Source organism: Bufo bufo, chromosome 1 (genome assembly GCF_905171765.1).
Source record: "Bufo bufo chromosome 1, aBufBuf1.1, whole genome shotgun sequence".
Classification (NCBI taxonomy): Eukaryota; Metazoa; Chordata; class Amphibia; order Anura; family Bufonidae; genus Bufo; species Bufo bufo.
The window spans coordinates 300,901,235-300,973,323 of NC_053389.1; the positions used below are offsets into that span (position 1 = coordinate 300,901,235).

The 72,089-nt window shown below is 44.6% G+C and overlaps 1 long non-coding RNA gene across 2 annotated transcripts; it reads left to right on the forward strand.

The window, feature by feature from the left end:
• Positions 1-14,871: 14,871 nt before the first annotated feature.
• On the forward strand, positions 14,872-25,302 carry LOC120986980. Of its 2 annotated transcripts, none has more exons than XR_005775859.1 (3): positions 14,872-14,943; positions 17,853-17,922; positions 24,890-25,302. It is a non-coding gene; the product is annotated as an uncharacterized LOC120986980 (long non-coding RNA). The 2 variants fall into 2 exon arrangements; XR_005775858.1 differs by having other exon boundaries at positions 14,882-14,943; positions 17,850-17,922.
• The last annotated feature ends 46,787 nt before the right edge of the window (positions 25,303-72,089 follow it).

Below are 72,089 nucleotides of genomic sequence, written 5' to 3' on the forward strand. Positions count from 1 at the left end.
AGTAGACAGGTTAATACATTTCTGTAATTTTTCTGTTACATTCTTGGGTTGACATTATACAATTTTAGAAATGCTTCTTTAATTGATGCGCGGCACCTCCTTTGATTCAATGCTTAAACAAGTTGTACCACATTTGCACTTCAATAATTTGTCCCACATTTCCGCTATACTCTTTTGGCCAACATTTGCGCCTCAATAGCTTTTCCCACATTTCCGCTTGACTCTTTTGGCCCACATTTGGGCTTCTGTAATTTGTCCCACATTTGCGCCTCAATAGCTTTCCCCACATTTCTGCTCGATCCCGCAAATTTTTAAAATAAATTTATCTCCCTTACATTTGGTCTTTTTTTCCTCACGCTACCTCTCAGGTCTGGAACCCTGATTCCCCGCCACCCGTGATCACCATGGTAGGCGCATAAAAGAACATCGGAAGTTGATAGAGCCGATATCAAATTGGATCGTGAACATCACGGGGACGTGCGACATGGTGGGGCAGTAAGTATGCACACGACTACACAAACTAAGTGACAGGGGACAGCCCCTACAACTTCTGGGTCTCCAAATTGGGCACATGGCCTGAGCTTGCCCTTTTACGCCTTGGAGGTGCTGACCTGCCCTGCAGCCAGTGTATTGTCTGAACGTGTGTTTAGCACGACTGGAGGGTTATATTTCCCAATGTTTTGGTGTGTACCCTAATTTAAAAAAACAAAAATAAATTTTAAACCAAAAAGCTGTGTAGGCTACCTCCTCCTCCTCCACAACCACTTCCACCTACACCGCCACATCCACCGCCTCCTCAACCTCCTACTCCATATGGACCTGGTCCTCCTAGATCAAGATTATTATTTTTTATTTTTACATATTTTATGTTATTTTAAAGTATAACTGTCATATATATATTTTTTGGAGTATTGGATTAATATCACCTTGGTGGCCCTATTTCAACTTTTCACTGTGTATTCAATTACCCCTTAATTCCACATTTTTGTTCCCTGTACTGCCTACTTTTACCTGTGCTTAAAATAGTGTTGCTAGGCATGGTCCGTCTATCTGTTGAAGGACGGAGGACGCAGAAGCAGGCTGTGTGCAAGGTCAGATTACTGACAGCCAGGTACTGTAAGTAAATGATTAAAGCCAGGTCCTCCCCAGCAGCTGATAACAGTGCCTGGTCTGTGTGCACTTCTCCCTGTCCCTGCGCTTGGCAGACGCTCCCTCACTCAGCAGAGCTGGAGAATGCAGAGTCGAAGCAGCGCACAACAGGGAAGGGAGATCTGCCATCTGCTCAGTGTATAAATGAAAGCAACATGTGGTAAGAGGACCCCTTTGTGCTGCAGGAGATTAACCCTTTAGGGGGGGCTCTGGTTACTGACACTTTTGGGGGGCTATTTTTACTGGCTAGTGAGGGCAGGCATTATTAGCCTCAGTGTGAGGGCAGTGGCGGCCATTTTAACTGAATAGTGAAATTGCAGTTTTATGCAGACTGGTTGCTAAGGGCTGAATATTATTAAATATGGGGTAAGTCAGTCTAATAGTAACTGATTCTGGAATGTCATGTTATTACTAACTACATATACAGTACAGACCAAAAGTTCGGACACACCTTCTCATTCAAAGAGTCTTCTTTATTTTCATGACTATGAAGGCATCAAAACTATGAATTAACACATGTGGAATTATATACATAACAAACAAGTGTGAAACAACTGAAAATATGTAATATTCTACGTTCTTCAAAGTAGCCACCTTTTGCTTTGATTACTGCTTTGCACACTCTTGGCATTCTCTTGATGAGCTTCAAGAGGTAGTCCGCTGAAATGGTCTTCCAACAGTCTTGAAGGAGTTCCCAGAGATGCTTAGCGCTTGTTGGCCCTTTTGCCTTCACTCTGCGGTCCAGCTCACCCCAAACCATCTCGATTGGGTTCAGGTCCGGTGACTGTGGAGGCCAGGTCATCTGGCGCAGCACCCCATCACTCTCCTTCATGGTCAAATAGCCCTTGCTTTCAAAGTTTTCCCAATTTTTCAGCTGACTGACTGACCTTCATTTCTGTTTTTTTTTTTTTGTGTACTTATAATCCCTATACTGCGATTTATCCATACATAATGTGATTCATCATTTTGGTTCAGTAGATTCTGCTAAAAACGTACTTTTATAATATGTAAATTACCTGTCTACCAGCAAGTAGGGCGGCTACTTGCTGGTATCAGCCGCATCCTCCTTTCATAATGACGCCCCCTCCTCATGTTGATTGACAGGGCTAGCGGACGGGATCTTTCTCTGGCTGGCCCTGTCTGCTATCAAGATCTCGCGCCTGCACTGTAGGCGCCTGCCCACGCCATGACACTACCACCACCATGCTTCACTGATGAGGTGGTATGCTTAGGATCATAAGCAGTTCCTTTCCTTCTCCATACTCTTCTCTTCCCATTACTCTGATACAAGTTGATCTTGGTCTCATCTGTCCATAGGATGTTGTTCCAGAACTGTGAAGGCTTTTTTAGATGTTGTTTGGCAAACTCTAATCTGGCCTTCCTGTTTTTGAGGCTCACCAATGGTTTACATCTTGTGGTGAACCCTCTGTATTCACTCTGGTGAAGTCTTCTCTTGATTGTTGACTTCGACACACATACACCTACCTCCTGGAGAGTGTTCTTGATCTGGCCAACTGTTGTGAAGGGTGTTTTCTTCACCAGAGAAAGAATTCTTCGGTCATCCACCACAGTTGTTTTTCGTGGTCTTCTAGGTCTTTTGGTGTTGCTGAGCTCACCGATGCGTTCTTTCTTTTTAAGAATGTTTCAAACAGTTGTTTTGGCCACGCCTAATGTTTTTGCTATCTCTCTGATGGGTTTATTTTGTTTTTTTTCAGCCTAATGATGGCTTGCTTCACTGATAGTGACAGCTCTTTGGATCTCATCTTGAGAGTTGACAGCAACAGATTCCAAATGCAAATAGCACACTTGAAATGAACTGTGGACCTTTTATCTGCTCATTGTAATTGGGATAATGAGGGAATAACACACATTTGGCCATGGAACAGCTGAGAAGCCAATTGTCCTATTACTTTTGGTTCCTTAACAAGTGGGAGGCACATATGCAAACTGTTGTAATTCCTACACCGTTCACCTGATTTGGATGTAAATACCGACAAATTAAAGCTGACAGTCTGCAGGTAAAGCACATCTTGTTTGTTTCATTTCAAATCCATTGTGGTGGTGTATAAAGCCATAAATGCTACAATTGTGTCGATGTCCCAATATTTATGGACCTGACTGTATGTATATTTTTTCATTTGCACAATGTATCATTTTGTGTAAGATGTCCATGTGATGCATGTGGTCTGCCCGGCATCCTCCATTGTACGCATTTTTTGCTGGGCATTGCCGTTATCTGCGGACCGCATGCGGAGGAATTGCTCCCCCGGTTAGAGACACGCTACAGTGTCTGGGTTTGGAGCCTTTTCACCCGTTTAGGACACTTTTTTCAGTCAATTTTTCATTACTAATGTGAAGGGGACACAATTGGCATTACTATTGTCAAGGGGACACAGATTGCATTACTACTGTGAAGGGGGCACAGAGAGGTCATAACTTCTGTGAGGGGGCACAAAGAGGCTATTACCACTGTCCCTGTGTGTGTCTGTCCCTCTGTGTGTTTGTCACTGTGTGTGTCTGTCACTGTGTGTCTGTCCCTGAGTGTGTCTGTCACTGTGTGATCCCACACCATCAGTTCAGATCCGCACCGGCTATTCTCTCATGTCTTCCTGAGTATTTCTACAGGGGACCCAGCACCATCAGCGGGGTCCTCTTCTATCTGCCCTTAACTTACTTTTCATACCCGATGCTCCTGATGAGACAGGTGGTCCTGTTGAAACGTGTTAAAGGGAACCTGTCACCGGGATTTTGGGTATAGAGCTGAGGACATGGGTTGGTAGATGGCCACTAGCACATCCGCATTACCCAGTCCCCATAGCTCTCTGTGTGCTTTTATTGTGTAAAAAAAACAATTTGATAAATATGCAAATTAACATAAAAGAGTCATATCTTACTTGTGTGACCAGAGAAGAGTCATATTTTCAAGCTCTGACTCATCTCAGGTTAATTTACATATGTATCAAATCAGTTTTTTTCCACAATAAAAGCACACAGAGCTATGGGGACTGGATATTGTGGATGTGCTAGCGGCCATCTAGCAACCCATGTCCTCAACTTTATACCCAAAATCCAGGTGACAGGTTCCCTTTAAGCGATGAGGGCCTAATATTGTAGGGATCTGTTTATAAGCTAGATATCAATAATGAACTAGGGCTAACTATAGGGCCAAGTTAACAAGTGATTACACCATTGGCATTACAGAGTGATGACTGAGCGGAAGACCAGTATCACTGATTGCACACTGGTGTACTGAAAGAGCATTTGCTCTTTATCAGTAATTACAACAAGATACATTTGTAACAATCTCACCAGGAATGTTTACAAACCCGACCTAATACTTTCCTGGGCTCTAGGGGTTAATTTGTTTGTTTAATTATTCTTTCTCTTTTCTTTGCCTCCCGAACCACAGTGACGTATGTTTGTATGGGTAATATATTTCCTATTAACTCATTGTCTACTGTGGGATCAGCTATACTCTGGGTAGACAAAGGGGAAGGACTAGGCATATATCACCGGTTTGACTCTATACTCCCCTCCCAGGTGTATGAAACATTGAGGCTTTTGTTTTTAGAGTTATTTACCAATAATATCATTACTATTTTATTTCAGTATCCTTTCAGGCAGTGATAATATTTATATGTGGATACCTACCTACTCATCTTTCTTCAGTGATTTGTTTTTGATCTGATATTGGCAAAATCTGTAGAGTTAATGCGTTGTATAAAAATCTTATTCGTCATATTGAACTGGATACTAATGTATGGCACCAACATAAATTGCAGTACATAGGATACCAGTATCACTATTACTAGTATGAAGTATTAAAAAAACCCTACACCAGTATGCTTTGTGCTCAAATAAGTCACTAACTACTAAACCAAGGGTCCTGATTATAGGCCCACCTACGCCCATGACCTTCTGGTTAGGAGATCATTCACTCTTCAGCCAGATCATTCCCTTCTTACTCTCCTTGTGGTGGCGTTGCAGGATAATTGAACACTTGCTGTCTGCCTTGCATAGTTTGCATAGATCCAGGCGATTACAATGGGTCCGACCAGATGCAATACCATAGAAAATGTCAAATGTCTCCCTTCAGTAAGCATCATCTACCATCTGACATTAATTAAACTGATTTAGGTATTCTATAGGTCAACATTTTTACTTCAGATGATATTTTGTTTGTTTTGGTATTTTTTTTTTACATAGATACTTATATACTGTAGCTGTAAACCTAATTTGAGTAGGTTATGATGGGTTAAATATTATTTTGCATGTTCCTCTATAATATTAAAAGCTCCTAGTGGAATCGGGTTCTTATAAATTCAGAAAGCTGCTTATCTCAGCACATGTGAAAATGCTGAATAAAGCTACACATGGCCAGGTTTTTACTTTATAGGAAATCAAGAAGCATATAATAAATTTTGTATACTTCAAATAATCCATCTCCTTAATTGAGCAGAACAGTGTATTTAAAATATATATGGTTCTTAAAAGGGCAGTCTGCTTTGAAGTATGTCATTTTTCATATCTCCTGTGGTGGCTCTGCAACGTAATTGAAAACTTCTTGCCCAGTTCCCCCTCAGTTTACCTCTGATTCCTGGGTGTCATTCTAAAATCTGTTTATTATTGGGGCACCTATGTAATAAATAAGTATCTCAACTGTGGACAACGCCAACTGGTGCAATTTTCAGTATTAAACCTCATCGGAAAACAGTTTCTTCAGGTACACTATGTGTCCTATGCAGGAACCTGAAGAAACTTCTGTTTTAACTATAGAAAGTGATTTACAATTTGCAGCTATTTCTGACATTTATATGTAAGGGCTTATATGTAAGCATTATCTGTGTAAGTATCTGCTTGTTTTAATTTTCTTTTAATTTTTGGATAACTTTAGTTTGACATTTTTGGAACCCATGATATATTGTCAACTGGAACATGGTCTTAGGTTGTTGTTTTCACCTTACAATGGTTAACCTGGAACCAATTTATATAGCAACCTAAGGGACCACTGTTAAACACAAATATAAAATATGCTACAGAAACTTGAATCAAGAATCTAAAATATATATTATGTAGGGTTTAAAAAATACATTACAAATTAGCCTTTCAGGCTACAGTAAGTCTGAAACATTAGTTACTAGGAAGACACTAGAGTCTACCCTGCAAAGTCATAGAGGGACATTTATAAAGACTGGCAATTTAGATGCCAATCTTCATCCCTCCTGCGCTGGCAGTTCATCCGCCTAATTTATTTAAAGGCGCCAGACTCTATATAACTTAGGCAGACTTTACACTTGTCTAAATCTACACCAGCTCTCTTGCTGACATAGATTGAGAGCATTTTCTACGGCTAAAACAGGCGTAGAAAATGATAAATCAAATGGGCCTGTTGGCCCACCCTTTTCCCCACCACGTCACCTCACTTTTTTAAGACCTGGCGTGAGCAGCGTAAAAGGGGAAAAAGTTGCAGATTGCGGCGCAAATAATCTTTGCACCACAATAAGCAACAGATATACGCCAAAAAGTGGCGTATATCTGTTCGTGAATGACCCTTATAGCTTGTATATCTTGTAAGGGGTAAACAGCAAGAAAACCTCATGGGCCAGATTTTTACATATGTCCAAAGTCACTTTTGGCTAAGTCAGATTTATTAATGGTCCTTTAATACTGTGATAAATGTGGTTTGACGGTAGCAGTTTATCCTTCAGTAAGCGGCTTTACAAAAGCAGCAAGATAAGCATGGCCCTCACCAATTTTTAGCACAATTGTTAGTGACTTTTTTAATAGTCGCAATAGTAAATCTGTCTAGAGATTCATTTGCATATGAAAACACATCCACTTTCAGAAAGCTGGCGAGCATAGCGCAGAGCCAATAAAAGTCGCAAATTTTTGCGACTTTTTCACTCCATTATTTTGACTTGAGCTAATGATAAATCTGGCCCCATGTCTATTCCTAACGAATGTTCTTAAATAGCAGTTCTACTTTGAAACTCTATGGTCTTCTTAATTCCTTAATAATTCAGACTGGTGTAATTGAACCTTCACCTACTGATAGAATGGTGGTCCTGTGACCCCACCATTTGTGGATTCAAATTAGCCATCAGCAGCACTTTCCTCATTGAATGGTGCCTGGTTCACTGCATAAAAATCTATGGGAATTAAGAAAGCCACTAATAGCTGCTTGAATCAGAGAATGGGGGTAATGGGACCATATTCTCCCAATAGAAGAGATGTCAAAGACAGTAATACTACTTTAAGAACTGGAATCTGCCTTAAAGGGGTTGTCCTACAAAAATATTCTATAATTTTCAATTTTCAATTTTTTTGACCTGCTCACTGAGATGGCCTCCTGAGCTGTTATAGGGAGAGAGCTCTAGCAGAATGGACATGCCCCCTTAGCTGAAGCAGAAATTACACTCCCCGTTAGCTGTCAGCTTGATATAAATCTAGCAGGACAATAAATGTGGAGATCTCTGGATCCATGTGACGGTACAGGGCTGGTTCTAGCTTTGTTACAAACAGATTGTCATGTACTATATGATGTCTGATATAAATTTTTTACATTAGTCATGGGAGAACCCCTTTAACCAACAGTGATGGGGCAATATTCGAATTCGTGATATTTTGTGAATATTTGGGTGAATATTCGTCATATATTTGAGAATTTGTGATCTCCAGTTATTATTTTCTTGATTGCGAAAATCGACAATCGGAAAATTTGCGATACAAAAATTTGCGATACAAAAATTTGCAATCGACACTACTCCTAAAGTCAAAGATATTGCAGCCTTCTCATTGGCCCACAAGCAAGAAGCAGTGAGGGATCATGGGTTCTGATGAAAAAAATCTAGAATATTCGAGATTACGAAGATATAGCACTATATTCTAGATATTCGCGAATTCTCGAAGGGCCAATATACGCAATAAAAATTTGCGATTAGAATATACGCGATCAACACTATTAACCAATATCACTCAGTTTTATCTCCATCTTTTAATTTAATCTCTTTCTAATTTGTCTGTCTTTCCCCAGATAGTCCCTTTAAAGTAATAACTGGAATGGGTGGACTACAGTACCCTGAAAGATTATCAAAATAAGGGTTATTCACTTTAGAAAAAAGACGACTAAGGGGCAATCTAATAACTATGTATAAATATATCAGGGGTCAGTACAGAGAGCTTTCCCATCATCTATTTATTCCCAGGACTTTGACTGTGACTAGGGGACATCCTCTGCGTCTGGAGTAAAGGTTTGTACACAAACATAGAATTGGATTCTTTACGGTAAGAGCAATATGATACATCACGTAATACCCATATATATGTAGTGATATTTCTCATGTACAGACACATGACATCAAATGCAGTTTTAGTGCATTATTGCAATTGCTGTAAATTATAACAATGCTCAGTTGTCGCTCTGTAGTGCATAGGATTTTAATAAATCCTATTACCAGAAGAACACCCAATACATGCCATTTTGTGGCACTTTGGATTTACTTTTGCCCATTGGGGAAACCATAATCTTAATGATTAAAAATAAAAATGAAAATTAAACCTTCCTTACAATTTTTATTGAAGTACTTAACCACCTCAGCCCCCAGTGCTTAAACACCCTGAAAGACCAGGCCACTTTTTACACTTCTGACCTACACTACTTTCACCGTTTATTGATCGGTCATGCAACTTACCACCCAAATGAATTTTACCTCCTTTTCTTCTCACTAATAGAGCTTTCATTTGGTGGTATTTCATTGCTGCTGACATTTTTACTTTTTTTGTTATTAATCGAAATTTAACAATTTTTTTGCAAAAAAAATGACATTTTTCACTTTCAGTTGTAAAATTTTGCAAAAAAACCGAGATCCATATATAAATTTTGCTCTAAATTTATTGTTCTACATGTCCTTGATAAAAAAAACATGTTTGGGTAAAAAAAAAAATGGTTTGGGTAAAAGTTATAGCGTTTACAAACTATGGTACAAAAATGTGAATTTCCGCTTTTTGAAGCAGCTCTGACTTTCTGAGCACCTGTCATGTTTCCTGAGGTTCTACAATGGCCAGACAGTACAAACACCCCACAAATGACCCCATTTCGGAAAGTAGACACCCTAAGGTATTCGCTGATGGGCATAGTGAGTTCATAGAACATTTTATTTTTTGTCACAAGTTAGCGGAAAATGATGATTTTTTTTTAATTTATTTATTTCTTACAAAGTCTCATATTCCACTAACTTGTGACAAAAAATAAAAAGTTCTATGAACTCACTATGCCCATCACGAAATACCTTGGGGTCTATTTTTTCCAAAATGGGGTCACTTGTGGGGTAGTTATACTGCCCTGGCATTCTAGGGGCCCAAATGTGTGGTAAGGAGTTTGAAATCAAATTCTGTAAAAAATGACCAGTGAAATCCGAAAGGTGCTCTTTGGAATATGGGCCCCTTTGCCCACCTAAGCTGCAAAAAAGTGTCACACATCTGGTATCTCTGTATTCAGGAGAAGTTGAGGAATGTGTTTTGGGGTGTCTTTTTACATATACCCATGCTGGGTGAGAGAAATATCTTGGTCAAATGCCAACTTTGTATAAAAAAAATGGGAAAAGTTGTCTTTTGCCAAGATATTTCTCTCACCCAGCATGGGTATATGTAAAATGACACCCCAAAACACATTCCCCAACTTCTCCTGAGTACGGAGATACCAGATGTGTGACACTTTTTTGCAGCCTAGGTGGGCAAAGGGGCCCATATTCCAAAGAGCACCTTTCGGATTTCACTGGTCATTTTTTTACAGAATTTGATTTCAAACTCCTTACCACACATTTGGGCCCCTAGAATGCCAGGGCAGTATAACTACCCCACAAGTGACCCCATTTTGGAAAGAAGACACCCCAAGGTATTCGCTGATGGGCATAGTGAGTTCATGGAAGTTTTTATTTTTTGTCACAAGTTAGTGGAATATGAGACTTTGTAAGAAAAAAAAAATAAAAAAAAAATCATCATTTTCCACTAACTTGTGACAAAAAATAAAAAATTCTAGGAACTCGCCATGCCCCTCACAGAATACCTTGGGGTGTCTTCTTTCCAAAATGGGGTCACTTGTGGGGTAGTTATACTGCCCTGGCATTTTCCAGGGGCCCTAATGTGTGGTAAGTAGGTAAATGACCTGTGAAATCCGAAAGGTGCTCTTTGGAATGTGGGCCCCTTTGCCCACCTAGGCTGCAAAAAAGTGCCACACATGTGGTATCTCCGTACTCGAGAGAAGTTGGGGAATGTGTTTTGGGGTGTCATTTTACATATACCCATGCTGGGTGAGAGAAATATCTTGGCAAAAGACAACTTTTCCCATTTTTTTATACAAAGTTGGCATTTGACCAAGATATTTATCTCACCCAGCATGGGTATATGTAAAAAGACACCCCAAAACACATTCCTAAACTTCTCCTGAATACAGAGATACCAGATGTGTGACACTTTTTTGCAGCCTAGGTGGGCAAAGGGGCCCATATTCCAAAGAGCACCTTTCGGATTTCACTCGTCATTTTTTACAGAATTTGATTTCAAACTCCTTACCACACATTTGGGCCCCTAGAATGCCAGGGCAGTATAACTACCCCACAAGTGACCCCATTTTGGAAAGAAGACACCCCAAGGTATTCGCTGATGGGCATAGTGAGTTCATGGAAGTTTTTATTTTTTGTCACAAGTTAGTGGAATATGAGACTTTGTAAGAAAAAAATAAATAAAAAAAAAATCATCATTTTCCACTAACTTGTGACAAAAAAGAAAAAATTCTAGGAACTCGCCATGCCCCTCACGGAATACCTTGGGGTGTCTTCTTTCCAAAATGGGGTCACTTGTGGGGTAGTTATACTGCCCTGGCATTTTCCAGGGGCCCTAATGTGTGGTAAGTAGGTAAATGACCTGTGAAATCCGAAAGGTGCTCTTTGGAATGTGGGCCCCTTTTCCCACCTAGGCTGCAAAAAAGTGCCACACATGTGGTATCTCCGTACTCGGGAGAAGTTGGGGAATGTGTTTTGGGGTGTCATTTTACATATACCCATGCTGGGTGAGATAAATATCTTGGTCAAATGCCAACTTTGTATAAAAAAATGGGAAAAGTTGTCTTTTGCCAAGATATTTCTCTCACCCAGCATGGGTATATGTAAAATGACACCCCAAAACACATTCCCCAACTTCTCCTGAGTACGGCGATACCAGATGTGTGACACTTTTTTTGCAGCCTAAATGCGCAAAGGGGCCCACATTCCTTTTATGAGGGCATTTTTAGACATTTGGATCCCAGACTTCTTCTCACGCTTTAGGGCCCCTAGAATGCCAGGGCAGTATAAATACCCCACATGTGACCCCATTTTGGAAAGAAGACACCCCAAGGTATTCAATGAGGGGCATGGCGAGTTCATAGAAAATTTTTTTTTTTGGCACAAGTTAGCGGAAATTGATTTTATTTATTTTTTTCTCACAAAGTCTCCCTTTCCGCTAACTTGGGACAAAAATTTCAATCTTTCATGGACTCAATATGCCCCTCACAGAATACCTGGGGGTGTCTTCTTTCCGAAATGGGGTCACATGTGGGGTATTTATACTGCCCTGGCATTCTAGGGGTCCTAAAGCGTGAGAAGAAGTCTGGAATATAAATGTCTAAAAATTTTTACACATTTGGATTCCGTGAGGGGTATGGTGAGTTCATGTGAGATTTAATTTTTTGACACAAGTTAGTGGAATATGAGACTTTGTAAGAAAAAAAAAAAAATTTCCGCTAACTTGGGCCAAAAAAATGTCTGAATGGAGCCTTACAGAGGAGTGATCAATGACAGGGGGGTGATCAATGACAGGGGGGTGATCAATGACAGGGGGGTGATCAGGGAATCTATATGGGGTGATCACCACAGTCATTGATCATGCCCCTGTAAGGCTCCATTCAGACGTCCGTGTGCGTTTTGCGGATACGATCCATCTATCAGTGGATCCGTAAAAATCATGCGGACATCTGAATGGAGCTTTACAGGGGGGTAATCAATGACAGGGGGGTAATCAATGACAGGGGGGTGATCAGGGAGTCTATATGGGGTGATCACCACAGTCATTGATTATGCCCCTGTAAGGCTCCATTCAGACGTCCGTGTGCGTTTTGCGGATCCGATCCATCTATCAGTGGATCCGTAAAAATCATGCGGACGTCTGAATTAAGCTTTACAGGGGGTTGATCAATGACAGGGGGGTAATCAATGACAGGGGGGTGATCAGGGAGTCTATATGGGGTGATCACCACAGTCATTGATCATGCCCCTGTAAGGTTCCATTCAGACGTCCGTGTGCGTTTTGCGGATCCGATCCATCTATCAGTGGATCCGTAAAAATCATGCGGACGTCTGAATGGAGCTTTACAGGGGTGTGATCAATGACAGGGGGGTAATCAATGACAGGGGGGTGATCAGAGAGTCTATATGGGGTGATCACCACAGTCATTGATCATGCCCCTGTAAGGTTCCATTCAGACGTCCGTGTGCGTTTTGCGGATCCGATCCATCTATCAGTGGATCCGTAAAAATCATGCGGACGTCTGAATTAAGCTTTACAGGGGGTTGATCAATGACAGGGGGGTAATCAATGACAGGGGGGTGATCAGGGAGTCTATATGGGGTGATCACCACAGTCATTGATCATGCCCCTGTAAGGCTCCATTCAGACGTCCGTGTGCGTTTTGCGGATCCGATCCATCTATCAGTGGATCCGTAAAAATCATGCGGACGTCTGAATGGAGCTTGACAGGGGTGTGATCAATGACAGGGGGGTAATCAATGACAGGGGGGTGATCAGGGAGTCTATATGGGGTGATCAGGGGTGATCAAGGGTGAATAAGGGGTTAATAAGTGACGGGGGGGGTGTAGTGTAGTGTGGTGCTTGGTGCAACATATTACTGAGCTACCTGTGTCCTCTGGTGGTCGATCCAAACAAAGGGGACCACCAGAGGACCAGGTAGCAGGTATATTAGACGCTGTTATCAAAACAGCGTCTAATATACCTGTTAGGGGTTAAAAAAATCACATCTCCAGCCTGCCAGCGAACGATCGCCGCTGGCAGGCTGGAGATCAACTCCCTTACCTTCCGTTCCTGTAAGCGCGCGCGCCTGTGTGCGCGCGTTCACAGGAAATCTCGGCCATCGCGAGAGGACGCGCCGGCGCGTCCACTCGGAATCAATCAACCACCTCCAGGACGCGTCTGTGCGTACAGCGGTCCGGAGGTGGTTAATATAAGGGGATCTCTTATGAAGACAACCACTATATAAAAGACAAAGCAGGCGTTCGATGCAGGTCTGACTTCTTCTAACATGTTGGGGATCAGAGGAAGGGCAAAATAATCAGTGACGTCAACACAAACTTACTGCTGACACCCTCTCCACTCTGTCGGGGGGCTCTACTTGTATAAATGTTTACCACAGTAATCTTAATGCATGTTAGGTAGGTATATAATCTGTAAATCACTGAAAATTTAAACCTACTTAAAACTTAACTTTTATATAGGATATTCATTAAAATAAGTCCCACAAAAATAAATATATGTTTTAGATGACTGCAGATAGTTATCTAGCAGAGTTTTTTAGGGTATATAGCACCTTAAAACATATAATAATGTTTGTTGTTACACTGAATTGTTTACAACCACTCACGGTTTGATGTACAATATCTTCAGGTGTCTATGATGAATCCAGGGTCTCAGATTCCAAAACTTAAAGTTGATGATTCCTTTGTCAGGCTGTAGACGTGGCCTTTCCACTGCAGAGAATGGTCCAAAAGATCAAAAATGAAAAAAGGGAGATAATATCCCTACAGTACTATTAAAGCCCTGCCTAAAAGCGGAGAGGTCTCCCGCCTAAATGCGGGAGAATCACCCCCTAATAGAGCAACCCCACTTATCGGTGGCTGACCCTAGAATCAGCTAGCCCTAAAAAAATTATTCCCAAACAAACAAATTCCCGACGCGTTTCCTCTGTCACGGATATTTTGACAGAATCATCAGGGGATAAAAACGATTAAAAAGTGGCCTAATAGCTCCTAGCTGGATAACTTTGCTGGTCCTCCCAAATATTGATATGCAGTCCCTTGTATAAGTGTTTAATAGTACAGGTTCTGTAGACATCTATGTGGAATCGGCTGACGACGGTGTAAAAGGAGTGCGCTTCTTCTTGGCGCTAACATAGACCTGTATGGCTGAGTTCATACTTGAGTTATTTAGTTAGTTTTGGCCCCATGACTGCCCTAATAAGTGAAGTGTGCAGTAATTCTAAGAGTGATGCCTGTCGTCTGCATGTCATACTGACTGACAGTATTATTTCACTACCACAGCAGACTCCTTATGCATGTTACAACAAGGCACAATGTTCTACAGCACTATAAAGGCTCTCTGCAGCCAGGAATTAGCCTTTTTTTAATGCAATTCGCCGCAAAAAAATTCGTATCGAACCAAATTTTTTCGGAGGATTCGGTGAACCGGCCGAATCCAATTTTTGAAAAATTTGCTCATCTCTCATTAGGGCGCGTTTTGACCCGTTTTGGGGTTAAACAGCTCTCACATCACAATTACAATTAAAAGCAATTAGCAATTTTTGAAAGAAGAGTCTTACTGACCACTACAGAAACCTCATATTCATCTGTGGAAATAAAACCACAACTTTTTCCATTCAACTGAACGACGTTCATGACAGGATATGGTTCACATATTTAAGAACTCCCATCACTTCAGAAGATTGAGAGCTGAGACTGAAGTCTGTGTCAGGTAAGTTACCAAATTAGACGAAGACGATCATATCAATTGATTGACAGCAATGACAGTTAAGCCATTCTATATATTGCTGTTGGGAATCTGCATGATGTCAGGGCATGCTGGGAATTGTAGTTTTACAATAACTGGCGAGCCAGAGGTTAGGGATCAGTAATATAATGTACAGTAATAATCATTTCCCCTGTATGTATTTATGGCTTAGCAACCAAGTCATTTTTTCATTTTTTTTTCGTCCAAGAGCTAAAACTTTTTTCAATTTTTCCATTGATGCAGCCATATAAGGGCTTGCTTTTTGAGAGAAGAGTTATCAGGTTTTTTTTGCCACCATTTTGGGGTACATGTAACGTACTTTTATTAACTTTCTCTGTGGGGAAGGATGGGAAAAACAGTAATACTACCATACGCTCTTATGTTATAAATTTTGCTGCATTCACTTTTCGGTATAAATAATGCAATAACTTTATTGTCTGAGTCAGTATGATTACAGCAATACTAAATACATATAGGGCCAGATTTATTGTAACGTGCCGTTGTACGCCAGGCTATATAACCAGGAGCGCTGCTGGATGTTGTGTCTGATTTATGACAAGGCCTTCTCATAACTTAGGCGCAGCATCCGGCAGTTCATGCGCCTGGACTGAAATCTCCCCTGTCTGGTGTAGATTTCAGTGTTCTTCTACAGAAAAAAAAAAACATGCAGCATAAAACTGGCATAATCTAGTGATAAATGTGTGCCATAGTTTTTAGAAGTTTTACAAATTTTTCGCTACTTAATACATATTAATCAATTTTTATTCAGTTTTTTTTGGTGGTGAATATGTAAAAAACAATTCTGGCATTGTTGTCTTTTTTTTTTCTACAGTGTTTAACATGCAGGATAAATTGCATGATAATTATGTAGTACGGGTCATTATGGACGCGGCTATATAAAATATGTGGAGGTGTTTTTTTTTGCAAGCTGTCACGTACGCACCCGCATCTCACAACCAGGGATGGGTCTGCCAGGGGCCAGACTACCTCCAAGCCCTCACTCCGTGCACACCACACACTGAGGCCGCTAAGTTAGTATAGCTAACCCCCATACACACACAGACCCAACACCCCAAACACCAGCTTCCACCACCGACTTTGACGTAAGTCGGAAACGTTGCACCATCCACGTATACACGTTCACAAGCAATCACACAGTCACACATTCAGACTATGGATTCTTTAGAGCAACAAGGTGGACTTATAAAAAGAATATTTTATGCACAAAAAATAGTGCAGTGCTTATGAAAACAGCTGTAAAATTAGACAAAGTTAAAATAACATACACAAACAGTAAAAGCAAGATAAATGGGTAAAAACAGTAATAAGAACTTACTGCCCCCGGGAGAAGGGGAAGAAATGGCAACCCGCCAGCTCGGCTGTGACTCCCACACTGTGTAACAAATAAAATATGTACATGCACAATTTTTATAGAACTAGGATTGGTTTCCAGTTTTCGGTCGGCCCAGTCATTGACTAACCAAATCCCAGTTCTTCCATTGGGGGGCAATTAATGAGGGGAGTGGAGGGCATTAAATATTGAAATCTCTTTGTGTTAAAGTTTTCAAATCTCCCTCCAAAATGAGTCCCCTTCCTCCCCTTCCTCCAGTATCCGGGGGGAGCAGATGCTTCTTTGAGGTTAGTACCTAGCAGCCAGAGGTGTTAGATACGACGGGATGAGGAGAACTCTCCATCTCCATCTCTTGTAACTGGCAGAGGCCCAGCCTGCCCGACTCCACCCTGCTGGAATAGAATGGAGGCTTCAAAGCAGTCAGCCACTTGGTGAAGGACCCTTCTATCCACCAGAAATCACACCTTATACAACGGAAACACAACTCATATAATTCTATAATAGCTACTACAAGTATGCACCCCCACATCATATTTATGACACAAGCTTTTTTCTCAATGGGAAAAAGGTGTATTTTTTAACTTGGAGATTTTTTATTTATTTAATAAAACTTCATTAAACTTTTTTTTAACCATTAAATAGTCCCACAAAGGGGGCTTTAACGGGTGATCTATTGATTGCTTCTATAATACACTGGTGCTGATTATGCACTACAGTGTATTATATACTGTCAGTGCTATAGTGAATGGCACCATCAAGGTGTGCCAGAGAGGAAAAGCTGATAGGCATACAGAGCAGGCCTAGGGTCTTTAGTAGACCCCATGCTGTCATATGAAGACATTGGCAGACTGAGATTTTTATTTGCGGGATGCCAATAGGAGACAGGGGGAGCTCCTTCCCAGTAAAAAAAACCACCGCTCTGGTGCATTCAGTGGTTCATTATTATATACTGGAGCTCTGCAAACAGAAACAAGGACAATTATTTATTTTCTGGCTTAAGATATCTGGCAAGATATTGTAGAATTAATATGTTTAACTTAGGCTACTTTCACATTAATGTTTTGAAATTCGTTCACACTTCGTATGGTGGCAAAAGCAGAGTTGCGTTATGGATTCCATTACCACGGACCATAACGCAATTCTATGATGGAATGCATAACGGAATGCCTTTAGAGGTATTCCGTTAATCATTCCATCCTAATAGAAGTCTATGGCCTGCATAATGGATCCGTCCAGTTTCCGTTATGCAGGAGAGGACTCCTCTGCAAAACGGAAACGGGACGGATCCGTCTTGCAGCCTATAGACTTCTACTATGAAGGAATGAATAACGGAATGTCTCTAAAGGCATTCCCTTATGCATGCCATCATAGAATTGCGTTATGGTCCGTTGTAACGGAATCTAAAACGCAATTCTGCTTTTACTACCAAACAAAGCGTGAACAAATTAAAAAATATTAAATTCGCTCATCTCTAGTGAAGACCAATAACAAGATTTGTATCTCTTTCTTATATGCCAAGAAGTTTATCCTACAATATTATTAGGAAAAGTCAAAGTCATCAATCAACTGTACTAATAAGAGATCTATTGTAGGTAAGTCCCTATTATTATTCCTCATATTATTTCTTCATTAAAACGATTAATAGGTTTACAAAAAGGGTCCCTTCACTCAGGAGACACCAGGAGAGTATATACTATGACAGGCATTACCATTTTCCTTGTCTAAGAAACGTTTGCTACACACAGTCCATCGGTGTTGAATGTAAGACTTTGTGAGGACACACCCTATTGACAAGCAGAATGGTAACACCCACTTGTCAATTTCTTCATACATTTTCCAAAGGAATAATAGAAGAATGTCACACTTTAAAGAAATGTATGCTCCAGAATTATTATTTTATGGGAAAGCTAATATTTACTTGTTTAAGTCCTTGTTTCCATTTCCATTTTTCACTGACGTGTGCTGTCCGCATTTTCCATGGATAGCTCACGTAACCATTAATTTGAATGTGCCTGTTCACACATCACTATTTTGTCCCTGATTGTAGCCCACTGAAAAAATTACGGAGACACGCACTACTTTGGTCTGTCATGTGGACCATGTGGACCCATAGGGCTCATGTACATGACCGTAGCCTGTTCTGTGGTAATTGCGGATCCGCAAAACACAGATTCCGGCTGTGTGCCATTGGCATTTTGTGGAACAGAACATCCTGGCCCCTATAGAACAGTCATATCCTTGTCCGTAAAACGGACAAGAGTAACACATGTTCTATTTCTTTGTGGGTGACATGGATCGGACATACTGATGTGGACAGCACGCCGCGTGCTTTGCGTATCTTTTGTGGCCCCATTGAAGTGAATGGGTCCGGCCCACAGAAAATGCAACTCTTATGCAGGTAAAAAATACAGTTGTGTGAATGGGGCCTTATAGTCTATGGGTCTGTGAAAAAACACGGACACAACACAGATGGCATCCGCGTTGTGTCTGTGTTTTTGGTCTGTTTTTCACTGACAACTAATTGGATGCTCTGAAAATTTAAGAGGTTGTCTCATTTCAGTAAGTGGCATTTATCATGTAGAGGAAGTTAATACAAGCCACTTACTAATTTTTTGTGATTGTCCATATTGCTTCCTTTCCTGGCTAGATTCATTTTTCTATTGTATTATTCACTGCTCTTTTACATGGTTACGACCACCCTGCAATCCAGCAGTTGTGGCTGTGCTTTTACACTGTACAGGGTGGGCCATTTATATGGATACACCTTAATAAAATGGGAATGGTTGGTGATATTAACTTCCTGTTTGTGGCACATTAGTATATGTGAGGGGGGAAACTTTTCAAGATGCGTGGTGACCATGGCGGCCATTTTGAAGTCTGTCATTTTGAATCCAACTTTTGCTTTTTCAATAGGAAGAGGGTCAAACTTATTGGGAATTTCACACAAAAAACAATGGTGTGCTTGGTATTAACGTAACTTTATTCTTTCATGAGTTATTTACAAGTTTCTGACCACTTATAAAATGTGTTCAATGTGCTCAGGGCCAGCTCCAGGTTCATGTGGGCCCTTGGGCGATAAATCCCAGTCGGCCCCCATGAGGCATTTTTTTTACATTGACATGTCCCCCTGTGGCTCCTACATGGTATAATGACCCCCAGTGGCCCCTATACAGTATAATGACTACTAGTGGCCCTTCACACATTATAATGAACCCCCAATTCCCCCCCACTGTATAATGACCACCTGTGGCCCTGCATTCAGAATAATAACCCCCAGTCGCCCCCATTTAGAATAATGACCCCCAGTAGCCCCCACACTGGGGGAATACTGTATGGAGGGGGCTCTGGGGGTATTTATACTGAATGGAGGGTCATTGGTGATCATTACTAAATGGGGGACACTGGGGGTCATTATACTATGTAAAGGGCCCTCACAGTATAATGACCCCACAGTGGCCCTCCATTCAGAATAATGACCCCCAGTCGCCCCCACACTGGGGGTTATACTGTATGGAGGGGGCACGAGGGGTTATTATATTTAATGGGGGCTCTGGTGGTCATTATGCTAAATGGGGGGCACTGGGAGTCATTATACTGTGTAAGGGACCCTCACAGTGTGATGAATGACCCCCCAGTGGCCCCCTCACATACCTATCATTGCAGGGGAGCTGGTGGTCCTGTCATTCACTAACCGCAGCTCCCTTCGCTCCTTCTCTCCTCCGGCCCGCTGCAGCAGTGAGCCAGGCCTGGAGGAGAGAAGGAGATGTGCAGTGATGGAGCTAGAACTGACTGGGCCCCACAGCGAAATTTAGTACGCCCCCCTCCCCCCCAATGTGTGTTCACATTACGTTTTTCCTATCGGTTTGATGTATACACATGTGCAGCACTCCACGTTTTTGTATCCTGCAGAGTCAAGTAAAAAATGCATACGTTAACGTATATGTTTTTCTACCATGGAACTGTATGGTGAACGGACGCCACTGTACGGCATCAGTCTGAGGCATCTGGTAACGCTTACATTTTCAGTATGCATTAAATGGATGGCAAAAATGTGATGTGAACCCAGCCCTAGTGTCAGAATAAGCCCCAGTACACAGCGGAGCAGCATGGCGGAGAGGGGAGGCCGCCATGTACTGACAGAGCACTACCTGGTCCTGGTGGTCAGGGATGAGGACTGTGTGTCCCAAGGATCATTTTCTACTGGGAAATACAGGGCACAGTATAATACACTAGAATCTATATAATATAAAGATATTAGCCCCACCCCCTGAATAATCATACGATTAGGGGGTCATTTATTATATAGAAATACGTCTATATTAGGCGTATTTCTGACACAGATGTCGCGCAAAGGTCCTTAACACCGCAATCTGTATCTTTTCCCGCTCATGCCAGGTCTAAAAAAAGTGGTGTGGGCAGAAAGGGATACAGTTATGGCCATCCAGTTATTGGATACCACCGCCATATAGTGATAACACCGCCATATAGTGATAACACCGCCATATAGTGATAACACCGCCATACAAGGATAAAACCACCATACAGTGACCGGATAAAAGGGTATAAGAGGGCACAGTACAGGGAATGACTATGGGCACTGCACAGGGTGTGGTAAGAGGGCACAATGCAGGGTATAAAGGGGCACAGTACGGGGTGGGGGGCACAGTCACATGACCCTGTGATGTTAGAAGGTCCTTATGGTGAATGCGGTTCAGATGCCACCATAATGAGAGGCAGAGGAGTGAGACAGGGGCCCGGGGCCCTGGATGGACAGGAGGGGTGGACACAGCAAGTAGGTTGAAGGGGCTCTGAGGGGGATTCATACAAGTAGTGGCAGGAGGTCTGTGCAGGGCAGCAATAGGAGATAGGAGGGTGGGACAGGAGCCCTGGATACATGAGGGAGGAAAGGAGACAGCAGGGGCTCCATAAGGGTGATATAGGACAGGATGGGGGGGGGGGGGGGGCAGGTGTCATGGAGACAATCAGCTTAATAAAACAGTAACACAACTAAATAGAATGAAGCAGCAGTGTCCCCCCCTTTCCTTCTGTCCCACAGAGAAGAGACAGTCACAGTGCAGACTCACAGACTGTCTCCACACTTCTCTGCTCCAGCTCCAGCCGTGCGGTCTCTCTCCAGTCTCCTCAGGCAGCGTGTGTCCTGTGTAGAGGGGGCGTGTCCCGAGTCTCTGCAGCTCAGAGGGCCCACCAGAGGGGTACTGCGTATGTGAAATGACAGCAGTGAGAGCTCCCATCTGTATTGATGGAAGTGCTCATAGCAGCTCAGTGGGCCCCCCCAGGAGCATTGGGCCCCGGCACTTGCCCGGGGATGCCGGGTTATGACGCCGGCCCTGAATGTGCTGCCCATTGTGTTGGATTGTCAATGCAACCCTCTTCTCCCACTCTTCACACACTGATAGCAACACCGCAGGAGAAATGCTAGCACAGGCTTCCAGTATCCGTAGTTTCAGGTGCTGCACATCTCGTATCTTCACAGCATAGACAATTGCCTTCAGATGACCCCAAAGATAAAAGTCTAAGGGGGTCAGATCGGGAGACCTTGGGGGCCATTCAACTGGCCCATGACGACCAATCCACTTTCCAGGAAACTGTTCATCTAGGAATGCTCGGACCTGACACCCATAATGTGGTGGTGGGTGCACCATCTTGCTGGAAAAACTCAGGGAACGTGCCAGCTTCAGTGCATAAGGAGGGAAACACATCATCGTGTAGCAATTTTGCATATCCAGTGACCCCCTTAGACTTTTATCTTTGGGATCATCTGAAGATACGAGATGTGCAGCACCTGAAACTATGGATACTGGAAGCCTGTGCTAGCATTTCTCCTGCGGTGTTGCTATCAGTGTGTGAAGAGTGGGAGAAGAGGGTTGCATTGACAATCCAACACAATGGGCAGCACATTGAACACATTTTATAAGTGGTCAGAAACTTGTAAATAACTCATGAAAGAATAAAGTTACGTTAAAACCAAGCACACCATTGTTTTTCTTGTGAAATTCCCAATAAGTTTGATGTGTCACATGACCCTCTTCCTATTGAAAAAACAAAAGTTGGATTCAAAATGGCCGACTTCAAAATGGCCGCCATGGTTACCACCCATCTTGAAAAGTTTCCCCCCTCACATATACTAATGTGCCACAAACAGGAAGTTAATATCACCAACCATTCCCATTTTATTAAGGTGTATCCATATAAATGGCTCACCCTGTAGAATAAAGAGCCAACCTCTATGGTAGCTGGAACTGCGGGAGTATGCATAGCCTGGTGCTTTTTTCTATAGTGTGTAAGCACAGCTACTGCTGATGGATTGCAGTGTGGTCATCACCATGGAAACGAGCTGTGTAATTAATCCAGTCAGCAAAGGAAGCAATATGGATAATCACAATACATTAGTAAGTGCCTTTTATTAACTTTCTCTACATGATAAATGCTATTTGCTGAAGTGACACAACCTCTTTAAGTTTCAGCTGAGAAGTATCCATGGAATATGGATGACACATGGGGGGGAAAAAACGGACTCACGGATATATTCATAGGTAAAACATGTACTGATTTTCTCACAGACATCAGGAAAGCTGACATGTCCTCTTTAAAGAGAACCTGACTGTCAAGTCTACTATGCTGCCTTTGCTGAGGTTTCACTTCTGGCCTAGAATTCAGTAGTTTTATAGTACTGACTGGTGCCCTGGAAAGCGATGAGTTTGATCAGACTCGTGGCCCTGGCTCCTGACCTTGGCTGGCAGGTTTCTTTCCCACTAGTAACATGAAAGAAACCTGACCGGTCATGGTCAGGAGCCAGGGCCACGAGTCTGTTCAGACTCACCTCACTCATAACGTGCGCCAGTGCTGCAAGGTTGACTCCGTCAGTACTGTAAAAGTACTGATTTCTAACCCAGAATTGACAGCACTTTCAGCAGGTCTGTCACTATACTATGATGCCCTCAGCAAGGACAGCATAATAGGTATGACAGGTTCCCTTTAAATGTAACCCGTCACCTAGATCATCGCTATTCATGTAAAAAATTGCCTAATAGCACACAGTACCTCGTGTCCAGATGTGCCTTTCTTTCTGCGATTCTTGTTTTCTATTTTCAGAAAATCAACTTTGTTCGGTATGGTGCCCATCTCGTTCCCCGGCGCATTCCCAGTTCCATAGTTGAAGCAGATGCCCTCAGTTGGAGATGAGGAGTGTAGGCGCAGGCACTGCAAATGCGCAAGATTTGGAAGAGATGATGCAAGGAGATGGTGGCGGTGATGGGGGGGTTATGATGTGATTGTGACATAGGAGCAGGTGGGCATACACGGTGCAGCAGGGGCATCATATCTGAGTGAGGAGGAGGTATGAGGGCAGGCTCAGGCACTAGCAGGAGGTGTGCCTGGGCTCCTTCAAGAAAAAATATCGCCCCTCTAGGCTCCTTACTGGTTGATTTGCATACCGAACAAAGTGGATTTTCTGAAGATAGAAAACAAGAATCGCAGAAAGAAAGGTGCATCTGGACACGAGGTACTGTGTGCTATTAGGCAGTATTTTTACATGAACCGCGATTATCCAAGTGACAGATTTCCTTTAAAAATAAACCATCTACCTATAGCAATACAGAATATTGACCAGGAAAAACGTTTTCCACTCTAAGGCTGCATGCACACGACCGTATGTGTTTTGCTTTCTGCAAATTGCGGATATGCAAAAAAAAACGGATGAAGTTCCGTATGGCATCCTTTTTTTTTTTGCGGATCAGTTTTTTTTTGCGGATCCATTGTAATAATGCCTATCCTTGTCCGCAAACTAGAAAAAAATAGGACATGCACTGGAACGGACATACTGATGCGGACAGCACACGGTGTGCTGTCCGCGTTTTTTGCGAACCCATTGAAATGAATGGGTCCGCATCCTATCCGCAAAAAAAACAGAGACGGACACGAAAACAAACAACGTTCGTGTGCATGTAGCCTAAGGCAAGTTTGTTTGTCATTACTTGTTCAGATTTATTTTATAGAATATGCTGGGTAAAATTGATCCACTGTGGTGTGCCAATTACAGGATATGAGGGAAAACCTTTTTATTCACCATCCCCTAAGGGTCTGCGTTAGGCATAACATAGTAATTCACTTCTGCTTCATGTATGTCCACAATTCCACCTTCATTTTGCTAATTGCCTTAGAAAAGAAGGCTCTTATATGACTGGTGTCTATAGATAAGGCTCTGATCACATCTGCATTATGGCTTTCATTTATAACAAAAGCAACAACATTTTGGCACAATGCCTGACGAATCCCAACAGCAACCAACAGATGCCATTGACTTATGCTAGCTTCTGTTATATTTGTAGTTTTGACATCAAGAATAAACCAAATTGGAATTGCCAATAGAGGCTCCACACATGGCCGCCTACACAAATGTGAACAGATCCCCAATGAGCTTGATGTTGTGTATTGTTTTAAATCTCTCTGTATTTTATGATCAGAAATGATGATCAAAACCTACAAAAGTAATGTGAAAAATATAATGTAAGGTTTATTTCCCTACGACTTTCTCAACAGATCCAAATACCATGTCTCCTGTGCAGTTTTTCCTCCTTACTTTGGGAGTTCTGGATTCGATTTCATGCCTTGATCCAAGCCAAGCCATAAGAACATTTGACGAGTTTAAAAACCGGCATATTGTAGTTGGGACATTTTCAAACTGTACACATTACATGGCCAAACATCATATATATGATCAATCTAATGGGCGTTGCAAAAAAGTCAATAGTTTCATCATCGATGCTTCAGTGGCTGAAATAAAAAAAACATGTAGGGGTAAAACCAATGGTTCACACAACAGCTCTAAGTGTTTTGATGTGTTTGACTGCATCAATTTCACAAATTTAAAGCCACCCCGTTGTAAATACAAACAGAGACCAATAATATCCGCAAAAATTAATGTAGTATGTGAAAAATATTTACCAGTGCATCTAAACGGAAAGAGAAAGTGTTCTGGAACTGATGTCCCTCATACAGATGGAGTCTTCTTGCTGGTTTAAGGACTACCATCCATCAACTAAAGTTGTAATGCAATTTTTTGTTTAAAAGGGGTTTTCCAGCCTGGAGATATTGATGACCTATCCTCAAAATAAGTAGTCAGTATCAGATCGGTGGGGGTCTGACACCCAGCACCCTGAATGATCAGCTGTTTTCAGCAGATGCAGGTGCCAAGAAAAAAAGCAGAAGACACCATCTACTATGTAGAGATCATGCACCAGTACTGCAGCAGCTCCCATTACAGGTTTTTATTTCTGGCTCTATCGGCTGCCGTAAAACAGCGGATCTTGAGAATAGGTCATCAATATCTACATTTTGGAAAATCCCATTAAATGAGCTGTCTAAGAAAAAAACTTCTGCTGTCTTCAAAACACAGCACCACATCTGTCCACAGGTTGTATGGACAAGCCCTCTGTGCCTAAGGCTACATGCACACAAGCGTTGTTTGTTTCCGTGTCCACAAATTGCGGATCCGCAAAAAAAAAAAACGGATGACATCCGTATGCCATCCTTTTTTTTTTGTGGATCCATTGTAACAATGCATAAAACGGACAAGTATAGGATATCTTCTATTTTTTTTGCGGAGCTACAGAACGGACATACTGATGCAGACAGCACACGGTGTACTGTCCGCATTTTTTGCGGACCCATTGAAATGAATGGGTCAGCATCCTATTGGCAAAAAAAAACGGAACGGACACGGAAACAAACAATGTTCATGTGCATGCAGCCTAAAGCAGAGGTTCCAGAACCTGCTCCCTGAGGCCCTGACAGTTTATCATTAGTGTTGGGAGCGAATATTCTAATTGCTAATTTTAATCGCGGATATCGCCATATTGAGAATTTGCGAACATTAAGAATATAGTGCTATATATTCGTATTCGCGAATATTCTAGATTTTTTTTTTCATCAGTAACCTCCCTTCTTGCTTGTGGGCCAATAAGAAGGCTGCAATATCTTTGTCTGAGCTTAGCAACATCCCTAGCAACCAATAGGAAAGCTGTCTACCCCTTTACTATATAAGAACCTCCCCAGCAGCCATTTTCTGAAGTTTTATGCAGTTCTGACAGCGACAGCAGTGACATTGCTGTACTCTGTGCTTTCCTGTGTCATTACATTAGATAGTTAGTTTGCTCATATATTTAATACAGATAGTTAGTGGGAGATAGTCAGTGTAGGTTAGATAGTGATATAGTGCAGGGTGTTAGGTAGTGTGATAGTTTCTGCTGTCCATACATACATGCTACAGACATAGTGCTGTGATGTCACAAGTTCACAACAATACTTAGTGCACCAATCAGTAATAAGTAGTAAGACTTGCTAAAATGTGAAGTTTCACATATTGCGCAAAAATATGCGCATCATTAATTGCCAATTTGACAATCGCAAATATATTGTAGCTGCATATAAAGCTATTGTGATGTTCTTCCGTGCCAACCATTTTCTCCAGTCTCAGGAAACTTCTAGCGGCTTAAAAAATGTAGCAACAGTGACCCACACCTGTATTGCACGTGCATTACGCGCATATTACGTTGCCAATTTTCGCAATCAAGAAAATAATCGTGAATTCTCGAATATTCGCCAAAATATTTGCGAAATATCGCAAATTCGAATATTGCCCCTGCCGCTCATCACTATTTATCATCTCACCAATGTTCTAAAGGAAAAAGCTGTCTGGATGCTGCCACTTAAAGGCCCCTTTCACACGGGCGAGTATTCTGCGCGGATGCGATGCGTGAGTTGAACGCATTGCACCCGCACTGAATACCGACCCATTCATTTCTATGGGGCTGTTCACATGAGCGGTGATTTTCACGCATCACTTGTGCGTTGCGTGAAATTCGCAGCATGCTCTATATTCTGCGTTTTTCATGCAACGCATGCCCCATAGAAGTGAATGGGGTTGCGTGAAAATCGCAAGCATCCGCGAGCAAGTGCGGATGCGGTGCGATTTTCACGCACGGTTGCTAGGAGACGATCGGGATGGAGACCCGATCATTATTATTTTCCCTTATAACATGGTTATAAGGGAAAATAATGGCATTCTGAATACAGAATGCATAGTACAATAGCGCTGGAGGGGTTAAAAAAAATGTAAAAAAAATTTAACTCACCTTAATCCACTTGCTGGCACTGCCGGCATCTCGTCTGTCTCCTTCTTTGCTGAACAGGACCTGTGGTGAGCATTCATTCCAGGACCTGTGGTGACGTCACTCCGGTCATCACATGATCCATCACATGATCTTTTACCATGGTGTTGGGTCATGTGATGGATCATGTGATGACCGGAGTGACGTCACCACAGGTCCTGGAATGAATGCTCACCACAGGTCCTGTTCAGCAAAGAAGGAGACAGATGAGATGCCGGCAGCGCCAGCAAGTGGATTAAGGTGAGTTAAATTATTATTATTCTTTTTTTAACCCCTCCAGCGCTATTGTACTATGCATTCTGTATTCAGAATGCTATTATTTTCCCTTATAACCATGTTATAAGGTAAAATAATACAATCTACAGAACACCGATCCCAAGCCCGAACTTCTGTGAAGAAGTTCGGGTTTGGGTAACAAACATGCACGATTTTTCTCACGCGAGTGCAAAACGCATTACAATGTTTTGGACTCGTGCGGAAAAATTGCGGGTGTCCCCGTAACGCACCCGCACATTTTCCCGCAACGCCCGTGTGAAAGAGGCCAAAGGGTTATTTCAATCTCAGACACTGGGGGCATATCGCAATTACGCTTAGAACGGAGACTGCAAAGTCCCAGAGGGCACACTGCGCATGTGCTGCTACTCCCCATTCATTCCTAAAAGAAGCGCTGAAAATAGTCGAGTGGCGCGCTTGGCTATTTTCGTAAGTCCCATTGAAATGAATGGAAGGTGCACTGCACAAGTGGGTATGATGGCAATCTTTTTTTTGCGTTCTCATAGGACTGAGGTGCGCCCCTTCCCCCTGGGACTTTCCGTGCTCCGGTCTAAGCATAGGTGCGGATCCCAGAGGTGGGACCCACACCTATCGGACATTGGGGGCATATCCTAGAGATATGCCTCCAATGTCTGTGATGGGAATAACCCTTTAAGCCATTATCAGCAAGTTGAATACATCGTCCAACTGGTTGTTCTGAGAAATTTAAAGGCAGTGTGTGGATCTTTAATCCACAAACTACATCTTCCAAAGTGGCACCTAGACAGCTGCCTATTTCACCTACCCCTGATTGTAGCTCAGTCCTATTAACTTCAACTGGGCTTAACTGAAATGCCAGATACTGTACCACCCATGGACAGGTGTGGTGCTGTTTTTAGAAGAAAACAGCCATGCTTTTACTCTCTAATGTGTTTATGTATATGTATACTGTATGCTGTCTGAGGACTGAAGAGGTTGTTGATGTACCTAGACCCTGGAGTCTGAGGGGAGTGAAACATCTTTTGGACCATATGTGAATATCAATACTAACTTTTAAGCTTGACTGCTGGGGGCCTCTAATTCAGATTATGCATTGTGCCCATTGAGCTTCATGTTACACTCTTAATAAGTGTATTACTGCATATAGAAATAAAAAAATAAAAAAATAATGAAAAGCCATGTTTTTTTTTTTTGTTTTTTTTTACATTTTCAAACACATATACAGTGGCGGAAATAATTATTTGACCCCTCACTGATTTTGTAAGTTTGTCCAATGACAAAGAAATGAAAAGTCTCAGAACAGTATCATTTCAATGGTACAGTAGGTTTATTGTAACAGTGGCAGATAGCACATCAAAAGGAAAATCGAAAAAATAACTTTAAATAAAAGATAGCAACTGATTTGCATTTCATTGAGTGAAATTAGTATTTGATCCCCTACCAACCATTAAGAGTTCTGGCTCCCACAGAGTGGTTAGACACTTCTACTCAATTAGTCACCCTCATTAAGGACACCTGTCTTAACTAGTCACCTGTATAAAAGACACCTGTCCACAGAATCAATCAATCAAGCAGACTCCAAACTCTCCAACATGGGAAAGACCAAAGAGCTGTCCAAGGATGTCAGAGACAAAATTGTAGACCTGCACAAGGCTGGAATGGGCTACAAAACCATTAGCAAGAAGCTGGGAGAGAAGGTGACAACTGTTGGTGCAATTGTTCGAAAATGGAAGGAGCACAAAATGACCATCAATCGACCTCGCTCTGGGGCTCCACGCAAGATCTCACCTCGTGGGGTGTCAATGGTTCTGAGAAAGGTGAAAAAGCATCCTAGAACTACACGGGAGGAGTTAGTTAATGACCTCAAATTAGCAGGGACCACAGTCACCAAGAAAACCATTGGAAACACATTACACCGCAATGGATTAAAATCCTGCAGGGCTCGCAAGGTCCCCCTGCTCAGGAAGGCACATGTGCAGGCCCGTCTGAAGTTTGCCAATGAACACCTGAATGATTCAGAGAGTGACTGGGAGAAGGTGCTGTGGTCTGATGAGACCAAAATAGAGCTCTTTGGCATTAACTCAACTCGCTGTGTTTGGAGGAAGAAAAATGCTGCCTATGACCCCCAAAACACCGTCCCCACCGTCAAGCATGGGGGTGGAAACATTTTGCTTTGGGGGTGTTTTTCTGCTAAGGGCACAGGACAACTTATTCGCATAAACGGGAAAATGGACGGAGCCATGTATCGTGAAATCCTGAGCGACAACCTCCTTCCCTCTGCCAGGAAACTGAAAATGGGTCGTGGATGGGTGTTCCAGCACGACAATGACCCAAAACATACAGCAAAGGCAACAAAGGAGTGGCTCAAGAAGAAGCACATTAAGGTCATGGAGTGGCCTAGTCAGTCTCCGGACCTTAATCCAATCGAAAACCTATGGAGGGAGCTCAAGCTCAGAGTTGCACAGAGACAGCCTCGAAACCTTAGGGATTTTTGAGATGATCTGCAAAGAGGAGTGGACCAACATTCCTCCTAAAATGTGCGCAAACTTGGTCATCAATTACAAGAAACGTTTGACCTCTGTGCTTGCAAACAAGGGTTTTTCCACCAAGTATTAAGTCTTTTTTTGTTAGAGGGTTCAAATACTTATTTCACTCAATGAAATGCAAATCAGTTGCTATCTTTTATTTAAAGTTATTTTTTCGATTTTCCTTTTGATGTGCTATCTGCCACTGTTACAATAAACCTACCATTGAAATGATACTGTTCTGAGACTTTTCATTTCTTTGTCATTGGACAAACTTACAAAATCAGTGAGGGGTCAAATAATTATTTCCGCCACTGTAAATATTTTTATGGAAACAATAAGAATCACAGTCAATAAGTGGAATTATGAATGATTATTGACTTAAGGTTGCATGATGGTGGAATTTATCAATGAGATTCCAGCATCTGAATTCAGTATCAAACTCAGGATTATTAAATAAGGGTTTTCCAGGTCTTACAATATCTGCGGTGTGTAATGTATTTAAATGGAATCTGTCACCAGAGACCTCTCTATGCAACTGTTTGCGTAGACACATCACCTGATTTAAATTCTGTTTTCCTTTTTGTTGACCTGAGTTATGATACTTTTGGCTAATATGAAGATTAGGCCTTAGGTGCAATGGGGATGTTACCACTGCTCAAGTTGCACCCAAGGTCTACACCTTTCTGTGGCCAGCCCCTTCCTCACTGCTTTTCTACTGCCTGGCCTTGTCAATCAAAGCAGCCAGGGACGGGCTGGTCACAGAAATGAGTAGAGCTTGGGTAACTTCAATGGTTGTCTAGGTGGCCAAGGCTTCCATACAGGGGAAGAGTAAGAGGAAGTAACTGGCTGCAGGATCTTTCGCCATGAAATATACAAGAAGCACATGAAAGGTTTCTCCATAGATATCTGTACAGGCAATTTTACACTCTGAAAAAAGTCGCACGCATTTCTACACATTGTATCAGTGCAGCATGTGCAGCTTTTTCAGTCCCTGATGCCCGCACCATTAATCCTGGCACGCTGCGCAGCATGAACTGATAAATTGCTCTGGATTACCACGTATGCCCGGGACTGATTAAAGCCGGGCTCCTGTTGTAATAGCTGGCATCATAGTTATCTTCAGTGCTGGCCTCTTAACTCTCTAGGTGTCGCAGTCAATAGTGCCTGCGGCATTGAGGCAGGTAAAGGGATAGGGTTCTTTCTGCCACCATCAGCCTTAGCAGCCCCCAGGCCTGACATGGCAGTATGTCTATGAGAGCACAGACAGCCTAATAGACTGCCTATCAGTCTTGCAGTGATAGGCTATAATGCATTGGTATACAAGTGCATTACAAGTGCATTATGTTCCCTAGTGATACTAAAGAAATTATAGGGTTAATAAAGTATATTTTAAAAAAATCATAAAAAGTAGTGTTATTTTGTAACAGTGGAAAAACACACAAAAACATATATTTCACAGTGTTTGCCAGTGTAGTATTATTATTAAAACCATTAAAAAACACAAATTATATGGAATAGTTTTTTTTCCTATTAACCCCCCCAAAAAATTCATGTTAATCAAAGTCCTATGTACCCCTAAGAGGGGTATTACTACTCGTCTAGAAAAAATGTAGTGCAACCTCTAGGTAAAGCAATGGTTTTCCATCAGTAAATACACTCACCAATGATGAAATTGCACCAAGAAGTAGAAATCATGGGATTATGAAAATCACAAGATTGATAGACATGTTAACAACCTCAGCCCCCCTAGCTTAAACACCCTTAATGACCAGGCCACTTTTTACACTTCTGCACTACACTACTTTCACCGTTTATTGCTTGGTCATGCAACTTACCACCCAAATGAATTTTCCGTCCTTTTCTTCTCACTAATAGAGCTTTCATTTGGTGGTATTTCATTGCTGCTGACATTTTTACTTTTTTTTTGTTATTAATCAAAATTTAAAGATTTTTTTGCAAAAAAATTACATTTTTCACTTTCAGTTGTAAAATTTAGCAAAAAAAATTACATCCATATATAAATTTTTCTCTAAATTTATTGTTCTACATGTCTTTGATAAAAAAAAAAAATGTTTGGGTAAAAAAAAAAATGGTTTGGGTAAAAGTTATAGCGTTTACAAACTATGGTACAAAAATGTGAATTTCCGCTTTTTGAAGCAGCTCTGACTTTCTGAGCACCTGTCATGTTTCCTGAGGTTCTACAATGGCCAGACAGTACAAACACCCCACAAATGACCCCATTTCGGAAAGTAGACACCCTAAGGTATTTGCTGATGGGCATAGTGAGTTCATAGAACTTTTTATTTTTTGTCACAAGTTAGCGGAAAATGATGATTTTTTATATATTTTTTTTCTTACAAAGTCTCATATTCCACTAACTTGTGACAAAAAATAAAAACTTCCATGAACTCACTATTCCCATCACAAAATTCCTTGGGGTGTCTTCTTTCCAAAATGGGGTCACTTGTGGGGTAGTTATACTGCCCTGGCATTTTAGGGGCCCAAATGCGTGCAAAGTAGTTTGAAATCAAAACGTTTAAAAAATGGCCGGTGAAATCCGAAAGGTGCTCTTTGGAATGTGGGCCCCTTTGCCCACCTAGGCTGCAAAAAAGTGTCACACATGTGGCATTACCGTACTCAGGAGAAGTTGGGCAATGTTTTTTGGGGTGTCATTTTACATATACTCATGCTGGGTGAGAGAAATATCTTGGCAAAATACAACTTTTCCCATTTTTTTATACAAAGTTGGCATTTGACCAAGATATTTATCTCACCCAGCATGGGTATATGTAAAATGACACCCCAAAACACATTGCCCAACTTCTCCTGAGTACGGTGATACCAGATGTGTGACACTTTTTTGCAGCCTAGGTGGGCAAAGGGGCCCACATTCCAAAGAGCACCTTTCGGATTTCACCGGCCATTTTTTACAGATTTTGATTTCAAACCACTTCTCACGCATTCGGGCCCCTAAAATGCCAGGGCAGTATAACTACCCAACAAGTGACCCCATTTTGGAAAGAAGACACCCCAAGGTATTTTGTGATGGGCATAGTGAGTTCATGAAAGTTTTTTTTTTTTTTCACAAGTTAGTGGAATATGAGACTTTGTAAGAAAAAAAAAAAAAAACGTAATTTTCCGCTAAATTGTGACAAAAAATAAAAAATTCTAGGAACTCGCCATGCCCCTCACGGAATACCTTGGGGTGTCTTCTTTCCAAAATGGGGTCACTTGTGGGGTAGTTATACTGCCCTGGCATTCTAGGGGCCCTAATGTGTGGTAAGTAGTTTGAAATCAAAATGTGTAAAAAAATGACCTGTGAAATCCTAAAGTTGCTCTTTGGAATGTGGGCCCCTTTGCCCACCTAGGCTGCAAAAAAGTGTCACACATGTGGTATCGCCGTACTCAGGATAAGTTGGGCAATGTGTTTTGGGGTGTCTTTTTACATATACTCATGCTGGGTGAGAGAAATATCTCGGCAAAAGACAACTTTTCCCATTTTTTTATACAAAGTTGGCATTTGACCAAGATATTTATCTCACCCAGCATGGGTATATGTAAAATGACACCCCAAAACACATTGCCCAACTTCTCCTGATTACGGAGATACCACATGTGTGACACTTTTTTGCAGCCTAGATGCGCAAAGGGGCCCACATTCCTTTTATGAGGGCATTTTTAGACATTTGGATCCCAGACTTCTTCTCACGCTTTAGGGCCCCTAAAATGCCAGGGCAGTATAAATACCCCACATGTGACCCCATTTTGGAAAGAAGACACCCCAAGGTATTAAATGAGGGGCATGGCGAGTTCATAGAATTTTTTTTTTTTTTTGGCACAAGTTAGCGGAAATTGTTTTTTTTGTTTTTTTCTCACAAAGTCTCCCTTTCCGCTAACTTGGGACAAAAATGTCAATCTTTCATGGACTCAATATACGGAATACCTTGGGGTGTCTTATTTCCGAAATGGGGTCACATGTGGGGTATTTATACTGCCCTGGCATTTTAGGGGCCCTAAAGCGTGAGAAGAAGTCTGGAATATAAATGTCTAAAAAAATTTACGCATTTGGATTCCGTGAGGGGTATGGTGAGTTCATGTGAGATTTTATTTTTTGACACAAGTTAGTGGAATATGAGACTTTGTAAGAAAAAAAAATAATATTTCCGCTAACTTGGGCCAAAAAAAATGTCTGTATGGAGCCTTACAGGGGGGTGATCAATGACAGGGGGGTGATCAATGACAGGGGGGTGATCAGGGAGTCTATATGGGGTGATCACCCCCCTGTCATTGATCACAACCCTATAAGGCTCCATTCAGATGTCCGTATGTGTTTTGCGGATCCGATCCATGTATCCGTGGATCCGTAAAAAACATACGGACGTTTGAATGGAGCCTTACACAGGGGGGGGATCAATGACAGGGGGGTGATCAATGACAGGGGGGTGATCAGGGAGTCTATATGGGGTGATCATCCCCCTGTCATTGATCACCCCCCTATAAGGCTCCATTCAGATGTCCGTATGTGTTTTGAGGATCCGCTCCATGTATCTGTGATCCGTAAAAAAATATACGGACATTTGTATGGAGCCTTACAGGGAGGTGATCAATGACAGGGGGGTGATCAGGCAGTCTATATGGGGTGATCACCCCCCTGTAAGGCTCCATTCAGACGTCTGTATGTGTTTTGCGGATCCGATCCATGTATCCGTGGATCCGTAAAAAACATACGGACGTTTGAATGGAGCCTTACAGGGGGGTGATCAGGGAGTCTATATGGGGTGATCACCCCCGTCATTGATCACCCCCCTGTAAGGCTCCATTCAGACGTCCGTATGTGTTTTGCGGATCCGATCCATGTATCAGTGGATCCGTAAAAATCATACGGACGTCTGAATGGAGCCTTACAAGGGGGTGATCAATGACAGGGGGGTGATCAATGACAGGGGGGTGATCAGGGAGTCTATATTGGGTGATCATCCCCGTCATTGATCACCCCCCTGTAATGCTCCATTCAGACGTCCGTATGTGTTTTGCGGATCCGATCCATGTATCAGTGGATCCGTAAAAATCATACGGACGTCTGAATGGAGCCTTACAAGGGGGTGATCAATGACAGGGGGGTGATCAGGGAGTCTATATTGGGTGATCACCCCGTCATTGATCACCCCCCTGTAAAGCTCCATTCAGACGTCCGTATGTGTTTTGCGGATCCGATCCATGTATCAGTGGATCCGATGTCTGAATGGAGCCTTACAAGGGGGTGATCAATGACAGGGGGGTGATCAATGACAGGGGGGTGATCAGGGAGTCTATATGGGGTAATCAGGGGTGATCAGGGGTTAATAAGGGGTTAATAAGTGACAGGGGGGGTGTAGTGTAGTGGTGTTTGGTGCTACTTATTACTGAGCTGCCTGTGTCCTCTGGTGGTCGATCCAAGCAAAAGGGACCACCAGAGGACCAGGTAGCAGGTATATTAGACGCTGTTATCAAAACAGCGTCTAATATACCTGTTAGGGGTTAAAAAAATCGCATCTCCAGCCTGCCAGCGAACGATCGCCGCTGGCAGGCTGGAGATCCACTCGCTTACCTTCCAATCCTGTGAACGCGCGCGCGTTCACAGGAAATCTCGCGTCTCGCAAGATGACGCATATATGCGTGACTGTGCGCAGGGCTGCCGCCTCCGGAACGCGATCCTGCGTTAGGCGGTCCGGAGGCGGTTAATGATATGGAAATGATAAAAAAAAATACAGTCTTGTTTGGCTGTTAACCCTTGCTTTGTTAGTGGAAAAAATGGGTTAAAATGGAAAATTAGGCAAATAACTCTTGTGCAACACCTAAAGGGTTAACGAAGTTTGTAAAATCAGTTTTGAATACCTTGAGGGGTGTAGTTTATAGAATGGGGTCATTTTTGGGCGGTTTCTATTATGTAAGCCTAGCAAAGTGACTTCAGACCTGTAGTGGTCCCTAAAAATTGGGTTTTTGTAAATTTCTGAAAAATTTCAAGATTTGCTTCTAAACTTCTAAGTCTTGTAACATCCCCAAAAAATAAAATATCATTCCCAAAATAATTCAAACATGAAGTAGACATATGGGGAATGTGAAGTTATCACAATTTTTGGGGGTATTACTATGTATTACAGAAGTAGAGAAACTGAAACTTTGAAATTTGCTAATTTTTCCAAATTTTAGGTAAATTAGGTATTTTTTTATGCAAAAAAATGATTTTTTTTTTACTTCATTTTACCAGTGTCATGAAGTACAATATGTGACGAAAAAACTATCTCAGAATGGCCTGGAGAAGTAAAAGCGTTTTAAAGTTATCAGCACTTAAAGTGACACTGGTCAGATTTGCAAAAAATGGCCAAGTCCTTAAGGTGAAATAAGGCTGTGTCCCTAAGGGTTTTTTTAAGTATCAGCATCACAGACAGAAATACACACACTTGCAAAGATTGGCATGCTATCATTGAGGGATGTTCTGCCATGCTGAATGCACTTGGCAACTGAAATCATCCAGATCCAGGGCTGACATCTCCTTTGCAGTTACTGAATAATGATGGTCCAGATGTGCTCGCTGGTAGACTAGTCCAAAAAGCTGCAGGCAATGGTAGCACGTTTAGGCCACACAGGCTGCTCACAGTAGCATGAGCAACATGCAGTTTGATGTTGTCCTGTTGAGTAAAATAGCTCCTGGTACACTTTGGAGAAATGGTCATACCACTGGTTCCACAACCAACTCCATGTAACATTGAGCTGTTAGTGTACCTGAAATGAAGATTAGAGGGGTCCAGCTGCAACACATTATGCCACATGACACCATAAGCCCAGAAGTAGGACTGGTGTGATGTTACATTGTCAAGGCCTCTACATGGCATTGCCCACCTAGTCTCCAGATCAATCTCTGGCTATCACTGTGTCAGAGACAAAAACAGGACTCATCACTGAGGAGGATAGACCTCCATCCCAGCCTCCATTGCCATCTTGCTGTGCTCCATGATAGACTTTGGGAGAAGTTGTATGAGGTCAATGAAATACCTGTTGCTGGACGTCTGGCTTCAGGGGTGGACTGGCCATAGACCCTACCAGGAAACTTACCAGTGGGCTGATGCCCATGAAGCCGTCTAAGCCCTTCTTATGGCCCCTTGTCATGTAAGTTATGATCTGACACCCCAGAGTTAAGTACTTAAAGGGGTTTTCTCATCTTGCTATTTCAGCCCCCACTAGCACTGTGTTGGAACAGCTTCATATACAGCTCTGCTTCATCGCTCTATTTCTCTCTCCCACCAGCACTGAGGCAGAACAGCTTTATATAGAGCTCTGCTACATCTGTCTATTTCTCTCTGCCACCAGCGATGAGGCTGAACAGCATTATATACAGCTCTGCTACATCTGTCTATGTCCATCTCCCACCAGCACAGAGGCTGAACAGCTTTATATACAGCTCTGCTGCATCTGTCCATGTTTCTCTCCTACCAGCACTGATGCAGAACAGCTTTATATACAGCTCTGCTACATCTGTCTATTTCTATCTCCCACCAGCACTGAGACTGAACTGCTACATATACAGCTCTGCTACATCTGTCTATTTCTCTCTCCCACCAGCACTGAGGCTGAACAGCTTTATATACAGCTCTGCTACATCTGTCTATTTCTATCTCCCACCAGCACTGATGCAAAAAATTCCCACACCGGTGAAAATGCCATTTTACCCCTACCACTCTGTGCTGACTGCCTGCTGTTGCCTCTATGAACCCATGCACCGCTAGTTGTTTCTGGACAGTCTACCCCAGGCACGTTTGGCTTTAGATCTCACACTGTTGTCTCCCTGCTGACTTACGGTTACGTTTGCACCCTGCTGGCTCCGCGGAATGCTGCCACCCTGTCTCTGTCTCATGAGCAAGCTGCATCCCTCAACCCCTGATCATGATGATGAAGCCCCCTTTCACCCGGCTACCACTTGCGATTCATTACATCATCATCCACTACTGTCTGCTAGTCACTTATGTCACCTTCAACCAGTCTCATGGTCGCTTCTCTTGCTTGCAACATCTGCGTCAGCATACAATACTTCCTAAGCAGAAGGAACGGAAAAAGAAAGAGGCAGGTTCAGGACAGATGAGGGCTCAGAGCTTGTTCCTGGGCCATGCCAACTTAGTGTGGTGTCAGAGGAACCCACCGACTCCTGACTGTGGATGTCTGATGTCAGTCGAGCTGACGTTGAAGACCAAGTCAACCATTCAAGGACAGCTGGACTGCTGGCCAAAACACGACCACTGGATGACAATGGCAGCTGTGGCCTGTTGCTGCGGCTGCTGATACCACCCTTCTTTTTTTGCTGCTACTTCTGCCATTTTTGCCACTGCCCGTTCTCTTAGAGGGCCCTGTCACCTGTCTGTTGGACATACTTGTCACGAGTTGGAGGTCCCAGGAGAGACCACCGCGTCGTCAAGCAATAAACAGAAATCAGGTACAGACACATAAGAGTTTATTGCACAAACAGAAACATGGAAAGCAGCACAGATAAAACATGAGCTCTATGTACCGTCAGCACAGTGGGAGAAAACCCCCACTGCGCCACTGTCTAGTAATACTCCAGAGGGGCGTAACTAAGCAACTCCTGGTTTTCACTAGAGCCCTAGATGGTAGGGTTAGACTTAGCCGCAGGAAGTTGCCAGGGTCCACTCTGGAGCGTGACCTAGACAGTGACAGCAGGAACGAATGGACAACAGGTACCAGAAGGTACCGACGGCACATAGGCAAACATAACAGACAGGTAAATACAAAACAGGGCAAATAATAACACAAGCAGGAGTTCATGCAAGGAAGCAGGAGTGGCAATGAGCAGAGAAGGACTTGCTCCACCAGTAGTAAACTGCATGGCCTTGTCATGCCACTCTGCTGCAAAGGCTTGCTGAACACAGACATCAGAATAAACACAAAGTAACTAAAACATAACAGGCAGATCAGATATCAGAAAGACAGGAAAGAGGACATCAGAGAACGTAAATGAACAAGTAGGGAAACCCACAGAGCACAGACAGACAGACACAGATCCCATGGGTCAGCAGCATGGGAGAGAGTACAAACCAGGACAAGACAACACACACCAGGAGAGCTGACCCAGAACTGAGGAAACCTCAGCCTTATATACAGGTTCCATGGGTGCAGCAAAGAGACCACACCCATGGAGCAGACAGAGGATTAACTCCTAATAGGCACACAGGGGAGTTAACCCATAAAGAACCACAAATGACACACAGGAACAGAACTTCAGCGAGGAGCGCCGAATGAGCAAGAATGGAAGGTCACAGTCAAAGGTAACGACTGTGAAACTCCCACCCCTCAAAGCCCCCCCCCCTCTCTTCCCAAACAGAAAGGGGAAGAAGAAGTGGGGGCAACAAACCAAACAGAACCAGGCAAGGGGACAGAAATCAAAGGGGTGACGAGGTACAAGGGCAGGAACACATACGACGACCGCAACCAGCCCAACCCCTGAAAACCAGCCTACACGGAGGGTCCGCAGCCAGTACGCCAGGGGAAGATAGCCAGTCAACACGGCATACACGTCAAGTGAACTGCACCAAGAAGTTCCCTCCCCCTCCACTCTCCACTCTCCCTCTGGAGAATGACATATCTGCCAAGAACTAATTGGCCAGACATGCAGACACCCCCTTCCGGAGGATTGGGACCAGGAACAGGAACCAGACAGGAAATGAAAATCAGAATCAAAGGGGTACAGAGGTACACAAGCAGAACACATAAGACGACCGCAGCCAGCACGCAGCCCCTAGCAACCAGCCTACACGGTAAACGCAGCCAGTACGCCAAGAGGAATACAGCCAGCCTACACGGCCACAAAAGTCATGGTGAACTGCAGTGTGCTAACACCTCCCCCTCCACTCTCCCTCCGGAGAATGGCATGTCTGCCAAGAACTGATTGGTCAGACATGCTGACACCCCCTTCCGGAGGCCAGGACCAGAAGCAGATGCCTGCGCCGATAAAGGAAAACACGGCCGTAGGCAGAACTGCAAGAAAAAAAAAGTTAAACCGGACGTCACCCCTGGCAACCAGCATACACGGAGAACACCGCAGCCAGTACACCAAGGCAACCAAATCCGATACCTAAGGCAGCATAAAGAGGGAAATACAGAAAGCACACACATTACAGATAAACAGAAAACAGAACAAAAAAAAACTCTGTGAAAGTTCACTTGTTCATTCTGTCACGAGTTGGAGGTCCCAGGAGAGACCACCACGTCGTCAAGCAATAAACAGAAATCAGGTACAGACACATAAGAGTTTATTGCACAAACAGAAACATGGAATGCAGCACAGATAAAACATGAGCTCTATGTACCATCAGCACAGTGGGAGAAAACCCCCACTGCGCCACTGTCTAGTAATACTCCAGAGGGGCGTAACTAAGCAACTCCTGGTTTTCACTAGAGCCCTAGATGGTAGGGTTAGACTTAGCCGCAGGAAGTTGCCAGGGTCCACTCTGGAGCGTGACCTAGACAGTGACAGCAGGAACGAATGGACAACAGGTACCAGAAGGTACCGACGGCACATAGGCAAACATAACAGACAGGTAAATACAAAACAGGGCAAATAATAACACAAGCAGGAGTTCATGCAAGGAAGCAGGAGTGGCAATGAGCAGAGAAGGACTTGCTCCACCAGTAGTAAACTGCATGGCCTTGTCATGCCACTCTGCTGCAAAGGCTTGCTGAACACAGACATCAGAATAAACACAAAGTAACTAAAACATAACAGGCAGATCAGAAATCAGAAAGACAGGAAAGAGGACATCAGAGAACGTAAATGAACAAGTAGGGAAACCCACAGAGCACAGACAGACAGACAGACAGACACAGATCCCATGGGTCAGCAGCATGGGAGAGAGTACAAAGCAGGACAAGACAACACACACCAGGAGAGCTGACCCAGAACTGAGAAAACCTCAGCCTTATATACAGGTTCCATGGGTGCAGCAAAGAGACCACACCCATGGAGCAGACAGAGGATTAACTCCTAATAGGCACACAGGGGAGTTAACCCATAAAGAACCACAAATGACACACAGGAACAGAACTTCAGCGAGGAGCGCCGAATGAGCAAGAACGGAAGGTCACAGTCAAAGGTAACGACTGTGACAATACTGTATAGTAACTGTATATTAAAAAATAAGTTATTCATTGTCAATGTGGACACCTCAATAACAGTAGTATTAGATAGCTTATTCACCCCAATTTGAGAATAAATGCCTAATGGAATTATCTGTAAAAAGTGGGGGACACCCCAATGACAGTTAAATTACACAACTTATTCACCCCAATTTGAGAATCAAGGCCTAATTAAATTACTTATCTATAAAACAAGGGGGCATCCCAATGACAGTTAAACTACACTACTTATCCACCCCAATTTGAGAATCAAGGTGTAATAGATCTGCTTATCTATTAAGGTGGGCACCGCAACAACAGTTAAATTACACAGCTTATTCACCCCAATTTGAGAATTAAGGCCTAATAGAATTACTTATCTATAAAACAAGGGGGGAACCCCAATAACAGTTAAGTTACATTACTTATTCACCCCAATTTGGGAATCAAAGTGTAATAGATCTGCTTATCTATTAAGGTGGGCACCACAACAACAGTTAAATTGCACAGCTTAGGGTACTTTCACACTTTCGGCAAAGGATTCTGGCAGGCAATTCAGTCGCCGGAACTGCCTGCTGGATCCGGCAATCCGGACGCAAACTGATGACATTTATCATTATCCGGATGCGGATCCTTCTGACAAATGCATTGAAATACCAGATCCGTCTCTCCGGTGTCATCCAGTATTATTATTTTTTGCATCTTTAAAGGTCTGTGCATGTGCACTAATACACTTCAATGTAAATTAATGCTGGATCCGTCATTCCGGCAAGTGTTCAGTGTTTGTTTTTTTTTTGAGTTTTAAAAATTTTATTGAATAAATCAATACAATACAAAAATAGAGCAGAGGAGAGAGTGTTCAGTGTTTTTGGCCGGAGAGAAAACTGCAGCATGCTGCAGTATTTTCTCCGTCCAAAAAAAAAAAACGTAAGAGGGACTGAACTGATGCATCCTAATGCATCCTGAACGGAATGCTCTCCATTCAGAATGCGATAGGATAAAACTGATCAGTTTTTTTCCGGTATTGAGCTCCTGTGATGGAACTCAATACCGGAAAACAAAAACGCTAGTGTGAAAGTACCCTTATTCCCCCCAATTCGAGAATCAAGGCCTAATGGAATTACTTATCTATAAAACAAGGGGGGCACCCCAATAACAGTTAAGTTACATTACTTATTCACCTCAATTTGAGTATAAGGCCTATTGGAGTCAATTATCTATAAAACAAAGGAGACACCCCAATAGCAGTTAAATTACAAAGTGAGCATGCATTGGACCATTTGTGCAAGTGACTCGGAGGGACTCCCTGCCTCGATCTCCACTGTATACTGCCACAGTGTGTCTGGGTCCTCTGCCTCGTCTTCCTCATCGCCCTGTAGCTCCGCTTGCTGCTCCTGCTCCTGTCACCTGTGTAGAAAAACCACCCATTTTGCTACACATTGCTTTTGCACCAATGTCCTCTTCTTCCTCTTCTTCCTCCTCCTCCAGTTCAGCCCCCACAGGGCTCATGTGGCCGTGAGATGTAGGCGCCACATCTCCAGTCCCCTGACCAGCCATTGTTACCAGCATCTGTTCCAGGACATGAAGCAGTGGAATTACAAATAACGTGGCCTCCTCAAAGGGCCTGAGAAAACGGCAGGTGTCATGTATGAGCTGCCACTGGCTGACATCGAAGTTACACAGGGGAGTACTCCTGTCCGCTTGGATCATGAAGAAATTGTGTATGGCCTTTCTCTGTTCGTATAGTCGGTCCAACATATGGAGGGTGAAATTCCAACGGGTGGAAACGTTGCATATCAGCCTATGTTGGGGAATGCTGTTCTGCTGCTGCAGCTCAAGGAGGGTGTGCTTGGCAGTGTACGAGTGGCTATAGTGCATGCAAAGTTTCCTGGCCATTTTTAGGATGTCTTGCAGATGGGTGGAAGACTTCAGGAAAAACTTGACAACCAGATTGAACACATGTGCCATGTTCTGTTCTACATACGTGTGCAGTACTGGTACTGCCTTTTTGGCAAAGAAATGACGGCTTGGAACTATCCACCTTGGCTCGGCACAAGCCATCAGTTCTCTGAAAGGTGCAGAGTCTACCACTTGGAAAGGGAGGGACTGCAGCACCAGCAACTTGGCCAGGAGCACATTCAGCTTCTGCACCGTTGGATGAGTGCACACATACTTTTTTTGTCTCTTTGCAATTGCTTCGGTAATCGATTGCTGACGGAATGACTGAAGAGGAGTAGGAGGAGGAGCAGGAGCATCAGGACCAGCAGATGATGGGAAGGACAGACAGCTCCCTTCGGCTGAGGTGGTGGAGCCTTGACTGCCTGAAATCAGGTGCGTGCCACTGGGTGATACAGCGGTTGCTGCGGCAGGCTGGACCACCACATCGGAGCCACTGTTCTCCCAGACCACTTTATGGTGACGCTTCATATGTTGACGCAGGGCACCCTGGCCTTGCTTCACCTTCTGCCCACAGATTTCGTAAATGGCCATGTTCACCTCCTCCAGCGGCATAGCAAAAACCTGCCACACCACCGAGTAGGTGATTTTACCCCCAACACTCCGCACTGACTGACTGCTACCACCGCTACTTCCTTGAACCCCTGCACCACTACTTTCCGGGCAGGTGCTCTACCCTGGGCACATTTGGCTCCCGACTTCCCACTGCTGCCACACTGCTGACTCCTGTCCACGCTAGCGACTTGCTGGCTTCACCGTTGCCTCACGGGCAAGCTGCCACCCTCTTCTTCCGATTATGAAGCCCCCTAATTCACCCAGCTCCCAAGTGCGATCAGCTACATCATCATCATCGAGTACTGTCTGCACGTCACTGAAGTCCTCCTCAACAGTTTCTGAGTCAGGAGCCGTACTGCTCGCAACACCAGCTTCCACGCCACTTTCCTCATAACTACTTACACGCCTACCAGAGGAAGCAGTGGATGTCTCCTCCACATCTTGGCTGGGCAGTAGCTGCTGACTGTCCTCTAGTAGCTCGTCCTCGCTGTATAGTGGAGCTGAGCCCAGAGCATATAATACTTGTCTGGCTGAGGGAACAGAAAAGGACCTGCTGCCACACCCCCTTACTCTGCTGTAACCTCTGCCTGTGCCAGAAACATTTAGGCCTCTGCCACTCCCCAGTGCAGGGCCTGGCACTTCTCTCTCTGACATACTGTTAGATCGAATAAATAAAAAAAAAGGAAATTAAAACACCCCAAAAAAGGCAGTAATTTTCTAACCACAACACAATGGCAATTAAGCCCTTTTTCCCCCACTAATACACGCCAAAGAAGGCTTCAGAACATAGAACTGCACCGCTGAATGCCAAATAAGCCCTTACTTTTTTCCACTTATACACGCCACAAAAGGCTTTAGAACATATAACTGTGAATCAAATCTCATGCCCTAATAGGGACCCTCGGGATATAATAATCAATATAATGTACGGTCAACGGACCAAAAAATCCCTTTAGGGGTCTCAAACTAATACTAAAATATATCTTTATTCATACTATATTAAAATCGTGATTCAATAATTCTATAAAGGAACACCTATTATTAAAACTTTCAGAGTACAGTGAGACGTGAAATATATTGGATTCTCATATATTCAACTTTCCACTGTTAATTGTTGCTAACGGCAACTCAGGGATATAGTTCCAATCAACATTTATTAGTATGTATACCTATCGTGGTGTGTCACCGATGATGGTACTTGGAGCAAAGGAACAGTTTTATGTACTGATGTATGACCGGTTTGTGACAGAAATTAATATAGCTGTCACTACCTTCACATAACACTTAAGTGTTGGCAGGGTAAGAGTTTATGTTTTTATGTTTTATTTTGTGACCCCTCAATACAACATGTTGCTAGTACGTGGCCAATAGTGATGAGCGGCAGGTGCCATATTCGATTTCGACGAAATTCGCGAATATTCGATAGAATATTCGTTTTATATTCATCGAAATTGAATATTCGTCATTATTCTTGTTATCGCGATTAATATGCGATTTAAATAATCGCGTGTTGCGATTTTAACTTAAAGGCTACTCTCTTATTGAAATAGCAATGCGATTAATTCAAGTTATAATAATCGAATTTCGATTTTAACTTAGCACTGCTATATTCCATATTCGTTAATTCTAGCTTAATATGGAATATAGCAGTGCTAAGTTAAAATCGAAATTCGATTATTATAACTTGAATTTTTTTATTTTTTTTATTGTTATATTTTTTTCTTTCCTACTTCCCTAAAGTTGTTCTTACCTGTCCTTTGGATTCCTGGCTTCCTGGCTGCTCCAGTCAGTGCCCGTTGCCGCTTCTGCCGACTTCCGTGCTGATGGAGCGTCCCCATCACCATGGGAACGTCTCCATATACTAGAATGTACTGTCGGATTTGAGAATTACGTGAAAAATCGCAATTCGATTATTTCAAGTTATAATAATCGAATTTCGATTTTAACTTAGCACTGCTATATTTAATTCTAGCCTAATATGGAATATAGCAGTGCTAAGTTAAAATCGAAATTCGATTATTATAACTTGAATTAATCGAATTGCGATTTCAACTTGGACCTGGTTTACTATGGTTGGCTTGGTTGAATTAGCGAATATGACGAATGTATTCGTCATATTCCACAAAACGAATATAACGAATGTATTCGTCATATTCCACAAAACGAAGATAACGAAGTATTCTGCATCTTCGTTTTAGCTACCTATTCATCAACTTCGCTAATTCTAGCAATCATATAGGAAAGTTTACTATAGACACAGCTAAGTTTAATTCGCTATGCGATTATATTACTTTTAGGGATGAGCGAACCCGAACTGTATTTACATTTTCGTAAAAGTCCGGGTTCGGGTTCGGTGTTCGGCGCTTTCTTGGCGCTTTTTGAAAGGCTGCAAAGCAGCCAATCAACAAGCGTCATACTACTTGGCCCAAGAGGCCATCACAGCCATGCCTACTATTGGCATGGCTGTGATTGGCCAGTGCACCATGTGACCCAGCCTCTATTTAAGCTGGAGTCACGTAGCGCCGCACGTCACTCTGCTATGATCAGTATAGGGAGAGGTTGCAGCTGCGACGTTAGGGCGAGATTAGGCAGATTAACTGCTCCAAAAGACTTCATTCTGTGATCGATCTGCAGCTGTGGATCATTGAAGTGCTATTATTGACTTGCTCACTTTTTTGAGGCTGCCCAGAGCGTTTTTAGATCACTTTTTTTCTGGGGTGATCGGCGGCCATTTTGTGACTTGTGGTGCGCCAGCACGAGCTATCACCAAGTGTATTTAACCATCGATAGTGTGGTTATTTTGTGCTATATCCTACATCAGCTGCAGGCTGAGCCTGTGTCACCGAAGTGCATTTAACCATCAACAGTCTGGTTATTTTTTGGCCATATAATACATCAGCTGCAGGCTGAGCCTGTGTCACCCAAGTGTATTTAACCATCGATAGTGTGGTTATTTTGTGCTATATCCTACATCAGCTGCAGGCTGAGCCTGTGTCACCCAAGTGCATTTAACCATCAACAGTCTGATTATTTTTTGGCCATATACTACATCTGGTGCAGGCTGAGCCTGTGTCACCCAAGTGCATTTAACCATCAACAGTCTGATTATTTTTTGGCCATATACTACATCTGGTGCAGGCTGAGCCTGTGTCACCCAAGTGCATTTAACCATCAACAGTGTGGTTATTTTTTGGCCATATATTACATCAGGGGCAAGTTGAGCCTGTCACCCAGCGCCTAAAAAATAGACCTGACATTTCTATTCAACCAAATCTGCACAGTTTTAGCTGGTCAAGTTATTGGGAGTGACCGTAAAAGCAGACTTTTTGTTCTGGGTTGAAAAAGCATTCCCAAATTTGCCATTCTCAAAATAACTAGTTTGTGGTATTTGAGGCCTACTTGAAATCTATCCCAAAAAGAAAATCTTAGATTGAAGGTATTGATAGTGTCATTCAGAAAAACCTAAGACACACGCTAGCGTGCTGATAGAAGTGTCATTCTGTGATTAAACCTATAACTGTCACACAGCGCAAAAAAAAAACAGGTCTCACATCTCTATTCAACCAAATCTGCACAGTTTTAGCTGGTCAAGTTATTTGTAGTGACCGTAAAAGCAGACTTTTTGTTCTGGGTTGAAAAAGCATTCCCAAATTTGCCATTCTCAAAATAACTAGTTTGTGGTATTTGAGGCCTACTTGAAATCTATCCCAAAAAGAAAATCTTACATTGAAGGTATTGATAGTGTCATTCAGAAAAACCTAAGACACACGCTAGCGTGCTGATAGAAGTGTCATTCTGTGATTAAACCTATAACTGTCACACAGCGCAAAAAAAAACAGGTCTCACATCTCTATTCAACCAAATCTGCACAGTTTTAGCTGGTCAAGTTATTTGTAGTGACCGTAAAAGCAGACTTTTTGTTCTGGGTTGAAAAAGCATTCCCAAATTTGCCATTCTGAAAATAACTAGTTTGTGGTATTTGAGGCCTACTTGAAATCTATCCCAAAAAGAAAATCTTACATTGAAGGTATTGATAGTGTCATTCAGAAAAACCTAAGACACACGCTAGCGTGCTGATAGAAGTGTCATTCTGTGATTAAACCTATAACTGTCACACAGCGCAAAAAAAAAACAGGTCTCACATCTCTATTCAACCAAATCTGCACAGTTTTAGCAGGTCAAGTTATTTGTAGTGACTGTAAAAGCAGACTTTTTGTTCTGGGTTGAAAAAGCATTCCCAAATTTGCCATTCTGAAAATAACTAGTTTGTGGTATTTGAGGCCTACTTGAAATCTATCCCAAAAAGAAAATCTTACATTGAAGGTATTGATAGTGTCATTCAGAAAAACCTAAGACACACGCTAGCGTGCTGATAGAAGTGTCATTCTGTGATTAAACCTATAACTGTCACACAGCGCAAAAAAAAACAGGTCTCACATCTCTATTCAACCAAATCTGCACAGTTTTAGCTGGTCAAGTTATTTGTAGTGACCGTAAAAGCAGACTTTTTGTTCTGGGTTGAAAAAGCATTCCCAAATTTGCCATTCTGAAAATAACTAGTTTGTGGTATTTGAGGCCTACTTGAAATCTATCCCAAAAAGAAAATCTTACATTGAAGGTATTGATAGTGTCATTCAGAAAAACCTAAGACACACGCTAGCGTGCTGATAGAAGTGTCATTCTGTGAATAAACCTATAACTGTCACACAGCGCAAAAAAAACAGGTCTCACATCTCTATTCAACCAAATCTGCACAGTTTTAGCTGGTCAAGTTATTTGTAGTGACCGTAAAAGCAGACTTTTTGTTCTGGGTTGAAAAAGCATTCCCAAATTTGCCATTCTCAAAATAACTAGTTTGTGGTATTTGAGGCCTACTTGAAATCTATCCCAAAAAGAAAATCTTACATTGAAGGTAATCATAGTGTCATTCAGAAAAACCTAAGACACACGCTAGCGTGCTGATAGAAGTGTCATTCTGTGATTAAACCTATAACTGTCACACAGCGCAAAAAAAAAACAGGTCTCACATCTCTATTCAACCAAATCTGCACAGTTTTAGCTGGTCAAGTTATTTGTAGTGACCGTAAAAGCAGACTTTTTGTTCTGGGTTGAAAAAGCATTCCCAAATTTGCCATTCTCAAAATAACTAGTTTGTGGTATTTGAGGCCTACTTGAAATCTATCCCAAAAAGAAAATCTTACATTAAAGGTATTGATAGTGTCATTCAGAAAAACCTAAGACACACGCTAGCGTGCTGATAGACGTGTCATTCTGTGATTAAACCTATAACTGTCACACAGCGCAAAAAAAAACAGGTCTCACATCTCTATTCAACCAAATCTGCACAGTTTTAGCTGGTCAAGTTATTTGTAGTGACCGTAAAAGCAGACTTTTTGTTCTGGGTTGAAAAAGCATTCCCAAATTTGCCATTCTCAAAATAACTAGTTTGTGGTATTTGAGGCCTACTTGAAATCTATCCCAAAAAGAAAATCTTACATTGAAGGTATTGATAGTGCCATTCAGAAAAACCTAAGACACACGCTAGCGTGCTGATAGAAGTGTCATTCTGTGATTAAACCTATAACTGTCACACAGCGCAAAAAAAAACAGGTCTCACATCTCTATTCAACCAAATCTGCACAGTTTTAGCTGGTCAAGTTATTTGTAGTGACCGTAAAAGCAGACTTTTTGTTCTAGGTTGAAAAAGCATTCCCAAATTTGCCATTCTGAAAATAACTAGTTTGTGGTATTTGAGGCCTACTTGAAATCTATCCCAAAAAGAAAATCTTACATTGAAGGTATTGATAGTGTCATTCAGAAAAACCTAAGACACACGCTAGCGTGCTGATAGAAGTGTCATTCTGTGATTAAACCTATAACTGTCACACAGCGCAAAAAAAAACAGGTCTCACATCTCTATTCAACCAAATCTGCACAGTTTTAGCTGGTCAAGTTATTTGTAGTGACCGTAAAAGCAGACTTTTTGTTCTGGGTTGAAAAAGCATTCCCAAATTTGCCATTCTCAAAATTGTGGTGAACGGGAACAATGAGGAAAACATCTAATAAGGGACGCGGACGCGGACGTGGACATGGTCGTGGTGGTGTTAGTGGACCCTCTGGTGCTGGGAGAGGACGTGGCCGTTCTGCCACAGCCACACGTCCTAGTGAACCAACTACCTCAGGTCCCAGTAGCCAGCAGAATTTACAGCGATATTTGGTGGGGCCCAATGCCGTTCTAAGGATGGTAAGGCCTGAGCAGGTACAGGCATTAGTCAATTGGGTGGCCGACAGTGGATCCAGCACGTTCACATTATCTCCCACCCAGTCTTCTGCAGAAAGCGCACAGATGGCGCATGAAAACCAAGCCCATCGGTCTGTCACATCACCCCCATGCATATCAGGGAAACTGTCTGAGCCTCAAGTTATGCAGCAGTCTCTTATGTTGTTTGAAGACTCTGCTGCCAGGGTTTCCCAAGGGCATCCACCTAGCCCTTCCCCAGGGGTGGAAGAGATAGAATGCACTAACGCACAACCACTTATTTTTCCTGATGATGAGGACATGGGAATACCACCTCAGCACGTCTCTGATGATGACGAAACACAGGTGCCAACTGCTGCGTCTTTCTGCAGGGTGCAGACTGAACAGGAGGTCAGGGATCAAGACTGGGTGGAAGACGATGCAGGGGACGATGAGGTCCTAGACCCCACATGGAATGAAGGTCGTGCCACTGACTTTCAGAGTTCGGAGGAAGAGGCAGTGGTGAGACCGAGGCAACAGCGTAGCAAAAGAGGGAGCCGTGGGCAAAATAAGAACACCCGCCGCCAAGAGACTCCGCCTGCTACTGACCGCCGCCATCTGGGACCGAGCACCCCAAAGGCAGCTTCAAGGAGTTCCCCGGCATGGCACTTCTTCAAACAATGTGCTGACGACAAGACCCGAGTGGTTTGCACGCTGTGCCATCAGAGCCTGAAGCGAGGCATTAACGTTCTGAACCTTAGCACAACCTGCATGACCAGGCACCTGCATGCAAAGCATGAACTGCAGTGGAGTAAACACCTTAAAAACAAGGAAGTCACTCAGGCTCCCCCTGCTACCTCTTCTGCTGCTGCCGCCTCGGCCTCTTCTGCTGCTGCCGCCTCGGCCTCTTCTGCTGCTGCTGCCGCCGCCTCGGCCTCTTCCTCTGCCTCTGGAGGAACGTTGGCACCTGCCGCCCAGCAAACATGGGATGTACCACCAACACCACCACCTGCGTCACCAAGCATCTCAACCATGTCACACGGCAGCGTTCAGCTCTCCATCTCACAAAAATTTGAGAGAAAGCGTAAATTCTCACCTAGCCACCCTCGATCCCTGGCCCTGAATGCCAGCATTTCTAAACTACTTGCCTATGAAATGCTGTCATTTAGGCTGGTGGACACACATAGCTTCAAACAGCTCATGTCACTTGCTGTCCCACAGTATGTTGTTCCCAGCCGCCACTACTTCTCCAAGAGAGCCGTGCCTTCCCTGCACAAACAAGTGTCCGATAAAATCAAGTGTGCACTGCGCAACGCCATCTGTGGCAAGGTCCACCTAACCACAGATACGTGGACCAGTAAGCACGGCCAGGGACGCTATATCTCCCTAACTGCACACTGGGTAAATGTAGTGGCAGCTGGGCCCTAGGCGGAGAACTGTTTGGCGCACGTCCTTCCACCGCCAAGGATCGCAGGGCAACATTCTTTGCCTCCTGTCTCCTCCTCCTCCTACTCAGCTTCCTCCTCCTCTTCTTCCACCTGCTCATCCAGTCAGCCACACACCTTCACCACCAACTTCAGCACAGCACGGGGTAAACGTCAGCAGGCCATTCTGAAACTCATATGTTTGGGGGACAGGCCCCACACCGCACAGGAGTTGTGGCGGGGTATAGAACAACAGACCGACGAGTGGTTGCTGCCGGTGAGCCTCAAGCCCGGCCTGGTGGTGTGCGATAATGGGCGAAATCTCGTTGCAGCTCTGGGACTAGCCGGTTTGACGCACATCCCTTGCCTGGCGCATGTGCTGAATTTGGTGGTGCAGAAGTTCATTCGCAACTACCCCGACATGTCAGAGCTGCTGCATAAAGTGCGGGCCGTCTGTTCGCGCTTCCGGCGTTCACACCCTGCCGCTGCTCGCCTGTCTGCGCTACAGCGTAACTTCGGCCTTCTCGCTCACCGCCTCATATGCGACGTACCCACCAGGTGGAACTCCACCTTGCATATGCTGGACAGACTGTGCGAGCAGCAGCAGGCCATAGTGGAGTTTCAGCTGCAGCACGCACGGGTCAGTCGCACTGCGGATCAGACCCACTTCACCACCAATGACTGGGCCTCCATGCGAGACCTGTGTGCCCTGTTGCGCTGTTTCGAGTACTCCACCAACATGGCCAGTGGCGATGACGCCGTTATCAGCGTTACAATACCACTTCTATGTCTCCTTGAGAAAACACTTAGGGCGATGATGGAAGAGGAGGTGGCCCAGAAGGAAGAGGAGGAAGAGGGGTCATTTTTAGCACTTTCAGTCCAGTCTCTTCGAAGTGACTCACAGGGAGGTTTTTTGCAACACCAGAGGCCAGGTACAAATGTGGCCAGACAGGGCCCACTACTGGAGGACGAGGAGGACGAGGATGAGGAGGAGGTGGAGGAGGATGAGGATGAAGCATGTTCACAGCGGGGTGGCACCCAAAGCAGCTCGGGCCCATCACTGGTGCGTGGCTGGGGGGAAACACAGGACGATGACGATACGCCTCCCACAGAGGACAGCTTGTCCTTACCTCTGGGCAGCCTGGCACACATGAGCGACTACATGCTGCAGTGCCTGCGCAATGACAGCAGAGTTGCCCACATTTTAACGTGTGCGGACTACTGGGTTGCCACCCTGCTGGATCCCCGGTACAAAGACAATGTGCCCACCTTACTTCCTACACTGGAGCGTGATAGGAAGATGCGCGAGTACAAGCGCACGTTGGTAGACGCGCTACTGAGATCATCCCCAAATGTCACAGGGGAACCAGTGGAAGCCCAAGGCGAAGGCAGAGGAGGATCAAGAGGTCGCCAACGCAGCTGTGTCACGCCCAGCTCCTCTCAGGGCAGGGTTAGCATGGCAGAGATGTGGAAAAGTTTTGTCAACACGCCACAGCTAAGTGCACCACCACCTGATACGGAACGTGTTAGCAGGAGGCAACATTTCACTAACATGGTGGAACAGTACCTGTGCACACCCCTCCAAGTACTGACTGATGGTTCGGCCCCATTCAACTTCTGGGTCTTCAAATTGTCCACGTGGCCAGAGCTAGCCTTTTATGCCTTGGAGGTGCTGGCCTGCCCGGCATCCAGCGTTTTGTCTGAACGTGTATTCAGCACGGCAGGGGGCGTCATTACAGACAAACGCAGCCGCCTGTCTACAGCCAATGTGGACAAGCTGACGTTCATAAAAATGAACCAGGCATGGATCCCACAGGACCTGTCCATCCCTTGTGCAGATTAGATATTAACTACCTCCCCTTAACAATATATTATTCTACTCCAGGGCACTTCCTCATTCAATACTATTTTTAATTTCATTTTACCATTATATTGCGGGGCAACCCAAAGTTGAATGAACCTCTCCTCTGTCTGGGTGCCGGGGCCTAAATTTGTGACAGTGGCCTGTTCCAGTGGTGGGTGACGTGAAGCCTGATTCTCTGCTATGACATGAATACAGATTCTGCGCTGACATAAGGCCAGATTCTCTGTTACGGGACCGCTCTCCTCTGCCTGGGTGCCTGGGACTAAATGTGTGACAGTGGCCTGTTCCAGTGGTGGCTGACATGAAGCCTGATTCTCTGCTATGACATGAATACAGATTCTGCGCTGACATAAGGCCAGATTCTCTGTTACGGGACCTCTCTCCTCTGCCTGGGTGCCTGGGCCTAAATGTGTGACAGTGGCCTGTTCCAGTGGTGGGTGACGTGAAGCCTGATTCTCTGCTATGACATGAAGACAGATTCTGCGCTGACATAAGGCCAGATTCTCTGTTACGGGACCTCTCTCCTCTGCCTGGGTGCCTGGGCCTAAATGTGTGACAGTGGCCTGTTCCAGTGGTGGGTGACGTGAAGCCTGATTCTCTGCTATGACATGAAGACAGATTCTGCGCTGACATAAGGCCAGATTCTCTGTTACGGGACCTCTCTCCTCTGCCTGGGTGCCTGGGCCTAAATGTGTGACAGTGGCCTGTTCCAGTGGTGGGTGACGTGAAGCCTGATTCTCTGCTATGACATGAAGACAGATTCTGCGCTGACATAAGGCCAGATTCTCTGTTACGGGACCGCTCTCCTCTGTCTGGGTGCCGGGGCCTAAATGTGTGACAGTGGCCTGTTCCAGTGGTGGGTGACGTGAAGCCTGATTCTCTGCTATGACATGAAGACAGATTCTGCGCTGACATAAGGCCAGATTCTCTGTTACGGGACCGCTCTCCTCTGTCTGGGTGCCGGGGCCTAAATGTGTGACAGTGGCCTGTTCCAGTGGTGGGTGACGTGAAGCCTGATTCTCTGCTATGACATGAATACAGATTCTGCGCTGACATAAGGCCAGATTCTCTGTTACGGGACCTCTCTCCTCTGCCTGGGTGCCTGGGCCTAAATGTGTGACAGTGGCCTGTTCCAGTGGTGGCTGACGTGAAGCCTGATTCTCTGCTATGACATGAAGACAGATTCTGCGCTGACATAAGGCCAGATTCTCTGTTACGGGACCGCTCTCCTCTGTCTGGGTGCCGGGGCCTAAATGTGTGACAGTGGCCTGTTCCAGTGGTGGGTGACGTGAAGCCTGATTCTCTGCTATGACATGAATACAGATTCTGCGCTGACATAAGGCCAGATTCTCTGTTACGGGACCTCTCTCCTCTGCCTGGGTGCCTGGGCCTAAATGTGTGACAGTGGCCTGTTCCAGTGGTGGCTGACGTGAAGCCTGATTCTCTGCTATGACATGAAGACAGATTCTGCGCTGACATAAGGCCAGATTCTCTGTTACGGGACCGCTCTTCTCTGTCTGGGTGCCGGGGCCTAAATGTGTGACAGTGGCCTGTTCCAGTGGTGGGTGACGTGAAGCCTGATTCTCTGCTATAACATGAATACAGATTCTGCGCTGACATAAGGCCAGATTCTCTGTTACGGGACCTCTCTCCTCTGCCTGGGTGCCTGGGCCTAAATGTGTGACAGTGGCCTGTTACAGTGGTGGGTGACGTGAAGCCTGATTCTCTGCTATGACATGAAGACAGATTCTGCGCTGACATAAGGCCAGATTCTCTGTTACGGGACCTCTCGCCTCTGCCTGGGTGCCTGGGCCTAAATGTGTGACAGTGGCCTGTTCCAGTGGTGGGTGACGTGAAGCCTGATTCTCTACTATGACATGAAGACAGATTCTGCGCTGACATAAGGCCAGATTCTCTGTTACGGGACCTCTCTCCTCTGCCTGGGTGCCTGGGCCTAAATGTGTGACAGTGGCCTGTTCCAGTGGTGGGTGACGTGAAGCCTGATTCTCTGCTATGACATGAAGACAGATTCTGCGCTGACATAAGGCCAGATTCTCTGTTACGGGACCTCTCTCCTCTGCCTGTGTGCCTGGGCCTAAATGTGTGACAGTGGCCTGTTACAGTGGTGGGTGACGTGAAGCCTGATTCTCTGCTATGACATGAAGACAGATTCTGCGCTGACATAAGGCCAGATTCTCTGTTACGGGACCGCTCTCCTCTGTCTGGGTGCCGGGGCCTAAATGTGTGACAGTGGCCTGTTCCAGTGGTGGGTGACGTGAAGCCTGATTCTCTGCTATGACATGAAGACTGATTCTGCGCTGACATGAAGCCAGATTCTCTGCTATGGCATGAAGAGACTGATTCTCTGCTGACATGAAGCCAGATTCTTTGCTATGGCATGAAGAGACTGATTCTCTGCTGACGTGAAGCCAGATTCTCTGCTATGGGACCTCTGTCCAATTGATATTGGTTCATTTTTATTTTTTTTATTTTAATTTTAATTCATTTCCCTATCCACATTTGTTTGCAGGGGATTTACCTACATGTTGCTGCCTTTTGCAGCCCTCTAGCTTTTTCCTGGGCTGTTTTACAGCCTTTTTAGTGCCCAAAAGTTCGGGTCCCCATTGACTTCAATGGGGTTCGGGTTCGGGACGAAGTTCGGTTCGGGTTCGGATCCCGAACCCGAACATTTACAGGAAGTTCGGCCGAACTTCTCGAACCCGAACATCCAGGTGTTCGCTCAACTCTAATTACTTTGCTTTTTTTTTATAAATAGAATAATTATAATAATTATCAGGTATTATAATTATTCTATTTTTTTTTTTTTAAAAAGCAGTTATATAATCGCATAGCGAATTAAACTTAGCTGTCTCTATAGTAAACTTTCCTATATGATTGCTAGAATTAGTGAAGTTGATGAATAGGTAGCTAAAACGAAGATGCAGAATACTTCGTTATCTTCGTTTTGTGGAATATGACGAATACATTCGTTATATTCGTTTTGTGGAATATGACGAATACATTCATCATATTCGCTAATTCTACCAAGCCAACCATAGTAAACTAGGTCCAAGTTGAAATCGCAATTCGATTAATTCAAGTTATAATAATCGAATTTCGATTTTAACTTAGCACTGCTATATTCCATATTAGGCTAGAATTAAATATAGCAGTGCTAAGTTAAAATCGAAATTCGATTATTATAACTTGAAATAATCGAATTGCGATTTTTCACGTAATTCTCAAATCCGACAGTACATTCTAGTATATGGAGACGTTCCCATGGTGATGGGGACGCTCCATGAGCACGGAAGTCGGCAGAAGCGGCAACGGGCACTGACTGGAGCAGCCAGGAAGCCAGGAATCCAAAGGACAGGTAAGAACAACTTAAGGGAAAGGGGAAAGAAAAAAATATAACAATAAAAAAAAATTAAAAAAACGAATATTCGAAATATCGAATTTATATCACTATATTCGAAATATTCGCGAATTAGCAAAGTGCCGATATTCGCGAAAAAATTTGATATTCGAATATTCGCGCTCAACACTAGTGGCCACTTATTTTCAGTATACCCCACGTCTCAACTGTTACAGACACTCAGTGTGTCTAGCGTGTTACAACTTGGAGATGGTTATATCTTTTTGCACCAATTGGCAATACTTAGATAGTAACCATCTTGTCCTGCTAGTACTGTGTATTGGCACTTGATTGCAACAATGTTACTGGATTTGAAGGTCTCTCCTATATTCTATAAACTCTTTACTGTGCCTTGTGTTCCTAAACAGCTAGATCTAAGCTTGATTTGTAATGATACTGCCATTTGTCTGTTTATATCTGATCCAAATCTGTTGCTAATGCTCCTACTAGTCCTCTCACTGTTATGTGAAGGTAGTGACAGCTATATTAATTTCTGTCACAAACAGGTCATACATCAGTACATAAAACTGTTCCTTTGCTCCAAGTACCATCATGGGTGACACACCACGATAGGTATACATACTAATAAATGTTGATTGGAACTATATCCCTGAGTTGCTGTTAGCAACAATTAACAGTGGAAAGTTGAATATATGAGAATCCAATATATTTCACGTCTTACTGCACTCTGAAAGTTTTAATAATAGTTGTTCCTTTATAGAATTATTATATCACAATTTTAATATAGTATGAATAAAGATATATTTTAGTATTAGTTAGAGACCCCTAAAGGGATTTTTTGGTCCGTTGACCGTACATTATATTGAACATATAACTGTACCGCTGAACGGCAAATACTTTTTTTTGTACAACTAATACATGCCAAATAGGGCTTTAGAGCATATAAGTGCACCGCTGAACGGCAAATATATATTTTTTTGCCACTAATACATGCCAAAAAGGGCTGTAATTTTCTCACTTCACCACACAACGGCAAATACTTTTTTTGTGCCACTAATACACACCAAAAAGGGCTTTAGAACATATAACTGCACCGCTGAATGGCAAATATATATTTTTTTGCCACTAATACATGCCAAAAAGGTCTGTAATTTTCTCACTTCACCACACAATGGCTAATAAGCCCTTTTATCCCCACTAATGTAAGCCAAAAAATGCTTTAGAACATATACTGTATTTTTCGCTTTATAAGACGCACTTTTTTCACCCCAAAAGTGGGGGGAAAATGGCAGTGCGTCTTATAAAGCGATCACTGCCATGTTTACTTTGGTGACGCTGATACATCGCAAGCCGCAATGTATCAGAGGGGTGGGAGGAGGGGACGGAGGCTGGCAACACTCGCGGCGGGGCCCGATGCAGTCACTGTACTGTAATACATAGGACCCCGCTCACGGCAATTTTCACATGTAAAGTCTATAATCTTCAAGCAGTATCTCTGCTTTTAACTAGGGCAATCCTCTGTAGTGCAACTCACTATGAAAGCGGCAGGCAGGGCGGCAGCGTAACCTTGCGATACTCACTCATTCAGGCTCCTCCCACTTCATTCATGAAGGAAGTGGGAGGAACGTGAATGAGTGAGTATCGCGAGGTTACGCTGCCGCCCTGCCTGCCGCTTTCATAGTGAGTTGCACTACAGAGGATTGCCCTAGTTAAAAGCAGAGATACTGCTTGAAGATTGTAGACTTTACATATGAAAACTGCTCCATAACACTCTGCTTTCTTCTATACCAGTACTCACTATGAAAGCAGCGGTCCAGCCGGCGCGTGACGTCACTCACTCGGTCATGCTCCTCCCACTTCATTAATGAAGCTGGCAGGAGCGTGACTGACTGAGTGAGTGACGTCACGTGCTGGCCGGACTGCTGCTTTTATAGTGGGTACTGGTCTAGAAGAAAGCAGAGCATTTAAAAGATTTTACATATAAAGTCTACTGTGTGCCCTGAGGTGTAATGGGGGTCACTATTCGCACAGGGACAATATACTGTGACACATATGATACTGTGACCAGCATAAGATGATCTTATGCTGGTCACAGTATCATATGTGTCACAGTATATTGTCCCTGTGTGAATAGTGACCCCCATTACATAAGATGCTATATATGATGCTACATCCCCCATAGTAGTGTATCATCCACACATCCCCCTCATAACAATGCGTCATCCACAGGTCCCCCCATAACTGCGTCATCCACAGGTCCCCCCCATAACTGCGTCATCCACAGGTCCCCCCATAACAGTGTCATCCACAGGTCCCCCCATAACAGTGTCATCCACAGGTCCCCCCATAAGTGTCATCCACAGGTCCCCCCATAACAGTGCATCATCCACAGGTCCCCCCATAACAGTGCGTCATCCACAGATCCCCCCATAACAGTGTCATCCACAGGTCCCCCATAACAGTGCGTCATCCACAGGTCCCCCCATAACAGTGCGTCATCCACAGACCACCATTAGTTCAAAACCCAGCAAAAGCACACCTTTTGGTTCAAATATTTTTTTTCTTATTTTCCTCCTCAAAAATCTAGGTGCGTCTTATCATCAGGTGCGTCTTATAAAGCGAAAAATACGGTAACTGCACTGCACAAAGACTAATAAGACATAGAAATATTTCCTGTTAAACCCTGTTAATGGCTGTATCGAACAGCACTTGCACCCCAATAACAAGAACAGAGCTGTATAATGTCAATTTGGATCCCCAGTCAGTGCAGCAAGGTGTAATAGGATTGTTCCTATCACCCAGGCTGTAAACTCCCCTATTGAACCCTGTTCTGCTTCAATACTGTGGAATGATTCCTCCCTATCCTTTTCCTGAACTTCAATACAGCGAAATAAAAGTTTTAAAGTCTTTTCTACCACTGTCCCTAGTGCCTGCTGACATCTCTCCCTGCACTAAGTACACTGGGAAATGTCTGAATACAAGATGGCTGAGGCTATTTATAGAGCTGTGACATCTCAGGGCTGTCTGACTGCTGATTGGCTGCATGCATGGCATTGTGGGCCATCTCTCATTCCCAGAGTTCCTTGCTCCATGTCCTAACAGTTGTGGCAGCCATTTTAGGAAAAAATGCGATTCGTTACCACGAAGCGTGAGGAAATTCGAATGCGATGCGAATCAATTTTGCCTGAAATTTGGATCGAATTCCACTTTGTCAACTTCGATTCGCTCATCTCTAATCAAGGCCTAATGGAATTTCTTATCTATTGAGGTGGGCACCGCAATAACCGTTAAATTGCATAGCTTATTCACCCCTATTTGAGAATCAAGGCCTAATAGAATTACTTATTTATAAAACAAGGGGGCACCCCAATAAGCTAAATTACACTACTTATTCACCCCAATTTGAGAATCAAGGCATAATCGAATTGTGTATCCATTAAACAAGGGGACACCACAATAATAGTTTAAGTAGACAGCTTATTTACCCTGATTTGAGAAGCAATGAGTAATAGAATTGCTTATCTATTAAACAAGGTGGAGACCTTTAAGTTAGATAGCTCTGTGCAGGGATTGATGCAAACTGAGCTCTCCTATGGATCCTTTCAGTTTCTGAATACACAGCCCGCACTGTTCCTATGCCCTCCCTGCAGTGTGTAAAAACTCTCCCTATGATCTCCCTACACTGTCCCTGCAGTCTTCCTATCCAAAACTCTACAAATGAAGCTTTCTTAAACACTGTCCCTAGCACTTGTCACTTCTCTCTCTATGCTCTGTTCACTTTAAAATGGCTGAAACTGAGAGGGATTAGGATTTGGATTTTTAAAGCGCTGTGACATCAACAGGGGCTGGCTATCTGCCGACTGCATTATGGGTGATCTCTTGTTCCCGGGCTTCTTACTTTCACTTTGTAACACATGTTGCTGCCATTTTAGTAAAAAATGTATTTGTTACTATGAAACGCCAGGAAATTCGGATTTGTTGCAAATCAAGTTTTCCCTCAACTTCAGATTGAATTCCACTTCAGATCTTTCAATTCGCTCAACACTAATCACTATCTGAGGAAAGTAGTGGGGTGGCTGAGGGATGAGGCTTCTGATGATGATTGTGTCTTAAAAAGACCTGGGAGCTGTATCGTGATGCTTAGTAGGCGTTAAAATCAGAGGAGGAGGACAGAGTCAGTAGCAGCAAAAAAGAGCAGAGGCGACATAAGGTTAGAACCTCTCAAAGAGCTGCCAAAGCCAGATCTGCTTTGGTAACTGGTTATGCCACTGGATACTGTGGGTGTAGCAGGCCCAAAATCTGCCAGAGCTAAGCCAAACTCGGTTCATGCTAGCGCTGTGTGAGTATATCTTGTCTGGCAGTTTTTCTCTACGTTGCTGGAAAACAACATTATTACCCTGCGCGAGATCTGCAACAGTAAAATAAACCATGGGCAGTGAACACAAACATAAGCACCACAGCTCTTTTAAATCACATGCATAACCCGATCTAATGGAAAAACAGAGCTGTCTGCCAGCTAGCGCAACATAAGTTTTATCCTTCTCCCGATCTCTTTCATGGCAGCCAAGCCATATCCAAAAGCAGTACGATGTCTTTGTCATCGTTATCATCACTTACTGCTTCTCCCACTCAGACTCCTTCTTTGTTGTCAGCCATCGATAGCAGAATGTGTAACCAGGAAACAACTCTACACACCCAGCAATCTGATGGTGAGCAAACTAAATTCCCATTGGCCAAGAGGCTGGCGGTGCAGTCGCTGCTGTATAATTTAATAGAGTCTGTTGCCTTTAGGTGTCAGGATGACGTGATAACTGTCACACACAAACAGGCATAGTGCAGCCCTAAAACTTCCCAGATCCACTATCCCTGCCTACTTGCACGGTCACCCTAGGCAGTGACCCCAAAACTCGATGGTAGTCCCTATACTAAAATCTGTGTATGGACAACACACAAACAGGTAAAAATAAACAAACAGGCAAAGAGTAGTCGTATAGAAAAGGGTCAAGAACCAGATAGACAAAGAAGTATTAAAAACGGCAGACGCAAACAAGACATCCAACACGCCAAAAAGTCGAAAACCAGGAGATCAATACAATAACAAATTGCCAGAAGCCAAAGAGTAGTCACAAAACCAAGCCTGAAATTCTTCAGAAATACCACAAGGGAACAGCACGGCGAGTCAGAGGACAATTCACTGTCACCTACACACACAGGAGCCGGCCTTATATAGAGCACTGGAAATAGTCTATACCCTACACGTCGGATGGAGCAGTCAGCTGAGCGTGCTGACACTCTGAAACCCTTCATTGGCTCGGGGCTCAGATCTCTGAGAGGGCCGCACCACTGACTCAATTCTCCTGGAAGCCAAACACTGCTGCAACGCTGAGGCAGCACCGGCTGGAGGAATAATGACATCAGCTCCCCAGAAGGGCCGCACCAGAGATTTGGGATTTGGAACTGTGACATTAGGGAGCTGATGGCATGTGCTCACCCTTGTTGGAAGATACCTATCTAGCATTGTTTCTTCCAAAAAAGCCATCCCTGCCTTGTGCTCTCACATGGCCGGTGAGAATGTGGCCTGCTTCTTGCAATTGTTGCTGTGAGGCAAGGTGCAGGCCATGGTGGACACCTGGAGCAGCTTTTACGGGCATAGACAGTGCATGTCTTTCACGACCCACTGGGTAAATGTTTTTCTCGGTGAGGTGGCACCCCACCAACAAGTCCTTTTGACACTTCCATGTTTGTGTCTGTCTGACTCCTTATCCACTTCCTCCCATCCTCAACAGCAGCAGAGCGAGGCACCCACCCCCTTTCATTCCTATCACATGTGTAAAGTTTAGTCGTGTTAGAGCTGATTGACCTAAGCAGCCACACAGCTGATTCTTTGCTAAAGTGCATCAAGCAGCAAACATCCTGCTGGCTGGTTCCTCACCAACTCCAACTGGGCAAGGTGGTCAGTGACAATGGCCGCATCATGCTGAACCTGGGGGAAATAACCCATGCTCCCTGCATAGTGCACAACATAAACCTAGTCGTGCAATGCTTTTAAAAAAAGTATGCTGGCTTGCAGAAGGTGCTGACAATATCCTCACATTTCAGCCACTCTTATGTGGCAAAGAACATCCTTTCGGACTTGCAGCAACAGAACGGTCTGCTGGTACACCTCTTTATCTGCAAGATTCCAACTTGTTGGTATTTCACTTTGCACATGATAGATTGCCTTTATGAACAATATCAAGCCATAAATGATTTTATCATGCACCAGACCAGGGGACAACGGCGGAAGAAGAGCCGCTAATGCATCTTGCTACTAGTGATAAGCGGCAGGGGCAATATTCAAATTTGCAATATTTCGCAAATATTTGGGCGAATATTCATCATTTATTCACAAATTCGAGAATATTTTCCTGATTGGGAAAATCGGCAATGTAATATGTGCGTATTGCGTGCGCAATACAGGCGTCGGTCACTGTTGCTACATTTTTCAAAGCTGCTAGGTTTCCTGAGACTGGAGAAAATGGTTGGCACGGCAGAACATTACAATAGCTTGATATGCAGATAGAGTGCTCTAATATATTCGCGATTAATGATGCGCATATTTTTGCTGAATATGTGCACACACATTTTACATTCACATTTTAGAATGTCTGACTACATATTACTGATTGGTACACTAAGTATTGTTGTGAACATGTGACATCACAGCACTATGTCTGTAGTATGTATGTATGTATGGACAGCAGAAACTATCACACTACCTAACACCCTGCACTGGAACCTATCAGCTGCACTATATCACGATCTAACCTATACTGAATATCTCCCACTAACTATCTGTAATATATATATATATATATATATATATATATATACACACTCACCTAAAGAATTATTAGGAACACCATACTAATACGGTGTTGGACCCCCCTTTGCCTTCAGAACTGCCTTAATTCTACGTGGCATTGATTCCACAAGGTGCTGATAGCATTCTTTAGAAATGTTGGCCCATATTGATAGGATAGCATCTTGCAGTTGATGGAGATTTGAGGGATGCACATCCAGGGCACGAAGCTCCCGTTCCACCACATCACAAAGATGCTCTATTGGGTTGAGATCTGGTGACTGTGGGGGCCATTTTAGTACAGTGAACTCATTGTCATGTTCAAAAAACCAATTTGAAATTATTCGAGCATTGTGACATGGTGCATTATCCTGCTGGAAGTAGCAATCAGAGGATGGATACATGTTCTCATTCTGTTTACGCCAAATTCGGACTCTACCATTTTAATGTCTCAACAGAAATCGAGACTCATCAGACCAGGCAACATTTTTCCAGTCTTCAACAGTCCAATTTTGGTGAGCTTGTGCAAATTGTAGCCTCCTTTTCTTATTTGTAGTGGAGATGAGTGGTACCCGGTGGGGTCTTCTGCTGTTATAGCCCATCCGCCTCAAGGTTGTGCGTGTTGTGGCTTCACAAATGCTTTGCTGCATACCTCGGCTGTAACGAGTGGCTATTTCAGTCAACGTTGCTCTTCTATCAGCTTGAATCAGTCGGCCCATTCTCCTCTGACCTCTAGCATCCACAAGGCATTTTTGCCCACAGGACTGCCGCATACTGGATGTTTTTCCCTTTTCACACCATTCTTTGTAAACCCTAGAAATGGTTGTGCGTGAAAATCCCAGTAACTGAGCAGATTGTGTAATACTCAGACCGGCCCGTCTGGCACCAACAACCATGCCACGCTCAAAATTGCTTAAATCACCTTTCTTTCCCTTTCTGACATTCAGTTTGGAGTTCAGGAGATTGTCTTGACCAGGAGCACCCCCCTAAATGCATTGAAGCAACTGCCATGTGATTGGTTGACTAGATAATTGCATTAATGAGAAATAGAACAGGTGTTCCTAATAATTCTTTAGGTGAGTGTATATATATATATATAAGCTATGTAAGAAGATACCTGGAATCATCGTGGATGGAAGGTATGTGTTACCGAGGTTCCTGGCCTCGGTGAAATAAGAGCCGGTATTTTATGTGTCAGAGGCAGCTATTGCTAATTGACACCTTGAGATTTAGCATGGCTGTCATAGCTGATCCAGGACAGCTCTTACTGGGAGTAGTCAAAGTGCTGTGCGCTTGACTACTCCCCATGTTAGAGGCCGGGTTTTGCCAGCTATAAAAACCAGCCAGCACTGCCAGGTGTGGTGGATTTACCTCCCTCTGACAGTGGAGCTCAGGAGTAGGTATCCAGAAAAATAAAAATAAAAAAATGGAGACAGCACGTCCAAAAAAGGTGCAGAAAGTGGAATTTATTCCAGATGCAACGTTTCGGCTGTTTGTTAGCCTTTTTCAAGCATGCATATACAGTACATCCAAAGGTGGGGATTAAATACCCACATACAAAAACATGTGGGGGGGAGTGACCTGTGATGCAATTAACTTCATTGTCATCAGCATTTTGGGATAACATACCTTTAACCATGATGTGCAGGTGAGGTTGGGCGGGTAGCCTGTAGTGTTGGAGCCATTAGTAACGCCATGAGGCGTGGTGTTGAAGCCATTAGTAACGCCATGAGGGACGCCTAGGGAAGTCAAATGCAGATGGAACGCATCTGCGTTCCAGCAATGAGCTGCTGAGGTCGTCACTTCCGGTGCCGAACCCTCGTAGACCGCATTTGCGTTCCAAAATGGCACTTCCGGTTAGGTGACATCCGGATGCAGGTGCCAGTCATGTGTGGAACGCATTTGCATTCCAGCCCGACTCTTCCGGTAGTGTAAGAGCCAGAATCAACAGTGCGCTCTGTTAATAGTGTAATGTCACTATATTTGTGCACAGGGTCGGTGTTGGGCGCACTAAGTGGGGGAGATAATAGAAAAATAACAATGGTATTCCACGGCACTCAATCCGGATTGGAAGCTCCAATACTGTATAGCGCGCATGCGCAATAATGTTTAGTGCAATGTCTGCAATGTGTCTAAGTGCAGGATAAAGGGCTGGGAATGGGGAGTGGGCGTATGCGCAATGGAATAAGCCTGCATAAATGCATATAATGAGTATATCTGAGCGCAACTAATGTGCCCCGCCAATGCGCAGAAATTGAACACTGCGTGTGCCCCAGCCACCTGCATAATGGACTGTATACGCCCTTTATCCTGCACTTAGACACATTGCAGACATTGCACTAAACATTATTGCGCATGCGCGCTATACAGTATTGGAGCTTCCAATCCGGATTGAGTGCCGTGGAATACCATTGTTATTTTTCTATTATCTCGCCCACTTAGTGCGTCCAACACCGACCCTGTGCACAAATGTTGAAGGCTGCTTGCAGCCTGTAATTGTGGGAGGAGCGCACTTAGCCTATTTAAACCCCCTCCTACAAGCAGGAGGGCGCCCGGTTCTTACCTTACCAGCACCTGACGTCACTTCCGGTCGCGTCTTCGGTCGTCATCTCGGGTCCTGACCACCGCCTGGCTTCCAGAGGAAAGGGGGGCCCGTTCTTAGGCCGGCAGCATGCAAAGGGGTCTCGATCCCTGCGGGTCGGCGGCGGGTTGGTCTGCCTGGTAGCAGCTGCTCCAGAGGCCCTTCAGTGTTGGCGCAACTTCTCCGGTCCGGGGCGCCGCCAGGGACGCCACTAATTGAGGCCCTGGCTTCGCTGCGGCCTCCTCCCGCATTGCTCCCGGCTGTTTTGTATCTCCCGGCCGGCGTCCCTGTGCGGCTGGGGCTGTAGCGCTATGTTTTTCCAATGTGTCGACGGATGCCAGCAGGGTCTGTGGGGGGCCCGTTCTTTGAAGTTCCGCCCGTCCGTGACGCCACTTCCGGTTTCGATACCTTCCGTGATGTCACTTCCGGTTTCGCGTCCTCGTGGAATCCAGACCGCGGCGCCTCCGGTAAGTGGTCCCGGCTGGGTAGCCGAGCCCTGTTGGCAGTGCGGACGCACCCCCGCTTCTCTCCCTGCAGGCTAGAGCAGGTCCGGTCGTGGTCTCCTGCATACGGCAGCACTGGGGCACTAGTCGACGCCGCGGTCCTCAAATGAGGGACAGGTTCTCTGTAAACATGGCCTAACTATCCAGTCAGGCGGCGGGGTCCCGGTCAATCCCTGTCTTCCTGGGCTTGCGCCGCTCCTGCTGGCCATGCCTGGTCCTCCCACAAGCACCCCAGCTGTCCTGTCACCTGGGGTCGTGGGGGGGAAGGCTGTTCCCGGGGAGCTTGGGGTGGCTGGCAGGCGGCACGTCGAGTCACAGTCCTCTGCCAGCCGGCCCCCGGCGGGCGCCGCTCCTCTGTCCCCCACAGATCAGGGGGTGGGTTCTGCCGGCCGGCTGCGGCCTTAACCCAAGCAGGTGGTTTTTAGTCCAGGGTTCTTTCAGTCTGCGAATTCGTGGAATCAGTCAGGGGCCATACGTCCCCTGAACCGCTCAGGCACTTGTGATTTTGTGGTATTTCTTGAAGCACGCCGGTGCTCTGGCTTCCCTGAATCGCTCAGGTTTTGTTCCCTGTTCCGCTCAGATGTTTCTCCATTCACAGGTGTCATGTTCCCAAAATTGTCTGTGGCAGTCATGCCTTCCTGCTCATGTTACCCAGTGCGGGGGTCCGGGCGGCAGGACTAGCAGCACAGCCGCCACTGTCCAGTGGGCGCCGCTTCTCCGTGTTGGCGAGTCGCCGGCTGTTGGCATGCTGCCCGCACTGCTGAAAAAGAGAAAAATAAATAAAAATAAATAAATAAATAAAAAATATAAAATAAAATAAATAATAGTTTTCCCTGAATCGATAGTGTAATGTCTTCCCTGAATCGCTCTAGTGTAATGTCTTCCCTGAATCGCTCAGGTGTAATGTCTTCCCTAAATCGCTCAGGTGTAATGTCTTCCCTGAATCGCTCAGGTGTAATGTCATCCCTGAATCGCTCAGGTGTAATGTCTTCCCTAAAGTCACTCAGGTGTAATGTCTTCCCTGGAAGTCACTCAGGGGTAATGTCTTCCCTAAAGTCACTCAGGTGTAATGTCTTCCCTAAAGTCACTCAGGTGTAATGTCTTCCCTAAAAATCACTCAGGTGTAATGTCCTCCCTGAAGCGCTCAAGTGTAAATGTCTTCCCGGAATCACTAGTGTAATGTCTTCCTGGAATCGCCAGTGCCCTGAATCGCTCTAGTGTAATGTCTTCCCTGAATCGCTCAGGGGTAATGTCTTCCCTAAAAATCACTCAGGTGTATGGGTGTATGTCTCCCCTAAAAGTCACTCAGGGGTAATGTCCTCCATGAGTCGCTCGGGTGTGATGTCTTCCCTGAATCGCTCGGGGGTAATGTTGTCCCTGAATCGCTCGGGGGTAATGTCGTCCCTGAACCGCTCGGGGGTAATGTCGTCCCTGAACCGCTCGGGGGTAATGTTGTCCCTGAATCGCTCGGGGGTAATGTCGTCCCTGAACCGCTCAGGGGTAATGTTCCCTGAATCGCTCAGGTGTCATGTTTTCCTCAGATCGCAGGGGTCATGTTCCCGGAGTCACAAGTGTCATGTCTTCCCTGAATCATTCAGGTTTTGTCTTCCCTGATTCGCTCAGGCGTCGTGTTTTCTCCAAATTACAGGTGTCATTTTACCCAACAACCGCATGTGTCATGTCTTCCCGGAATCACTCAGGGTTGTGTTTTCTCCAATTCACAGGTGTCATGTTCCCAAAAATCGCATGTGCCATTTCTTCCCTAAGTGACTCAGGGGTCAGGTCCCTGAATCGCTCTGGTGTTATGCCTCCCTTAGTCACTTAGGGGTGAGGTTCCCTGAATCGCTCAGGTCTTGCGTGTTCCCTGAATCGCTCAGGTCTTACGTGTTCCCTGAATCGCTCAGGTCTTGCGTGTTCCCTGAATCGCTCAGGTCTTGCGTGTTCCCTGAATCGCTCAGGTCTTGCGTGTTCCCTGAATCGCTCAGGTGTGGTGTGTTCCCTGAATCGCTCAGGGGTGGTGTGCTCCCTGATTCGCTCGGGTGTCATGTATCCCCTGAATCGCTCAGGTGTCATGTATTTCCCTGAAATCACTCGGGTGCCATGTTTTCCCTGATTCGGGTTTTGTTTTCCTTCCATTTCCAGGTCAGTTGTTCCCAGGTTGCATATTTTCCTGAACAGTCTGGTTATGTATTCCCCTGATTCACGCAGGTCAGGTTGGCCTGATTCGCTCAGGCTTCTGTTTTTCCCTGGTCTCCCAGGGAGTAGGTAGTGGCCAGGTCCAACCAGATTCAAGGTACTGCCCGACCCTCCCGGGTGTCCGTCATCTTCATGAAGGTACATGTAATTGCCTGCGTTGCTTAGGATTCCATGTCGCCTGAACCGCTCAGGAGTCAGTGCATCGCCCGAATGACGCAGGTTCTATGCATCAACCTGTAACGCTCAGGGATTTGTTCAGCAGCGTCCGGCTGGTTCCTGGTTACCCGATTCGTGTCCTGTGTGTCTGGATTTCTGTTTCCGCAGGTTTGTTGCATGCGGCGCGACTTCGGGCTCTGATTCTGGCTGTCCAGGGTCACCCAGCAGTTGGCCATGACGCCCAGGTTGCATCCCGATTCTCCATCGCCTCTTTCCAGTGCCACCAGATCGCACCTCTCTCCGGGTCTCGTACCGACGCAAGCTTATTTTTCCTGTAAGCAGGGCCTCAGGCCACCGGAATGTCGATCCATCCTCAGTTATATCGCAGGGCTCCTCCATGCCCGGTCACTCCACGGTGCCGGGTTTCAGGTAAGTTCCAGCCGAGTGGCGGCGTGACGCTTCTCTGCAGCTCAGAGCCTTCCTTCATTCATCACAAACCTCCATTCCTAGGTCTCCGGTATCGCCGGGGAGTTGGCAACGCTGTCCGTTGATTCGGTTGGGTTGCGATCCTTTCTATACCATGTTCATTCCTGTTTCCTTATGATCAGGTTTGGGGGTTCGGACATGGCCATGTATTTCCCAGATCAGCTCAAAATTCACGTATTACCCTTTCACCCAGGTCTAATTCCCCGGAGTCGGGCGGGTTGCGTGTTTCCTGGATCGCTCGGGTCCATGTTTTACCTGGATCTCGGGTTCATGTTCCAGAGTCGCCCAGGTTCATGTTCTGGATCGTTCGGGTTGTGTATGTGCCCAAGTCATGCAGGTTACGTTTTCCCCGATTCACTCAGGTCAGGTTTTTCCCTGAATCGCTCAGGTCAGGTATTTTCCTGAATCGCTCAGGTTTAGGTTTCCCTAAATCGCTCAGGTTTTGTATTTTTCCTGTCTTTCAGGTTGCCGGTATTTCCAGGTCGTATGTTTTCCTGATTTCCCCAGGTTACGTATTCCCTGAATCACTCAGGCTCTGTATTTTCCTGTCTCTTTCAGGTTGGCGGTATTTCCAGGTCGTATGTTTTCCTGATTCACCCAGGTTACGTATTCCCTGAATCACTCAGGTCTTTTTGCCCACAGGCTGTTCGCATCTGCATGATTCTCTCAGCTCTTTTTCCCGCAGGTTGTTCGCATTTGCCTGAAATCACTCAGGTCTCTTCCCGCTGGTGGTACACATTTGCCGGAATCATTCGGGATCCGATACATTTGCCTGAGACGCTCTGGGTTTTCCAGCAGTATCCAGTGGTTTCTGTTATCCGGTTCGGGTTCCGCATTTTTGAATCCCTGATTGCATTGGATCCGGGTCATCACGGGGGTTTGGACATGGTCATCCATTATCTCGACAACTATGGTTACATCAGGTATTGTACTCTGCTCGCACTTAAACGGCATTCTTGTGTTCTTTGCTACATCATGGTTTGCTCAAATCTCACCTGGGCGGTCTGCACCCTGATTCCTGATATGGGGACCTCAGGGCGTCCCCTCGGGCTGGGCTAGTTGCTCCAGCTTTTCGCCAGGCTTGAGGCATCAAGCCCTCAGCGTTAGCACGGCAGTCCGGGGGCGTAGGCAACCAGTGTCAGGCGAGTTTCCGCAGATTGTCTGTAGGCCTAGACGGTCTCCCTTTTGGCCAATCAGCAAGCATCATTCCAAGCGGCCATGTACCTCGGGTTCTATGGGTTCCTCCGACCCGGGAAGTTCACCTGCAGCGCCATCTCCTGGGCAACCCTGCTCAGGCGACATCTCGCCTGGCACTCCGACCACTTCATCCTGTCCATTCCGTCCTCCAAGACCAATCAAGCCGGTCCTCCCATGGAGGTGGAATTTTACCCTACGGCCAACTGTTGGTGTCCTATCAAGGTGCTCCAGGAGCTCCTGGCCTCCCTCCATCTCCCGCTTTAGACGACCGTTGCTCCCGGTCAACGGTAAGCCCCTGTCTTCAACCCTGTTCATCTCCAACATCCGCACCCTGGCCGCAGTGTTGGGTTCCAACCCTAGCACAATATCCGGGTACTCCTTTCGTATAGGGGCCGCGTCCGCAGCTTCTAGACACCAGGTACCAGCGCACATCATCCGCAAGATGGGCCGTTGGAGATTGTCCTGCTTCGCAAGGTACATACCGAATCCACGGGCTGAGATATCCAGAGCCTTTTGTTCCTTGGCATTGTAGGCAATGCTTCAATAAATATTCCATACCCTGCAACGTGCCAGTTCTCTTTTTGCCCACTTATTCAGGCCTTACCTCGTCACTGGCGTCGGGCACACTCCAGCCAGTTAGGTCAGGACGGTACGTAGGCATGCCTATTCTGTTCCTCGCTCAGCTCCTCCCACAAATGTTGAAGGCTGCTTGCAGCCTGTAATTGTGGGAGGAGCGCACTTAGCCTATTTAAACCCCCTCCTACAAGCAGGAGGGCGCCCGGTTCTTACCCCTCCCTCCCATCCCCTTCTTCTTACTCTCCTCTTGGGTGGATCACTTATTCAGGCCTTACCTCGTCACTGGCGTCGGGCACACTCCAGCCAGTTAGGTCAGGACGGTACGTAGGCATGCCTATTCTGTTCCTCGCTCAGCTCCTCCCACAAATATATAGTGTCTAAGTGCAGGATAAAGGGCTGGGAATGGGGAGTGGGCGTATGCGCAATGGAATAAGCCTGCATAAATGCATATAATGAGTATATCTGAGCGCAACTAATGTGCCCCGTCAATGCGCAGAAATCGAACACTGCGTGTGCCCCAGCCACCTGCATAATGGATTGTATACGTCAGGGGTACTCAACTAGTTTTATTAAAGGTCCACATACCTGGGTCTGCAGTCAGGTGAAGGTCCGAGCTGAACGCCAACAGTAAAGATGCCATGCGATCATGTGATCCATGCGCGTGGGGCGCTCTGACGT